This window comes from Lolium perenne, chromosome 1 (genome assembly GCF_019359855.2).
Source record: "Lolium perenne isolate Kyuss_39 chromosome 1, Kyuss_2.0, whole genome shotgun sequence".
Taxonomy (NCBI): Eukaryota; Viridiplantae; Streptophyta; class Magnoliopsida; order Poales; family Poaceae; genus Lolium; species Lolium perenne.
Window position 1 is genome coordinate 162730791 of NC_067244.2, and position 71106 is coordinate 162801896.

The following is a 71106-nucleotide window of genomic DNA, read 5'->3' on the forward strand; positions in this document are numbered from 1 at the left end:
GAGCCCTAGAGGCACAACCACAACTCATTGTAACAACGCGAAAGCGCCCAGATAATTCTAGACAAGCAGCAGTAGGCCTTGCCATCGTGCAGGTGGTCCGAAGCTGGGTAAATCGCGTACCACCGTCCCGAGGACTCCCTACTTCTTCTCCCCTCCATGAGGATCCCTCCTCTGGAGTACCGTCGAATAGGCAACGACAAGTAGCGCACACGAGCATGTACAGTTATTTAGTAAAGGGAAAACTGTATCGAATACAACAGAAGTAATTATCAGTTATAGCATGGGTATAGTTAGGTACACACTACGAGTACGACCATATTAGAATTGAAAGTACGAAAAAAAAAAGTATTCCAAAACCTATCAACATGAGATTTAGTTTTAAAGATCTCGAGACAAGGATCTCAAAAGTGAAAACGGATTATAATTTAAACTTTCGGTTCTCAAAATGTTTCATTTGAAAAAAAATCTAGAAAATAAGGAAAAACTGACACAAGGCAGACCTCCTCCTTGACGAATGTCAGCCTTTTTCTAACGAAAGACAAAAGCCCGATCACTGCGTCTTAAACATCATTAAAAGAAGAGCCTTAAACGAAGCCCATGCAATGTTCTTCTGGCCCAAACAAACAGAACTAAAAATCTGGCTTTTCCTTAAAATGAGGGCCCGAGAGAGGAGGGCTCAACTCAACCCGGCCCACAAACCGACCGACCCCATCCGCACAAAATCTCGGCACGACGCGACGCCCTCTCCCCGTCGCACGCGCCGGAATGGCGTCCACGCTCGCGCCTCCTCGGTGGCATCACCCCCCACCGCCGCCGTCAACCGGGGGCAGCCCCGGCCGCCTCCTCCACCTATCGCGCTCCGCCGTTCCCGCTCGCCGTATCCAGCTCCGGCGGGCCTCGACGGTCTCCCCGCGGGCCTTCTTCGGCAACGCCGACCTCGACGGCCTCCTGCGGCGCGCTTGGAGGGGCGCCAACGAGGGGGCCGAGCGGCTCGCCTTCGAGGCGCGGCAGACCGCGAAGCGCCTCGACGTGCAGTACTCGATCTCGCGGCGCGTGGCGGAGGCCACGCGCGCGGCGCGGGAGCGCGCCGCTGAGATCGACGCCGAGCTCGGCGTCGGCCGGCGGTGGCGCTCCTTCTCCGTCGACTTCTCCCGCAACTTCCCAAGGGTACGTATGGCTGTCCCTCAGGCTTATTTCGTTTTAGCACCTGTTTGTTGGCTCGATTTGGGGCTAATTTGTGCTTTGGTGTGCAGTATCGGAGGGAGCTGAGTGACTTGCTGTCGACTCCTATCGGGAGAGCTTTGAGTGTGAGTTCACTGGTAGCTTGTGAGATTAACTTACTATACTAGTTCTAGTTTAAGTGCTTCATGCTGGACATGTAATCATGTAGATCGTCAGTGCGTAGATTTTGCTAATGATATGTGAAATGTATTACGTCCCATAATCCTTTTGAGATGTACTTGTTTCTTCCAGAATTCCGATCTAGTTTAGCAAAACTCTTGTTAGCTTGCTAGCTGCACGGTGTTGCTAATTGTGCAGGAATACTCTGTTCAATTAAGGTCAATTATGTTGCAGGGTTGACGTATTGCGGTGACTTTGATATTGGTCACGAATTAGTGTGGATGGATTCCCACTTTCCCAGTAGTGATTCACTTTCTCAAGCCCGATGCTTGTTGCATGACGATAAACTACTAGCCTTTTCTGTCAGCACTTGGATTCCTTCCCGAAATTACATGGCCACTTTAACAATAGAATGATCATAAGATCCTCTAGGAGATCAGGAGTGCGAAGGTGAATCGTGCGACTTAGCCACTTGAAAATAGCGTCTGTGGAACTCATTTGCATATGCCTAATAAGATGTAAGAATATGAACATATGGAAACGAGTGAGACTATAACCTGTGTATTGGCAATTCATTTATGTTAGTACTAGATTTCCAATTAAGTAATTATTGGGGCAATCTAGGAGAAATTTTCCTACTATAGAGTTTTATTAGCCACACCTTCATTTCAGCTGTCTTATCCAAGAAACCAGGTCATATGACCAAATGTTATAAGTAGTGCTAACTTTGAGTACCTTCTCATATCCAGTACGTCCTCCGTTCCTTATTAGTTCTCGCTGATTTAGTAGAACTTTGTACTAAATCAGCGACAACAAATGGAACGGAGGGAGTATTTGTCTACTTCAATATTATGCTGCAATAATAATGTATACATACCTTATTTTGATGCAGACACTCCTTTTTGTTTGGCTTGCACTGTCGGGGTGGCTCTTCAGGATTTTCATCTTCAGTACATTTGTGCTACCATTTGCTGCTCCTCTTCTCCTGGGGTCCTTTGCTAACAGGGTTGCTATTGAGGTAAATGGTCATCTTTCTTTCTGAATTAAGTATGTTTTCCTCAGTTTAGATGAATTACTCCAAAAGGGGATCTGCAGCACCCTATGTGTTACTGGGTGTGGTTGGTTTATATGATCTTCGTATAATTTTTACAAGCTAGGAGTTATGTTCCATCCCCTTGAGTTTTTGTCTGTAGGACTTAGAATCAGAAGCTAGGAGTTATCTTTGTAGAACTGTTAGAAGCTAGGAAGTTTGCTCAATCCCCTTGAGTGTTTGTCTGTAAGACTTAGGATTTCATCAGTTTAAACTTGGTGCTATATTTTAATACCACATCTGTTACTCGGATTTGGTTACTGTTGCATTGTAAGAGAGTAGTCCAAAGCCTAAATGCAAACAGCAGACATGGCTGCTTTTTTAGATGTAGCATACCACTTTAGCATGTCGGTCCTCATACAGTCATACTTGCATCACAGTTTAGGGTTATCACGTGTGTTCGTTGATGGTTGAAGAAATTAATCATCTGCAGCATCACTGCCATCATTTGGTTCTTCGGCAGTAATCGGCTATTATACTAGGGGTCACTTATCTTGTAAGTTTCACTTGCAGGGATCATGCCCAGCATGTAAAAGACGGTTTGTGGGCTACCGCAACCAAGTAATCCGGTGCATGAACTGCCAAAACATAGTGTGGCAGCCGAACAACGGGTCCTCTGGCGGGGCTGGCCGCTCAAGAAGCTCAGGGCCTGATGTAATCGACGTGGAGTTCGAGGAGAAATGATGAACATGCGTGCTGTTCTTCCACTTCACACGGCTAATCAGGGGACGCAAGAAAATGAGAAGACTATGTTCCAGCCTGGGAATCGGTGAGCCGTTTTGTATGTGCGGCTGTTTTCTGTTTAGGTGTGTTGTACATTATACGCTCGTTACCAGATGATGGTGCATTACTTGGTACGTACATAATTGTATGTTGCAGTAGTGAGCAGCTGTACTGTAATTTGTAGGGCATGCGAATGCCACTTCAGTAATGGAACTTGGAAAGGCAAAACAAAACTCGTGCACAGCAATCGGCTAAAAGTACTGCTACAGAATTGTGTGTTCAGTCGAGTCCGTCCTCTTGGAACTGAATGAAGCGGCTGCCTTCATCGCCAAACATGAGATGGTTCATCCTGTCAATGCCGATGTCTGAGATGGGCTCGACGGGTTGGTCCGCTCCCGTTGCTGGGGAAGACGACGCTGGATCACGGGCGTGTTCATCTGACGAAGGATCCGCGGATCGTCAGTAAATGAGGTTGCTGGACATTTGAAACGACCATAGCTGGACATTTGAATTTTGTTTCCCTTTTTTTGGGGCAAGAAGGTCTGGGTTCTCACCGGAGATGGTGTCAAAGGAAGCCGGCGGAGGAGCGAGCAGGAAGTTGGATGCTACGTAGAGGACCATGACCTGCGCCACGGCCACCAGCACGAACGCCGGAACGGCCACCGCCCAGTGCCTGAGAAGGACGGACAGCAGTCAGCAGCAGCACAGGTGACATTGCTCAATTCGTGATACAAGGAAAGGAGGAGACGCGTACTTGTTGGGGTAGTAGGTAACGCCGATGTGGTGGAGCCACGGCTCCGGTGCGTACGCCCACGCGAGGTACGCGAGCGCGGCGGCGACCGCAGCGATGGATCCGACGAAGCCGTACGCCTCCGGCTCCGAGGGCCTGGTACGGCGGCCTCTTTCCGTAGCCGCCTGCCTGGGACTCCGCCACCGCGCCACCGACGAGGACTCCGTCGTGCCGCCAGCAGGTCGCATGGTGCTCGCGCGGAGGGACTGAGAAAAACAATGTGCAGGTGAAAGCCCATGTCAAGAAAAGAAGCCCAAAATTGGAAAGGCGTCAAGAGAAATGCCCATTCGACGTTGTTGGCAGGTAAAATAGACATGGCACCTGATGATTCGCAAAAAAAAAGAAAAGAAAAAAAAAAGACATGGATCTGACCGCTAGTGTCGGATCATCTCTATAATCAAAAAGAGTGGTGATGTAAAATGTTTTACATCACATTGGCAGAAACATATATCACGAAAAATGTCAAATGATGTAAAATACATCACCGCCTGCCATGACACACATGAAAAATTGCATATATACATATGAAACATATAGTGTTGAACACCGTCTAAAATAAATCTGAACAAATTGAAAATAAATAGTACTAAATTATAACATTTGCAATATAAATATTTTATCAAGTAGCACACGAATCAACCTAAAAACAACATAGAGTTTATCAAATATAACTACATTACATAGAGATAATAATTTTAGTGTTTGCCGATAACCTTCTAAAGATCCACTTGCACATCCGCATTTCGAATGTGATGGTATGCCTCAACAAAGCGCTTCACTCGATCTCCACCTCTACGTGGCCACCAAGTCATACACGACATACATCTTTTTTTTTTCACGCTCATTATCAATTATCATGGTATGCATGATCACACACGCATTTATGATCTACCAAAGTATATCTTGATGCCAAAACTTCAACGGTCCTCTCACAATCGCAAATTAGGCTTCCAAAATCTCAAAAGCTCGCTCCACTTCTTTTCTAACCAAACCATCATCTGTGGTGAGTATCTGTGGTGAGTAGTGACCTGTGGTAGATGTTCAGCTCACCTGAAAATAGTTGGTGCACGGTACTGTCTACTAACTTCTCTGATAAAAGTCAAGCTAATTATGCCTATTATTATTTGCTATAGTTGGCAGCATTGCAGGTGGAGAAAATATACATATGTTGCCATTATATCCAGTCTACGTACAATTCATTTTCTGTTTGACATACTATAAGTACGTCATAAACTTTTCATGGTCTTTAAGTGTTGTAGTGACGTCCTATTATAAGACGCAGATATATGGTTGATCACGGATTTTCAGAACTGAATCGGTCACAACAACTGAATTTATCAAATCCGAATGCCTCTTGGACTTGAATTGGAATTTGTTCGTGTGCGGTCGCAAAGCACACAACTGTGATTTGAAATGTGCGTATCCCTGTCTTATGTCAGTCCATTTAAAGGTTAAGTTCTACTCCTTTCATTTCAAACAAAATAGTTTCCGTTTTAGGTTTGTCCAAGCTCTACGTTTGACCGAAATTATGAGAAAATGTGTCAATATCTATAACGACAAATCTATATAATATGAACTTATATTGTATGATGAACCTAGTAGAACTAAATTGGTGTGGTAGATGGTGATATATTTTTTATACAAACAAAATTAAATTCAAGATAGTTTGGCTTAGAATAAAGCTAGAACTTCAAAAAAAAATTGGAATAAATGGGAGTACATTGCAACCACGAAGCATTGGGTGGCCACGACCGTTGAACAATAACGAGATTCGTGGGTTCGCCCGCTTGAAGACTCTTACACAGTTAATGTAGGTCATGTAGCTATGGAATTTAAGGTTTTTTTTTCGAAATGGAGGAAATATCGCCCCAGCTTATGCATCCAAAGGATGCACACGGCTTTTTTTATTAGATTATTCACGAAACCTTACAAGAAAAAATACAAAAGATCAAACTCGAAGCAACCTTACTATACCTACAGTGGGATGAAGAGGGTGACAATACACCAACTTAAATCATCCAAAACTAAATGCCTTCTCAGACCGCCCAATAGCAGGTGAGAAACACATCCAGTCAAACAGACTCTCAGCGCACGCCAATGCACACGCCATAGGAGTTGCTCCCGCCGTCTTCCTCGACTCCATCTTCAAGAGAGATCAACGCATTAACCTTGCAAGACCTGCCGTCGATGCCACCATGACGCCAAACGACCATGATGCCACCATGACGCCAGCTATGGAATTTAGGTCTAGTTCTTTTGCTGGATCATGAATGCAAGTGTGATCCTGTCAATATCTAAGGAGGTTTATTTTATCTCAAGTAGTGGCAAGCAAGGTTTTTTCTATCTCAAGTACCAAGAAAGTTCGATCCGTTTGGGAACTATATTCAGTGTTGTCGTTAGGATTTTTTATTTTACCTTGTGGGCTTATAGTTGTTCCTTTTTCCTATTTATTCATTTAAATAGATTTATTTGTGCACATAAGTTTTATCGGTAATTATTGTTCCCTCTATCCACAATTTACATTGAATTAATTATTGTTTCATTTGCTTCGAACACTTATTCAGGTTCTATTTGCTTCGAACTATTATTGTAATTTGCAGAAAACATTGTTGTAATAAGTCGACTTATTATGTGTGTTTGAAACTATTATTTGCTGGTGTTTTATGATAGGTATAATGATTATTATGTGCTGTAAATTGTTATTGTTGGCTGTTGTATGAAATTCTGAAGAAACTGTTGAAATCCCGTCTTGAGGGTTTGAAGGCCGGGGCGCAGATCAGTGCCCTCAATCCAACCCTCAAAGCAGAATATTCTGTTTTAAGGGTTGGTTTGAGGGCACTGATATTCTGTTTTGATGGTTGGTTTGTGGGCACTGATCTGCGCCGGCCGTTTTGGGCTTTCAAATTCGCGTTTTCTCGACCCTTAAATTGGCTTTGAGGGTTACTACTTTGAGGGCACTGAGATGAAGAGAGTAAAAATCTAATGTAAAATGCCTCGACTCATCGGTGACGAGGTTGCCTACAATATTCTCCTTTTGTCATTCATGGGACAACACGACCATGCACATCCAGGGGCGGAGCTCCCCTTAGGGCAAGATGGGGCAGCTGCTCCGCCTTTATTTTTGATAAAAACTACATATATTCACGTATGTTCTTATGTGTATACAATGTTCATTATTTTCTATTAAGTAAATCATACTTTTTTCTCCCATAAGAACTGAGATTTAGATGTTTAAATAGGAAAACGAAAATTTTGAAAGAGGCACACAACTCTCATGTCTTGATTTATTTTATTTGATATCATATTTCCAAAGTCTTTTGGCGATCTTGAAGAACAAGTCTATGAGGGATAAATTTTGAAAAATTCCAAATTTCAACACAACGAGAGAGGATACTTCGTGATTAGTCTAATATACATGCAATCCTTACATATCAAAGTGTACTTAAAAAACATGTGCACTTTTACAACTATTAATATGTTAGTCCCAATAAATAGAATAAAAATTATCAAGTATCATGAATAATAACATTAGAAACTGTAAGGGTATATTGCCCCTATGTGTGGTTTTGGTAATTAATGACAATCCCTATGGACTAATATTTTCATTAAGTTTATATGAAGGAATATTTCATATGTACTAGTTGTAGTCCATGTGTTGGATTCAAGTATGGATGCCATGAAGATAAATATATACCTTGAGTATTGGCCTCAAGATCATCGATTTGAAGACATATATATGTGATATGATCAAGAAGAAGAAATGAAGATGGAGTTCTTATGTGGAACTCAATATTAGCCATGCTCTAGCTTATGTGATAAGCAATGAATGATCAAGATCTTGAGTGCTTGATTCCAAGTGAAGAATTCAAGCTATGGCTCTAAGTCGGTGTCATGATAGTCTCATAAGTTGGACTATGGTTGACTAAGATTTAGAGCATGCAAGCAAATGAAGAATTCTTTATACACCTCAAGATAGTATAATAGAGCATGACAAGATACAAGGTTGACCAATACAAAGAGTGAAGAATAGATTCAAGTTTGGTCAACACATGAAGCATGAAGATTGTACCACGTGAAGTCATGTGGTATGGTAAGCCTTGTCAATTATGCTTTATGAACTAACCCATCATATATGTGCCCTTGTGTTGTCTATATGGGTTAGGTATCTTTCCATGGGCATGCATCAAAAGGGAGATCTCATATAGCCCATGAGAGGATGACATCAAGTGGTGATCATCATCAAGGTTGAGTTGGGCAAGTTCAAGTTGAGCATCTCAAGAGGATCATATGCTTGAAGCTTGCCGTCCATTTGGTGATAATGGACACGTGAAGATGTGCATCAATGGAGCTTTCCCATCATGGTGTATGGGGGAGCATTTGTGAGTCTTCACGAAGTAACGATGATCAAGTGAGGCATTCCGGCTTGAGTGGAGCTTGAAGAGTTATCATCAAGATCAAGCGGGATGCGCAAGGCAAAGGTATGACCTTGATAGGTTTTCCTTTTACCGGTCTCAAGGTGGTTGATGGGAGACCGGATTATAGGATAGATAGCCGCACTATCAAGAGGGGATTTCGGTTGGGTAACTTGATCACATCGTCTTAGGGAGCTCAATCCTTTGCATACTTTGCATATCCCTATTGCTTCTTGGTGTTTCTCTGTGAGAGGTTCTTGAGCTTTTTGCTAGCTTTACAACAAGCCCAAGTTCATCGAAAACAGAATCCGCATGCATCTTCTATTGCGTTTTCGAGTTTGGATGTCTTCACCATTTCTTAACGGTGGGAGACTCCCTCTCTAAAAACATCTAAAAATATCCTGTGAGGAGTCTCCATATTTCTTCGTTATCTTTCCAACAAAATTGGTTTCATGTCAATCGGGGTCCGGACACAAAAGTTATCACAGTTTTTGTACAACATGCTTTCATGCTGGCCCGATTTCTAGCCCGGCGTGACCGGCCGTCCCACCGGATGGCCCGGTTCAAACCGGCCCCTGGACTGGTGCCAACCGGGCTCTATCCAGTAAGCTTTCCAGCTTCACCCGGTGCTGGTCCGGTTAGGACCGGCCGGGTCCGGCCTGTGGCTCGGTCTGACCGGCCCCTGGACCGGACGGCCCGGCCCCAGGACCGGTTGACCGGCCTCCTCGACGGTTGACTTAGCCCAACTTTTCCCCAACGGTTATATTTGCTCTTAGGCTATAAATAGCCCTTCTTCCAACTTGGGCTTGATAAGTTCTTCCACTCTCTCTCCTCCATTGTTGACTTTGAAGAACTTGCCCTCTCTCTTGTTTCCCCCCATGATTCTTGCTCATTCTTGAGGGATCTAAGAGAGGAGATCTAGATCTACAATCCCCACCAATCCATCTCTCCTCTAAGTGAGGGGAACTCTTTAGATCTAGATCTTGGAGTCATTTGTTGATTTCCTATTTGTTCTTCCTCTCTAATCTCATCCTAGCATTTGTTGCTTTGGTGAGATTTGAGTGTGAAGGATTTGAACACCTCTAGTGTTCTTGCTTTGCATCATTGCATAGTGTTGAGCTCTCCACCACGATTAGTTCGAGTGAGAGACCGTGAGCTTGTTACTCTTGGAGGGAGACCTCCTAGTTGGCTTGGCGGTTGGTGCTCCGATGATCTCTTCAAGGAAGATTGTGAAGAGGTTCGGGCTTCTCCTTCGTGGAGCCTGTGAAGGGTGATGCGCGTGAGACACACGTCCGTTGGGAACCCCAAGAGGAAGGTGTGATGTGCACAGCAGTAAGTTTTCCCTCAGAAAGAAACCAAGGTTTATCGAACCAGGAGGAGCCAAGAAGCACGTTGAAGGTTGTTAGTGGCGGAGTGTAGTGCGGCGCAACACCAGGGATTCCGGCGCCAACGTGGAACCTGCACAACACAATCAAAGTACTTTGCCCCAACGTAACAGTGAGGTTGTCAATCTCACCGGCTTGCTGAAAACAAAGGATTAAACGTATTGTGTGGAAGATGATGATTGTTTGCGAAGAACAGTAAAGAACAATTGCAGTAGATTGTATTTCAGATGTAAAGAATAGGACCGGGGTCCACAGTTCACTAGTGGTGTCTCTCCCATAAGATAAACAGATGTTGGGTGAACAAATTACAGTTGGGCAATTGACAAATAAAGAAGGCATAACAATGCACATACATATATCATGATGAGTACTATGAGATTTAATCAGGGCATTACGACAAAGTACATAGACCGCTATCCAGCATGCATCTATGCCTAAAAAGTCCACTTTCAGGTTATCATCCGAACCCCTTCCGGAATTAAGTTGCAAGCAACAGACAATTGCATTAAGTATGGTGCGTAATGTAATCAACACAAATATCCTTAGACAAAGCATCGATGTTTTATCCCTAGTGGCAACAGCACATCCACAACCTTAGAACTTTCTCACATCGTCCTGCATTTAATGGAGGCATGAACCCACTATCGAGCATAAATACTCCCTCTTGGAGTCACAAGTATCAACTTGGCCAGAGCCTCTACTAGCAACGGAGAGCATGCAAGAATATAAAAAAACATATATGATAGATTGATAATCAACTTGACATAGTATTCAATATTCATCGGATCCCAACAAACACAACATGTAGCATTACAAATAGATGATCTTGATCATGATAGGCAGCTCACAAGATCTAACATGATAGCACAATGAGGAGAAGACGACCATCTAGCTACTGCTATGGACCCATAGTCCAGGGGTGGACTACTCACACATCGATCCGGAGGCGATCATGGCGATGAATAGACCTCCGGGAGATGATTCCCCTCTCCGGCAGGGTGCCGGAGGCGATCTCATGAATCCCCCGAGATGGGATTGGTGGCGGCTGCGTCTCTGGAAGGTTTTCTGTATCGTGGCTCTCGGTACTGGGGGTTTCGCGACGAAGACTATATGTAGGCGGAAGGGTAGGTCAGGGGGCGTCACGAGGGGCCCACACAGTAGGCCGGCGCGGCCAGGGCTTGGGCCGCGCCGCCCTGTTGTGTGGCCACCTCGTGGCCCCACTTCGTTTCCTCTTCGGACTTCTGGAAGCTTCGTGGAAAAATAGGCCCCTGGGCGTTGATTTCGTCCAATTCCGAGAATATTTCCTTACTAGGATTTCTGAAACCAAAAACAGCAGAAAACAAAGAATCGGCTCTTCGGCATCTCGTCAATAGGTTAGTGCCGGAAAATGCATAATAATGACATATAATGTGTATAAAACATGTGAGTATCATCATAAAAGTAGCATGGAACATAAGAAATTATAGATACGTTTGGGACGTATCAAGCATCCCCAAGCTTAGTTCCTACTCGCCCTCGAGTAGGTAAACGATAACAAAAATAATTTCTGAAGTGACATGCTATCATAATCTTGATCATACTATTGTAAGCATATGAGATGAATGCAGCGATTCGAAACAATGATGAAGATAATGAGTAAACAAATGAATCATATAGCAAAGACTTTTCATGAATAATACTTTCAAGACAAGCATCAATAAGACTTGCATAAGAGTTACTCATAAAGCAATAAATTCAAAGTAAAGGCATTGAAGCAACACAAAGGAAGATATAAGTTTCAGCGGTTGCTTTCAACTTCAACATGTATATCTCATGGATAATTGTCAACACAAAGTAATATAACAAGTGCAATAGGTAAACATGTAAGAATCAATGCACACAGTTTACACAAGTGTTTGCTTCTAAGATAGAAAGAATAGGTAAACTGACTCAACAATAAAGTAGAAGATAGGCCCTTCGCAGAGGGAAGCATGGATTACTATATTTTTGCTAGAGCTTTTCATTTTGAAAACAAGAAACAATTTTATCAACGGTAGTAATAAATCATATGTGTTATGTATAAGACATCCTATAAGTTGCAAGCCTCATGCATAGTATACTAATAGTGCTCGCACCTTGTCCTAATTAGCTTGGATTAACGCGGATTATCATTGCATGGCATATGTTTCAACCAAGTGTCACAAAGGGGTACCTCTATGCCGCCTGTACAAGGGTCTAAGGAGAAGGTTCGCATTGAATTTCTCGCTTTTGATCATTCTCAACTTAGACACCCATACCGGGACAACATAGACAACAGATAATGGACTCCTCTTTTAATGCTTAAGCATTCAACAACAGGTAATATTCTCATAAGAGATTGAGGTTTTGTGTCCAAACTGAAACTTCCACCATGAATCATGGCTTTAGTTAGCGGCCCAATGTTCTTCTCTAACAGTATGCATACTCAAATCATTTGATCATGAAAATCGTTCTTACTTCAGACAAGACGAACATGCATAGAAACTCACATGATATTCAACAAAGGTAAAAGTTGATGGCGTCCCCAGAAACATGGTTACCGCTCAACAAGCAACTTATTAAGAAATAAGATACATAAGTACATATTCTTCACCACAATAGTTTTTAAGGCTATTTGTCCCATGAGCTATATATTGTAAAGGCAAAGAATGGAAATTTAAAGGTAGCACTCAAGTAATGTACTTTGGAATGGCGGAGAAATACCATGTGGTAGGTAGGTATGGTGGACACAAATGGCATAGTATTTGGCTCAAGGATTTGGATGCACGAGAAGAATTCCTCTCAATACAAGGCTAGACTAGCAAGGTTGTTTGAAGCAAACTCAAGTATGAAATGGTGCAGCAAAGCTCACATATGAACATATTGTAACTATTATAAGACTTTACATTGTCTCTTTGTTGTTCAAACACCTTAACCAGAAAATATCTAGACTCTAGAGATCAATCATGCAAACCAAATTTTAACAAGCTCTATGTAGTTATTCATTAATAGGTACAAGGTACATGATGCAAGAGCTTAAACATGATCTATATGAGCACAACAATTGCCAAGTATCACATTATTCAAGACATTATACCATTTACCACATGCGGCATTTTCCATTTCCAACCATATAACAATGAATGAAATAGTCCAACTTTCGCAATGAACATTAAAGATAAAGCTAAGAACATATGTGTTCATACGAAACAGCGGAGCGTGTCTCTCTCCCAAACAAAGAATGCTAGGATCCGATCTTATTCAAACAAAACAAAAATAAAAACAAATAGACGCTCCAAGCAAAGCACATAAGATGTGACGGAATAAAAATATAGTTTCACTAGAGGAACCTGATAATGTTGTCGATGAAGAAGGGGATGCCTTGGGCATCCCCAAGCTTAGACGCTTGGGTCTTCTTAAAATATGCAGGGATGAACCACGGGGGCATCCCCAAGCTTAGACTTTTCACTCTTCTTGATCATATTGTATCATCCTCCTCTCTTGACCCTTGAAAACTTCCTCCACACCAAACTTTAAAAAAACTCATTAGAGGGTCAGTGCATAATTCATATATTCAGAGGTGACATAATCATTCTTAACACTTCTAGACATTGCACAAAGCTACTGAAAGTTAATGGAACAAAGAAATCCATCAAACATAGCAAAACAGGCAATGCGAAATAAAAGGCAGAATCTGTCAAAACAGAACAGTCCGTAAAGACGAATTTTTTAGAGGCACCAGACTTGCTCAGATGAAAATGCCCAAATTGAATGAAAGTTGCGTACATATCACGTAAATTGGCAGATTTTTATGAGTTACCTACAGAGAACCATACCCAAATTCGTGACAGCAAGAAATCTGTTTCTGCGCAGTAATCCAAATCTAGTATTGACTTTACTATCAAAGACTTTACTTGGCACAACAATGCAATAAAATAAAGATAAGGAGATGTTGCTACAGTAGTAACAACTTCCAAGACTCAAATATAAAACAAAGTGCAGAAGTAAAATAATGGGTTGTCTCCCATAAGCGCTTTTCTTTAACGCCTTTCAGCTAGGCGCAGAAAGTATGTATCAAGTATTATCAAGAGATGAAGCATCGACATCATAATTTGTTCTAATAATAGAATCCTAAGGTAACTTCATTCTCTTTCTAGGGAAGTGTTCCATACCTTTCTTGAGAGGAAATTGATATTTAATATTACCTTCCTTCATATCAATGGCAGCACCAACAGTTCGAAGAAAAGCTCTTCCCAATATAATGGGACAAGATGCATTGCATTCAATATCCAAGACAACAAAATCAACGGGGACAAGGTTATTGTTAACCATAATACGAACATTATCAATCCTCCCCAAAGGTTTCTTTATAGCATTATCAGCAAGATTAACATCCAAATAACAATTTTTCAATGGTGGCAAGTCAAGCATATCATAGATTTTCTTAGGCATAACAGAAATACTTGCACCAAGATCACATAAAGCATTACAATCAAAATCATTGACCCTCATCTTAATGGTAGGCTCCCAACCATCTTCTAACTTCCTAGGAATAGAAGTTTCAAGTTTTAGTTTCTCTTCTCTAGCTTTTATGAGAGCATTTGTAATATGTTTTGTAAAGGCCAAATTTATAGCAATAGCATTGGGACTTTTAGCAAGTTTTTGTAAGAACTTTATAACTTCAGAGATGTGACAATCATCAAAGTCTAAATCATTATGACCTACAGCAATGGGATCATTGTCCCCAATGTTGGAAAAAAATTCAGCAGTTTTATCACAAGCAGTTTCAGCAGTTTTAGCAGTTTCAGGCAATTTTGCACGCTTTGCACTAGGAGTAGAAACATTGCCAACACCAATTATTTTACCATTGATAGTAGGAGGTTTAGCGACGTGTGAATCATTATCATTACTAGTGGTGGTAATAGTCCAAACTTTAGCTACATTATTCTCTTTAGCAAGTTTTTCATTTTCTTCTCTTTCCCACCTAGCATGCAATTCAGCCATCAATCTTATATTCTCATTAATTCTAACTTGGATGGCATTTGCTGTAGTAACAATCTTATTTTCATTATCCTTATTAGGCATAACTTTCAATTTTAAAAGATCAACATCAGAGGCAAGCTTATCAACCTTAGAAGCAAGAATATCAATTTTATCAAGCTTTTCCTCAACAGATTTGTTAAAAGAAGTTTGTGTACTAATAAATTCTTTAAGCATGGCTTCAAGACCAGGGGGTACATTCCTATTATTGTTGTAAGAATTACCATAAGAATTACCATAACCATTACCATTAGCAGAAGGATATGGCCTATAGTTGTTACCAGAATTGTTCCTATAAGCATTGTTGTTGAAATTATTACTTTTAATGAAGTTCACATCAACATTTTCTTCTTGAGCAACCAATGAAGCTAAAGGAACATTATTTGGATCAACATTAGATCTACCATTCACAAGCATAGACATAATCACATCAATCTTATCACTCAAGGAGGAGGTTTCTTCAACAGAATTTACCTTCTTACCTTGTGGAGCTCTTTCAGTGTGCCATTCAGAGTAATTTATCATCATATTATCAAGAAGCTTTGTCGCCGCCCCCAAAGTGATGGACATAAAGGTACCTCCAGCAGCTGAATCCAATAGGTTCTGCGAAGAAAAATTCAATCCTGCATAGAAGGTTTGGATGATCATCCAAGTAGTTAGTCCATGGGTTGGGCAATTCTTTACCAAAGATTTCATTCTCTCCCATGCTTGAGCAACATGTTCATTATCCAATTGCTTAAAATTCATTATGCTACTTCTCAAAGATATAATTTTAGCGGGAGGATAATATCTACCAATAAAAGCATCTTTACATTTAGTCCATGAATCAATACTATTCTTAGGCAAAGATAGCAACCAATCTTTAGCTCTTCCTCTTAAGGAGAAAGGAAATAATTTCAATTTTATAATATCACCATCTACATCCTTATACTTTTGCATTTCACAAAGTTCAACAAAATTATTAAGATGGGCAGCAGCATCATCAGAACTAACACCAGAAAATTGCTCTCTCATAACAAGATTCAGTAAAGCAGGTTTAATTTCAAAGAATTCTAATGTAGTAGCAGGTGGAGCAATAGGTGTGCATAAGAAATCATTATTATTAGTGTTTGTGAAGTCACACAACTTAGTGTTTTCAGGAGTATTCATTTTAGCAATAGTAAATAAAGCAAACTAGATAAAGTAAATGCAAGTAACTAATTTTTTTGTGTTTTTAATATAGAGAATGCAAACAAGATAGTAAATAAAGTAAAGCTAGCAACTAATTTTTTTTGTGTTTTTGATTTAGTGCAGCAAACAAAGTAGTAAATAAAGTAAAGCGAGACAAAAACAAAGTAAAGAGATTGGAAGTGGAGACTCCCCTTGCAGCGTGTCTTGATCTCCCCGGCAACGGCGCCAGAAAACAGTCTTGATGCGCGTGAGACACACGTCCGTTGGGAACCCTAAGAGGAAGGTGTGATGTGCACAACAGTAAGTTTTCCCTCAGAAAGAAACCAAGGTTTATCGAACCAGGAGGAGCCAAGAAGCACGTTGAAGGTTGTTGGTGGCGGAGTGTAGTGCGGCGCAACACCAGGGATTCCGGCGCCAACGTGGAACCTGCACAACACAATCAAAGTACTTTGCCCCAACGTAACAGTGAGGTTGTCAATCTCACCGGCTTGCTGAAAACAAAGGATTAAACGTATTGTGTGGAAGATGATGATTGTTTGCGAAGAACAGTAAAGAACAATTGCAGTAGATTGTATTTCAGATGTAAAGAATAGGACCGGGGTCCACAGTTCACTAGTGGTGTCTCTCCCATAAGATAAACAGATGTTGGGTGAACAAATTACAGTTGGGCAATTGACAAATAAAGAAGGCATAACAATGCACATACATATATCATGATGAGTACTATGAGATTTAATCAGGGCATTACGACAAAGTACATAGACCGCTATCCAGCATGCATCTATGCCTAAAAAGTCCACTTTCAGGTTATCATCCGAACCCCTTCCGGTATTAAGTTGCAAGCAACAGACAATTGCATTAAGTATGGTGCGTAATGTAATCAACACAAATATCCTTAGACAAAGCATCGATGTTTTATCCCTAGTGGCAACAGCACATCCACAACCTTAGAACTTCTGTCACTGTCCCAGATTTAATGGAGGCATGAACCCACTATCGAGCATAAATACTCCCTCTTGGAGTCACAAGTATCAACTTGGCCAGAGCCTCTACTAGCAACGGAGAGCATGCAAGAACATAAACAACATATATGATAGATTGATAATCAACTTGACATAGTATTCAATATTCATCGGATCCCAACAAACACAACATGTAGCATTACAAATAGATGATCTTGATCATGATAGGCAGCTCACAAGATCTAACATGATAGCACAATGAGGAGAAGACGACCATCTAGCTACTGCTATGGACCCATAGTCCAGGGGTGGACTACTCAACATCGATCCGGAGGCGATCATGGCGATGAAGAGACCTCCGGGAGATGATTCCCCTCTCCGGCAGGGTGCCGGAGGCGATCTCCTGAATCCCCCGAGATGGGATTGGCGGCGGCTGTGTTTCTGGAAGGTTTTCCGTATCGTGGCTCTCGGTACTGGGGGTTTCGCGACGAAGACTATATGTAGGCGTAAGGGTAGGTCAGGGGGCGTCACGAGGGGCCCACACAGTAGGCCGGCGCGGCCAGGGCTTGGGCCGCGCCGCCCTGTTGTGTGGCCACCTCGTGGCCCCACTTCGTTTCCTCTTCGGACTTCTGGAAGCTTCGTGGAAAAATAGGCCCCTGGGCGTTGATTTCGTCCAATTCCGAGAATATTTCCTTACTAGGATTTCTGAAACCAAAAACAGCAGAAAACAGCAACTGGTTCTTCGGCATCTCATCAATAGATTAGTACCGGAAAATGCATAATAATGACATATAATGTGTATAAAACATGTGAGTATCATCATAAAAGTAGCATGGAACATAAGAAATTATAGATACGTTTGGGACGTATCAAAGGGGGTGTGGAGCTTGCCATCTCCGTAGTGGAGGAAAAGATAACCATAAGGAAAGGGCCATTATCCTTCGTGGGTGTGGCTCGGAGAATAGGGTGAGCCTTCGTGACGTTGGAGAATCCTTCGTGGGACCTCCACTCCTCCAAACGTGACGTACCTTCTTGCAAAGGAAAGGAACATGGGAATACATCCTTGTCTCCGCGTGCATCGGTTATTTCTATACCCGAGCTTACTTTCCTTGTGATAGCCATCGAGCTTGAAGTATCTATTATATCTTGCTATCACTTGTTGTTTATATATATTGTGCCTATCTTGCTTAGCTCTAGTTGTTGTTGTTGCACTTAGTTGAGCCTAGCATATTTAGGGTTTGTGCTTGTAAACTAAACGTTAGTTTAATTCCGCATTCTTACAAGCCAAATTCGCAAGAGTTTTTAAACGCCTATTCACCCCCCTCTAGGCGACATCTCGTCCTTTTAGAAACAACAAAATAGTAGATATGTTTCGTATGAGCGTGCTACATAGAGCAGGATATATTCAAAAGCAAAAATGCTATACTCATGGGCAGATCTGTACGGGATTTGTTTACGGACACGACATGGACTTGAGTGATTGGAAGAGAGTCCTTCACCAGTTCTTGCAAGATCTCATGCGGTCGCTCGCTGGTTGCCAACTCATCCCGTAAAAAAATCTCGTACGAATCTCCCGTAAGTGTAGCATTTTTATCGTGCTGAAACTAAGAAAGATTTTCAAAAAGAAGCTATAGCTCTTTTGTTGTTTACGACTTTTGGATGGAAATAAAATTTCACTTTTGGTATGTTTATAGGTTCTACTTCTGTTTAAAAATGTTGCTATTACCTTGCGTTTATAAATAGTACCCCCTTCGGTCCTAAATATAAGCCATATAGTTTTTGACACAGAAATTGAGAAACACAGATTTTAGAAAAATTACACCATATTTGGCTGGGATTAACCCTAGGCAATTAAGGTGAGCTAATAGAGTACTTTGCATAAGCTAAGGAAATATAATCAAATCACTAAAAATATTTTCCATACAAGTGGGGCAATCTCGTAAACCTTATATTCTGAATTTTTTTCTCAAAACACTATATGGCTTATATTTAGAAACGGAGGGAGTATACCAATTTAAATAAACAACTTTTATGTTGAGTGATGCGATCAAATTTTGATTGGAATCATTTAAAAATTGAAAAAACTGACTTACACAATACAAATATAGGGGAGGGGGCATCTGCCCCTCCCCCTCTCCCCCAAACTACCCATGTTCAAGCTAAATAATAATGTATGCCTCAACCTGTGCATTCTCGGTTTCCACTGGTTTTGACAGTTTCCTCAAACCGCACCGTTTCCACTGTTGCTGAACGGTTTGGTGCGGTGTAAACTGTTGATGCTAGATGTGGTGTCTGGTTTGGTGCGGGTTGGTTTCACGGTTTGGCACGGGTTGACACCGGGTGACATCAGATGTCCATCCCACAGCACGACACATGCGCTGGCCAAGAGAAAGAAACCAAAACAACGTACTAGCTAGATGAGTCTTCACAGCTACTGAGCTACTCCATACAAAGTATGAACTGTAGCAACGTACTAGCTAGCTGAGTCTTCATAGCTAATCCATACAAAGTTCTCAAAAATCTGCAGGATTCAAGATCTAAACTTGAAAATTCAATTTATTTCTAGCATTGCATCCGTATAAATTTGCAAAACATAACAATACTACAAATAACTATTTCAGCGAAAACTTCATTCGGCGACACGAACTTCATTCCTTCATGGTATTACAAAGCTTCATTCCTTCATGGCATTACAAAAAAAGAAGCTTGAAACTGGAAGGACGCAGGCACACGACACGAACTCATTCGGCGACAACACATCAACAACATACGATTCAACACTTTCACGTTCAAATGGTGGTTCATGTCAAGTTGTAGCAAAGCCTCCAAACCTGAAAAGATCAAGAAGATTCAGTAGCAGGACATTGAGAAAAAAAATCAGTAGTAGCATTGAACCGGAAATTCAATTCGGCTCCCGGGTGCGTATGCTCCCTCTACTAAAAATTTATATTTCGAAATGTCGAAAAATTTGGACAAAAATTTCTACATGTACATCTTCATAATATACGTGCGTTCGTCAAGTTTCACGAAAAACCAATATTTTGTGTGATCTATATAAAAAAGAGAAAGTTTATCTTGTGAAAAGCATTATTTTTAGCACTGAATTTTGTCTTTTTTACACACGTTACATGATAAGTCGATTTTTTATGAAATGACTTTATGAGCACGTAGCACGTGAAGATATACATGCGAACTTTTAGTTTCAATTGTTTTAAAAATTTAAAATGTATGTAAGATGCATTTCGAAATATAGAGAGCATATGGACCCATGTTCCAAAACACCGCTCCCGCATTGAACTACCTACTGCTCAATGCTCATAAGATGGACGAGACATGGTTCATAGGGCCCGAGACATGCGCAAATTTAGCAAACTATCAACTTATGCAATTTCGCAAAACTCAATGAACTCTAGAAAAAAATTAAATGTACAGAGACGCTTCAGAAAAAAGCTACTGCCAGAGCGAACACTAGGCAGGGAGGTAAATATACACTTGCTTTCTACTCCCAGATTATATATCTAGACATTCCTCTTGACTTTCTACCCAGGTTATTATCTAGAGCTAAGTTATGTCACAGGCTTCCTGGGCTCAAGCAATAGATGCTAAATACTACTCCCTCCGTTCCTTTCTATAGTGCCTATTATTTTTTGGCACGGAAATTAGCGCGAACCATTTTTTCACACAAAACCCCCTAACGATATCACAGACAAAATAGGAAACTGAAAACAGATCTCAGAAATACATGACCAGATCGGTTTCCAGATTTTCTGGACTTGACCTAATCGGTGGAAGGGGTTCTTTGCAAAAAAAACATAGCTTTACTCTTATATTCTGAAACAAATGCTAAAAAACAATAGGCATTATAGAAAGGAACGGAGGGAGTGGATAACAAGGCAGAATTTTGAAATGAAAAGTGTAGGCTTTTGATACCTGATGCATTGATACGTTTGTCGACATCATGTCTCTCCACTCTCCAATGCACCAAGCTCTAACAAATTCAAATAATAGGAAATTCAGTATTACTTATAGGTCCAAAATACGAACATGACTAGGAGCTAGGATCTTGTTCTATACCTCTTGCAAGTTCCTCATACTTGTGCAAATCTTCGATTGTTTGTCGTATGTCAATTTTGTTGGATGATGACCGCAACCAACTTTGTCCACAGATCAATGCTTCAACCATCTTGGGTGACAATGAACTCCTCTGTGGATTGATTACTCTGCCACCAGTGCTAAAACTAGATTCAGAAGCAATTGTTGAAACAGGAACAGCTAGCACATCTTTCGCAACCTTCGATAATGTTGGATACTTGTCTCCTTCTTCTCTCCACCAAGTTAGAATGTTAAATTCTTTGGTATCAGGCTCACACAACTCTGACAAATATCTGGACAATTCGGTATTTGGTGCCTTAGTTTCTATGACTTGCAAGTGTTCCTTAAAATTGGATGCCCATAACCTTCTAGGGTCGTCAGCATACTCTTCAAGATCGACTATAGGTGGTGCATGAGGAGGCTCACTAGCACTTGGAACTGAGTCAGCTTGAGCGTACCATTCAAATAGCCTAGTCAAACTGTCCTCAACCTTTTTTGTGAAACTTTTTGCCTTGACTTTATCATAAATATTGGAAAAGCAAAAGTCCAAGTATTTGACTTTATACCGAGGATCAAGAACAACGGCAAGAAATAGCAGCGGGTTTAGCCCATCATGATTGTCCCAATATTTATCAAATTTCCGCTTCATATTTTCTGCCATTGATCCTAGCATAGCTTCTTCCTCTTTCCCATGAATGAGCATTGCTATTTTATTGTGCATCAATAGGAAATCATGAAAGAAGCTACTAGACGTGACATAAAGTTGTCCGGAGAATCTTACTGTCACGTTGTAGAAAAGCTTGAAAACTGGAATTAACTTCCTGGCTTCCAACCAGTCATTGGGAGTGGGAGGACCACCAACTTTAGAGAAGTATGATAAATAGTATTTTGATTCTTCACCTAATCTTTTGAAAGCTTTTTCGAATGGAACTGTATCCTCAAGCATAAGATAGGTGGAATTCCATCTTGTATCGACATCAAGCGAAAAGAGACTCTTCTCCGGGATCTTCTCCTTCAGCACCCATTTCCTAAATAGCCCTAACCTTCCCGGTGATGATTTTGCAAATAGAACTGCTGTTCTAATTCTTGCGACTGATGCATTTGTAGCTTCCCAACCTGCCTTCACAACCAGGTTGACAATGTGAGCACATCACCTCACATGCAAGAATTCATTGCCAGATATTGTTGATTCCTAGTCTTTGGTAACAGTTTTCAAATACTCAACTGTAGTATTATTTGAATTAGCATTATCAACGGTCAGGCTAAAAATCTGTCCAATATCCCACTCTAGCAGACATTCTTCTGCCTTTCTGCCAATAGTATCACCTGCATGATCAGTTATGAAACAGAAATTCAACACTTTCCTTTCGAGTTGCCACTGGCTGTTGATCCAGTGTGCAGTTAAGCTCATGTAATTCATGTTCTGAACAGATGTCCAGGTGTCCGTCGTCAAACAGACTCGCTGATTCCTCAAAACTTCCTTCAGCTTTGATTTTTCTTCCAAGTACAAATTCAAACAATCCCTAGCAACTGTGTAACGGGAAGGAGGTTCAAATTCTGGTTGAAGAGTCTTTGAATATGCCCTGAAGCCTTCACCTTCCATAGCACTGAAGGGATATTCATCTATGATAATCATCTTAGCAAGTGCTCGACGACAGTCTTCTGCACTGAATTTATGCTCATCTGGTTAAGGCATTTTTCTTCGCCTCTCATGGTCTGTGAATGGACAACTGGGGCAACGATATAGCAAATGACTCCTTAAAGTGCTAGTTCCATGATATGAGCGGTCACACTGGTATACTTGATCACAAAAACCACATACTGCCACCGGACCAAATTTGTATCCTCTTGAGTAAAGTATTCCCAAACATCTGAAGTTGTCCTAGAAGAAGTTCTTCTCTTTATCTTTATACATGTCAACACCCCCTCTCACGTGTGACAGGAAGACGAGAAGACAAGTCAACACATGTAGAGAGGCAAAGAGGCAGCGGAAGGCCGGATTGTAGGATAACGTTGCATAGAAAACAAAAAATTTCCTACCGCGAACACGAAATCCAAGTCAAGATGCAATCTAGAAGACGGTAGCAACGAGGGGATTATCGAGTCTCACCCTTGAAGAGATTCCAAAGCCTACAAGATGAGGCTCTTGTTGCTGCGGTAGACGTTCACTTGCCGCTTGCAAAAGCGCGTAGAAGATCTTGATCACGGCGCCACGAACGGGCAGCACCTCCGTACTCGGTCACACGTTCGGTTGTTGATGAAGACGACGTCCACCTCCCATTCCAGCGGGCAGCGGAAGTAGTAGCTCCTCTTGAATCCGACAGCACGACAGCGTGGTGTCGGTGGCGGTGGAGAACTCCGGCGGAGCTTCGCTAAAGCACGCGGGAGCTATGGAGGAGAGGGGGCGGCTAGGGTTTGGGAGGGGGTGGCCGACCACTCAAGGGGGGGCGGCCAGGTTGTGGTCTTGGGGTGGCCGGCCCCCTTCCCTTGGCCCCTCATTATATAGGTGGAAGCCCCAAGTGTTGGACTACAAGTCTCCGAATAAGACCTGAACCCAAAACCTTCCATGTGATAGGGAAACCTACCCAAGGTGGGAATCCCACTTGGGTGGGATTCCCCCCTTCCATGTGGGGGGGTGGCCGGTCCCCATAGGGGGAGTCCACTTGGGACTCCTCCCCCACTAGGGTTGGCCGGCCATGGAGGTGGAGTCCCGGAGGGACTCCACCTTCCTTGGTGGTTTCTTCCGGACTTTTCTAGAACCTTCTAGAACCTTCCATAGAACCTTCCGCATCATTTTAATTCACATAAAATGACATCCTATATATGAATCTTATTCTCCGGACCATTCCGGAACTCCTCGTGATGTCCGGGATCTCATCCGGGACTCCGAACAAATATTCGAACTCCATTCCATATTCAAGTTCTACCATTTCAACATCCAACTTTAAGTGTGTCACCCTACGGTTCGCGAACTATGCGGACATGGTTGAGTACTTACTCTGACCAATAACCAATAGCGGGATCTGGAGATTGATGTCTACGTTCCCCCTCCTTTCCTGTAGACAGTGTTGGGCCTCCAAGAGCAGAGGTTTGTAGAACAGCAGCAAGTTTTCCCTTAAGTGGATCACCCAAGGTTTATCGAACTCAGGGAGGAAGAGGTCAAAGATATCCCTCTCATGCAACCCTGCAACCACAAAGCAAGAAGTCTCTTGTGTCCCCAACACACCTAATAGGTGCACTAGTTCGGCGAAGAGATAGTGAAATACAGGTGGTATGAATAAGTATGAGCAGTAGCAACAGTGCCAGAAAATAGCTTGCTGGCGTGTAGTTGATGGTGGTAGTATTGCAGCAGTAGTAACACAGTAAAACAGTAAACAAGCAGCGATAGCAGTATTTAGGAACAAGGCCTAGGGATTAGACTTTCACTAGTGGACACTCTCAACATTGATCACATAACAGAATAGATAAATGCATACTCTACACTTTTGTTGGATAATGAACACATTGCGTAGGATTACACGAACCCTCAATGCCGGAGTTAACAAGCTCCACAATAATGCTCATGTTTAAGTAACCTTGTAGTGTAAGATAGATCAAAAGACTAAACCAAGTACTAACATAGCATGCACACTGTCACCTTCATGCATATGTAGGAGGAATAGATCACATCAATATTATCATAGCAATAGTTAACTTCGCAATCTACAAGTGATCATGATCATAGCATAAACCAAGTACTAACACGGTGCACACACTGTCACCTTTACACACGTGCAGGAGGAATAGAACTACTTTAATAACTTTGCTAGAGTAGCACATAGATAAATTGTGATACAAACTCATATGAATCTCAATCATGTAAAGCAGCTCATGAGATCATTGTATTGAAGTAAATACGAGACAGATGAACCACATAGCTACCGGCACAGCCCCGAGCCTCGATGGAGAACTACTCCCTCCTCATGGGAGCAGCGGCGGTGATGAAGATGGCGGTGGAGATGGCAGCGGTGTCGATGGAGAAGCCTTCCGGGGGCACTTCCCCGCTCCGGCAGGGTGCCGGAACAGAGACTCCTGTCCCCCAGATCTTGGCCTCGCGATGGCGGCGGCTCTGGAAGGTTTCTGTGGGTTTCGTCGAACGCATCAGGTTTTTCCCGACGGAGGCTTTAAATAGGCGAAGAGGCGGCGCAGGAGGGCTGAAGGGGTGGCCACACCATATGGCGGCGCGGCCAGGGCCTGGGCCGCGCCGGCCTATGGTCTGGGGGCCCAGTGCCCCCCCTCTGGTCCTTCTCGTGTGTTACGGATGCTTCGGTGAAAATAGGAACACAGGCGTTGATTTCGTCCGATTCCGAGAATATTTCGTTACTAGGATTTACGAAACCAAAATGCAGAAAACAGAACGGCACTTCGGCATCTTGTTAATAGGTTAGTTCCAGAAAATGCACGAATATGACATAAAGTGTGCATAAAACATGTAGATAACATCAATAATGTGGCATGGAACATAAGAAATTATCAATACGTTGGAGACGTATCAGCATCCCCAAGCTTAGTTCTGCTCGTCCCGAGCAGGTAAAACGATAACAAGGATAATTTCTGGAGTGACATGCCATCATAACCTTGATCATACTATTTGTAAACATATGTAATGAATGCAGCGATCAAAACGATGTATATGACATGAGTAAACAAGTGAATCATATAGCAAAGACTTTTCATGAATAGTACTTCAAGACAAGCATCAATAAGTCTTGCATAAGAGTTAACTCATAAAGCAATAATTCAAAGTAAAAGTATTGAAGCAACACAAAGGAAGATGAAGTTTCAGCGGTTGCTTTCAACTTGTAACATGCATATCTCATGGATATTGTCAACATAGAGTAATATAATAAGTGCAATAAGCAAGTATGTAGGAATCAATGCACAGTTCACACAAGTGTTTGCTTCTTGAGGTGGAGAGAAATAGGTGAACTGACTCAACATTGAAAGTAAAAGAATGGTCCTCCATAGAGGAAAAGCATCGATTGCTATATTTGTGCTAGAGCTTTGATTTTGAAAACATGAAACAATTTTGTCAACGGTAGTAATAAAGCATATGTATCATGTAAATTATATCTTACAAGTTGCAAGCCTCATGCATAGTATACTAATAGTGCCCGCACCTTGTCCTAATTAGCTTGGACTACCGGATCATCACAATGCACATGTTTTAACCAAGTGTCACAATGGGGTACCTCTATGCCGCCTGTACAAAGGTCTAAGGAGAAAGCTCGCATTGGATTTCTCGCTATTGATTATTCTCAACTTAGACATCCATACCGGGACAACATAGACAACAGATAATGGACTCCTCTTTTATGCATAAGCATGTAACAACAATTAATAATTTTCTCATTTGAGATTGAGGATATCTGTCCAAAACTGAAACTTCCACCATGGATCATGGCTTTAGTTAGCGGCCCAATGTTCTTCTCTAACAATATGCATGCTTAACCATAAGGTGGTAGATCGCTCTTACTTCAGACAAGACGAACATGCATAGCAACTCACATGAAATTCAACAAAGAATAGTTGATGGCGTCCCCAGTGAACATGGTTATCGCACAACAAGCAACTTAATAAGAGATAAAGTGCATAATTACATATTCAATACCACAATAGTTTTTTTAAGCTATTTGTCCCATGAGCTATATATTGTAAGGCGAATGATGGAATTTTAAAGGTAGCACTCAAGCAATTTACTTTGGAATGGCGGAAAATACCATGTAGTAGGTAGGTATGGTAGACACAAATGGCATAGTGTTGTTTGGCTCAAGGATTTGGATGCATGAGAAGTATTCCTTCTCGATACAAGGTTTAGGCTAGCAAGGCTATTTGAAACAAACACAAGGATGAACCGGTGCAGCAAAACTCACATAAAAGACATATTGTAAACATTATAAGACTCTACACCGTCTTCCTTGTTGTTCAAAACTCAATACTAGAAATTATCTAGACCTTAGAGAGACCAATTATGCAAACCAAATTTTAGCATGCTCTATGTATTCTTCACTAATAGGTGCAAAGTATATGATGCAAGAGCTTAAACATGAGCACAACAATTGCCAAGTATCACATTACCCAAGACATTTATAGCAATTACTACATGTATCATTTTACAATTCCAACCATATAACAATTTAACGAAGAGGAAACTTCGCCATGAATATTATGAGCTAAGAACACATGTGTTCATACGAACCAGCGGAGCGTGTCTCTCTCCCACACAAGCATGATGTAATCCAATTTATTCAAACACAAGCAAAAACAAAAACAAACAGACGCTCCAAGTAAAGTACATAAGTTGTGACTGAATAAAAATATAGTTTCAGGGGAGGAACCTGATAATGTTGTCGATGAAGAAGGGGATGCCTTGGGCATCCCAAGCTTAGACGCTTGAGTCTTCTTGATATATGCAGGGGTGAACCACCGGGGCATCCCCAAGCTTAGACTTTTCACTCTTCTTGATCGTAGTATATCATCCTCCTCTCTTGACCCTTGAAAACTTCCTCCACACCAAACTCGAAACAAACTCATTAGAGGGTTAGTGCATAATCAAAAACTCACATGTTCAGAGGTAACACAATCATTCTTAACACTTCTGGACATTGCTCAAAGCTACTGGAAGGTAATGGAACAAAGAAATCCACCCAACACAGCGAAAGAAGCAATGCGAAATAAAAGGCAGAATCTGTCAAAACAGAACAGTCCGTAAAGACGAATTTTAAAATGGCACAGGCTTGCTCAGATGAAAATTCCCAAATTGAATGAAAGTTGCGTACATATCTGAGGATCACTCACGTAAATTGGCATAATTTTCTGAGTTACCTACAGAGAATTTTGCCCAGATTCGTGACAGCAAAGAAATCTGTTTCTGCGCAGTAATCCAAATCTAGTATTGACTTTTCTATCAACGACTTTACTTGGCACAACAAAACACAAAACTAAGATAAGGAGAGGTTGCTACAGTAGTAAACAACTTCCAAGACACAAATATAAAACAAAGTACTGTAGCAAAATAACACATGGGTTATCTCCCAAGAAGTTCTTTCTTTATAGCCATTAAGATGGGCTCAGCAGTTTTAATGATGCACTCATAAGAAATAGTAGTTGAAGCAAAAGAGAGCATCAAGAGGCAAATTCAAAACACATTTAAGTCTAACATGCTTCCTATGCATAGGAATCTTGTAAATAAACAAGTTCATGAAGAGCAAAGTAACAAGCATAGGAAGATAAAACAAGTATAGCTTCAAAAATTTCAGCACATAGAGAGGTGTTTTAGTAACATGAAAATTTCTACAACCATATTTTCCCCTGTCATAATAACTTTCAGTAGTGTCATGAGCAAACTCAACAATATAACTATCACATAAAGCATTCTTATCATGAGTCTCATGCATAAAATAATTACTCTCCACATAAGCATAGTCAATTTTATTAGTTGTAGTGGGAGCAAATTCAACAAAGTAGCTATCATTATTGTTCTCATCATCAAATATAGGAGGCATAGTATAATCACAATAAAATTCACTCTCCATAGTAGGTGGCACCAAAAGACCACTATCATTATAATCATCATAAATAGGAGGCAAAGTATCATCAAAGAAAATTTTCTCCTCAATGCTTGGGGGACTAAAAAGATCATGAAAACCAGCTTCCCCAAGCTTAGAACTTTCTATATTATTATCAACAATGGTGTTCAAAGCGTTCATACTAATATTACTACCAGCATGCAAATAAGATTCCATAGGTTTTTTAATTTTCGCATCAAACAATCCATGTTTTAAATCAGGAAATAGAAATAGAAGCTCATTCTTGTCCATTATGCCAAACTAGTGTAAACAAGAAACAAAAAGATGCAATTGCAGGATCTAAAGGAAATAGCTTCGAGCACAAACACAATGGCGCCAGAAAAGTACTTTACCTGGAACCGGAGTATGAGTGCCTTTTACCTTTCCTCCCCGGCAACGGCGCCAGAAAATAACTTGATGTCTACGTTCCCCCTCCTTTCCTGTAGACAGTGTTGGGCCTCCAAGAGCAGAGGTTTGTAGAACAGCAGCAAGTTTTCCCTTAAGTGGATCACCCAAGGTTTATCGAACTCAGGGAGGAAGAGGTCAAAGATATCCCTCTCATGCAACCCTGCAACCACAAAGCAAGAAGTCTCTTGTGTCCCCAACACACCTAATAGGTGCACTAGTTCGGCGAAGAGATAGTGAAATACAGGTGGTATGAATAAGTATGAGCAGTAGCAACAGTGCCAGAAAATAGCTTGCTGGCGTGTAGTTGATGGTGGTAGTATTGCAGCAGTAGTAACACAGTAAAACAGTAAACAAGCAGCGATAGCAGTATTTAGGAACAAGGCCTAGGGATTAGACTTTCACTAGTGGACACTCTCAACATTGATCACATAACAGAATAGATAAATGCATACTCTACACTTTTGTTGGATAATGAACACATTGCGTAGGATTACACGAACCCTCAATGCCGGAGTTAACAAGCTCCACAATAATGCTCATGTTTAAGTAACCTTGTAGTGTAAGATAGATCAAAAGACTAAACCAAGTACTAACATAGCATGCACACTGTCACCTTCATGCATATGTAGGAGGAATAGATCACATCAATATTATCATAGCAATAGTTAACTTCGCAATCTACAAGAGATCATGATCATAGCATAAACCAAGTACTAACACGGTGCACACACTGTCACCTTTACACACGTGCAGGAGGAATAGAACTACTTTAATAACTTTGCTAGAGTAGCACATAGATAAATTGTGATACAAACTCATATGAATCTCAATCATGTAAAGCAGCTCATGAGATCATTGTATTGAAGTACATAGGAGAGAGATGAACCACATAGCTACCGGTACAGCCCCGAGCCTCGATGGAGAACTACTCCCTCCTCATGGGAGCAGCAGCGGTGATGAAGATGGCGGTGGAGATGGCAGCGGTGTCGATGGAGAAGCCTTCCGGGGGCACTTCCCCGCTCCGGCAGGGTGCCGGAACAGAGACTCTGTCCCCAGGATCTTGGCCTCGCGATGGCGGCGGCTACGGAAGGTTTACGTGGGTTTCGTCGAACGCATCGGGGTTTTCCCGACGGAGGCTTTAAATAGGCGAAGAGGCGGCGCGGGAGGGCTGAAGGGGTGGCCACACCATATGGCGGCGCGGCCGGGGCACAGGCCGCGCCGGCCTATGGTGCTGGGGGCCCAGTGCCCCCCTCTGGTCCTTCTCGTGTGTTACGGATGCTTCCGGTGAAAATAGGAACACAGGCGTTGATTTCGTCCGATTCCGAGAATATTTCGTTACTAGGATTTCTGAAACCAAAAACAGCGGAAAACGAGAACCGGCACTTCGGCATCTTGTTAATAGGTTAGTTCCAGAAAATGCACGAATATGACATAAAATGTGCATAAAACATGTAGATAACATCAATAATGTGGCATGGAACATAAGAAATTATCGATACGTCGGAGACGTATCAGAGATCCATAATGGCTCCCACATATTCAACGATGACTTTAGTGATCGAATGAACCATTCACATACAATACCAATTCCCTTTGTCACGCGATATTTTACTTGTCCGAGGTTTGATCTTCGGTATCACTCTATATCTTGTTCAACCTCGTCTCCTGACAAGTACTCTTTACTCGTACCGTGGTATGTGGTCTCTTATGAACTTATTCATATGCTTACAAGACATTAGACGACATTCCACCAAGAGGGCCCAGAATATATCTATCCGTCATCGGGATGGACAAATCCCACTGTTGATCCATATGCCTCAACTCATACTTTCCGGATACTTAATCCCACCTTTATAACCACCCATTTACGCAGTGGCGTTTGGTGTAATCAAAGTACCTTTCCGGTATAAGTGATTTATATGATCTCATGGTCATAAGGACTAGGTAACTATGTATCGAAAGCTTATAGCAAATAACTTAATGACGAGATCTTATGCTACGCTTAATTGGGTGTGTCCATTACATCATTCATATAATGATATAACCTTGTTATTAATAACATCCAATGTTCATGATTATGAAACTAATCATCCATTAATCAACAAGCTAGTTTAAGAGGCATACTAGGGACTTCTTGTTGTCTACATATCACACATGTACTAATGTTTCGGTTAATACAATTATAGCATGGTATATAAACTTTTATCATAAACATAAAGATATATAATAACCACTTTTATTATTGCCTCTTGGGCATATCTCCAACACGGATACACACGGCAGGAAAGAGGCAGCGGGAGGCCGGATACACACGGCAGGAGACTGCGGGGATTTTTTAGAATAAATTATGAAAGCCAGGATTTGAACTCGAGACCTGGGGCTCTTCCGAACTTTATTTGTGGATGGTCCATCAATTGGTTGTGGCAGAGCAGAATGGCCTCTCCCTCTAGGTAAGGGTGGCTGGGGTGATGATGCAGTTGAGTCTGTTTCAGCTTCATGTTGCGAATTCTCCACTTGCACATTACTTCTTATGGCCTGTAAAAAGAATATGAATTTTAGAGTTCGGTTGACGATTGCATATAGGATAGCTCAGAAATTCAAAATAACACCTGAGTAGACACACCAATGAGCTACTCCTTCAAACTTCTCTAGCCATATCATTAGTTAAATCAACACTTTTAACATCAAACTTACAAAACCTATGAATAAGTGCAGAAAACAGAAAGTAGATGCAGCTTGTTTGTTTCCTAGGACAGAACTTTCACAATCATAAGTGCAATTTGATTGTGTGATCGGTGGCTCAATCATTCCACATGGAGCAATACTGAATTACTACTGATGCGCCACTGCTATTTCTTGATTCGACCATGTTCCGATGCATCATAGCTTGAGCCTCCTGCTCCGTTACTCTCAGAGGAAGAAAAATATACAACAACAATACATGCGTGCATCTACACTTCCACACAACAACACAAGTATACAACTACAGAACAAAATTTACAGCTGCCTACGATGAACATCAAGCACGTTATGAACTTCCTACTGCCTCTACCTCTACCGATGTACGCCAGGACTCAATCGATCAATCAAACACAAAGCTGATCAGCGGATTGCCATGGATTGAACGCAATGACCTGTGGTGGATTGGGGAGGCAATGCTGGGGGGCGAGGAAAATAGACACACACACATCTCCACCGTGGTCAAATCAAGAAATAGCAATGAACCGGGAGACATACCTATGGTGTGCGAAACTGCTTCCTTAGGGGACGCTGGGAAGAAGATGTGATCCGATTTGCCGTCGCCGTCGCCGCCTCGCCCTCGCCGGCGCCAAGGCCGCTCGGCTCAGCTCCGCCGGTAGCTCCTTCTGCTCCCGTATCTCCCCCAGCCCGCAGCAAGCCATCAGCGCTAGGATCTTCCATGTCTGCTGCAGCCTCAGAGCCGGCGCCCCGCCGTGCCCTAGCGGCGAGCCCCCGCCGTGCCCTAGCGGCGAGCCGGCGGCTTGTGAAGTTGTGAGATGGGGATTGGGGAGGGGTGCGATGCGGGAGTGGTTTGGTGCGGTTTTGACAGGGTCAAACCGGTTTCAGACCATGAAATAATTTTTATACTACACGGTTTAGTTGTGCGGGTTGACGCAAACCGGGCAAAAACCACTTATGCGGTTTGGTGCGGGTTGGGCTCGCGGTTTGACTGGTTTAACACCAAACCATGCACAGGTTGATGTATGCCTATGATTTTGCCCTACCAAACATTCACAACGTCCTCCGCCGCTGTGCACATCTCAACACGGATGAAGGATAGCGACCGTAGGCTCAGCACTATTTTCAGGACATCGGCATATACATTTTTTCAGTTGATCAATTCATCAATCAAACAGATAAACAACGCTCTTCCAGTCACACGAAAAGAGAAAAATCCCAACCAGCCAACACGACACAAGGCGCAAGTAAACCGGCCGGCAGCCGTCTCTTGCGGTCTTGCCTACTTCCGTGTCGCTCGCCTCCGGTCCGCCCCTCTCATTCATTCGCCCCCTTTCCCGTTGTCCTCGGCCGATGAGCCGACTCCGCCGCCGCCCGCCAGCGGCCTAAGTCAAACCACCAGCGGCCCCCGCCACCATCACCACCACCACCACCACCACCGCCACCAAATCCCCTCTCCGCTGACGCCGCGGCCCCGCCCGCCACCACCCCGCCGGGGAGCCCCTCGCCTCCGCCTCCGCCTCCGCCTCCCCGGCCCGCTCGAAGCTACCCGGCCCCCACTGCGGAGACGACACGGAGGCAGGTTCGCTCGCTTCCTCCACTCCGAAACCCTTGGTCCCGGTTCCATCCCCGCTCGCGCGAGCTCCCCGTACCTCGGATTCTCTCGCTTCGTTTCGCTTCGCTTGCTCCTGCGGGTGTTCCCGCGACGGATTTCGTTCTCGATTTTGCTTCGGCTTGCTCCTGCGGGTTCGGGCCTTGCTGGAACTCCGCGCCGCATTTCTGTTCGTTGCGCGCTGCTTCTGATCCGCCGCGCTCTCTGGTTTGTGTACATGCCGTGGTTGGATCCGGATTTTCCGTGGTTGTGGTCGTGGTACTGCACAGCTCACTTGCTCTCCTTGGAATTAGGGTTGACTGGGTTGGAATCTGCGACCGGTGGCTGCGTGTTTTTATTTTATTACTTCTGATTGCTATGGATTAAACAGTGGGTGGAATCGCTAATTCTTCTATAAGGGCTACTTCGTTCTAGGTGTCGAATTCTTAGCTAAAACGATGCTACCTCTAGCTCCTAGGGTCGCCATATATGCACGAACTAGGCCATTCTGTTGATGACTGCTACAGGTCTTAGAGTGCACCGTCTGAAGTAGACATCTAGAAGTACTCGAATTCTAACTTGTGATGAGCTCTTTGGTCTAAATTGTGCATGAGGCTTTGCCTGGTTTCATCTGGATCAGATCCTGACAACTAGACGTGGATTTATAACATGTGAAATTGAAGTCACTGCCCAGTAATCAATCGTTGTTTGCTGTTACCACTTGTCATCATCTGATGCAGTTGCCATCCATTAGGATTTTAACAACTTTTTTTCAGCTAGAAGGCGATTTTCCAGCTTAATTAATGTTAGCTCCTTGCCAGTAGGCGAACTGGGTTATTCTTTTGACGACTGCTAGTCTGCTACACAGCTACACTTCTTAGTATACACCTTCTGTAAATAGACATCTAGAAGTAGATTTTTGACAGGCTCTTTGGTCTAAATTATGCATGAGGGTTGTGTAAGAGATGCTTTGCTCCTGCTCGCGTGCTCCCCGCGACGGATTTCGTTTTCGATTTTGCTTGGGCGGCTGGGTTCGGACCTTGGTGGAATTCCGCAACGAACACCGCATTTCTGTTCGTTGCGCGCTGATTCTGATCCGCCGCGCGCTCTGGTTTGCGTATGTGCCGTGGCTGGATCGGGATTTCCTTGATTGTGGTCGTAGAACTGCAGAGCTCACTTGCTCTCGTTGGAATTAGGGTTGACAGGGTTGGAATCTGCGACCGGATGCCTGCGTATTTTTATTTTAGTTCTGATTGTTATGGAGGAAATATTGGGTGGATTTGCAGATGCTTCTATCAGGGCTACTTCGTTCTGAGTGGCGAATTCTTAGCTAATACTCCTACGATCGCCATGTGCACGAACTAGGCCATCCTGTTGATGGCTGCTACAGGTCTTAGAATGCACCGTCTGGAGTAGTCATCTAGAAGTAGATTTCTAATGTGTGATAAGCTCTTTGGTCTAAATTATGCATGAGGTTTTGCCTGGTTTCATCTGGATCAGATCCTGACAACTAGAAGTAGATTTATAGCATGTGTAATTGAAGTCACTGCCCAGTAATCAATCGTTGTTTGCTGTTACCACTTGTGATCATCTGATGCAGTTGCCATATATTAGGATTTGAACAACTTTTTTCAGCTAGAAGGCGATTTTTTCAGCTAAATTGATGTTAGCTCCTTGCCAGTACGTGAAGTGGGTTTTTCTTTTGATGACTGCTAGTCTGCTACACAGCTACACGTCTTAGTATACACCTTCTGTAAATAGACATCTAGAAGTAGATTTGTCATAAGCTCTTTGGTCTAAATTATGCATGAGGGTTTGTAAAAGATGTGATCGCCACTGTGTCAGCTGGGTTATTCTCTTGATGACTGCTAGTCTGTTACAGGTCTTAGTATACACCTTCTGTGAAAGCTATCTACTAGTAGATTTGTGATAAGCTCTTTGGTCTAAATTATGCATGAGGTTTTGTAAAAGATGCCTGGTTTCATATCTATCAGATCCTAACACCTAGGAGTAGATTTATAGCATGTGAAATTGAAGTCATATCCAATAATCAATTGTTGTTTCTGTTACCTATTGTCATCATCTGATGCCATTGTCATCCATTAGGATTTTAATGCCTTTTTCTTTGGTTTGATTTGATACATCTGCGTTTCATTAATGTGGTGTGGATGTCTTATGGATAAGCTGTAACATTGCAAATGCGTAGTCCATTTAGATTGAACACTTATGTTTTCCTGCAACAATTTCAGGTTCATGAGGGGCTCGAGAATGAATCCAGGTGACCGTAGGACACGGAGCATCATGTCAGTAGTAATTGTGATGGGTTTGTGTGGCTTCTTCTATATACTAGGCGCTTGGCAGAAAAGTGGGTCAGGGAGGGGTGACAGTATAGCACTGAGGGTGGAAAAGGAAACCGACTGTACAAAAATCTTGTCAAATTTGCACTTCGAGACTCATCATACCATGGATGGCGTTAATCCGTTGGTCATGAACAGTAAAGTGTTCAAGCCATGCCATATTAGATACAGTGACTATACTCCTTGCCAAGACCAGAACAGAGCAATGAAATTTCCTAGAGAAAATATGACATATCGAGAGAGGCATTGTCCTGCGGAAAATGAGAAACTGCACTGTCTTATCCCGGCACCAAAAGGCTATGTCACCCCTTTTCCTTGGCCCAAGAGTCGCGACTATGTTCCGTATGCAAATGCTCCGTACAAGAGTCTGGCAGTCGAGAAAGCTGTTCAGAACTGGATCCAGTACCAGGGAGATGTGTTCCATTTTCCAGGAGGAGGGACAATGTTTCCGAATGGAGCAAGCGCTTACATTGATGAACTTGCATCAGTCATTCCACTTGCTGATGGCACCATTAGGACTGCACTTGATACTGGATGTGGGGTATGCCTAACAAACACATATTTCTTTCATTGCTTATCTGCTATTTACAGTATCGCATTAGTAGTTGTAGTCTCAGTTGCATCATTGCTTAGTTTATGCTGTACCTCATTTGATCTTAAGTGTCTTGTGCATGTCTTCCTCGTCCAACTTTGTGGTATTTTCACATATATGATTCGGTCTTTTTTCCTTATTGTGTTGCATTATTGCCCTGAAGATTTGGAATAACATTCGGACCATGTGTAGGTTGCAAGCTGGGGTGCCTACCTAATGGATAGAAATATATTGACCATGTCATTTGCACCTCGAGACTCACACGAAGCTCAGGTTCAATTTTCTTTGGAGCGAGGTGTTCCTGCAGTAATTGGAGTACTCGGGACTATAAAGCTCCCATACCCATCTAGATCTTTTGATATGGCCCATTGCTCACGCTGCTTAATTCCCTGGAAGTCAAATGGTGAGTGCTGCCAACCGTGCACAAATGTTGGAATACTTGTGTCAATTGGAATTTTAACGAGCTATAGTATTTTGCTTCCTGCAGATGGAATGTACATGATGGAAGTGGATCGGGTTCTTAGGCCCGGGGGTTATTGGATATTATCTGGTCCTCCTGTCAATTGGAAGACATATTACAAGACATGGAAAAGATCCAAACAAGATGCAGAGGAAGAACAAAAGAGAATTGAGAACATTGCTGAAATGCTTTGCTGGGATAAAATCTACGAGAAGGGAGATACTGTTATTTGGCAGAAAAAGGCGAATTCAAATGCATGCCAGAACAAGAATGATCGTACTAGCAAGATGTGCAATGTACAAGATGCAGATGATATCTGGTATGCTCTCTATGTATATACAGACATGCTGCCAACTACTAACATGCACATCAACTTGAGTACTCAACTGAGCAATTTAACAAAATTAATGAGCTATTTTCAAGACAGCAAGAGCTTCCCTTTCTAGCTTTGAGATTGTTACACTTCTTCTGCTGAAACATAGGCAGAAATTATGCCTTTTATATTCTCTCCTTCCATTATGCGTAACATGCACATCAACTTGAGTACTCAACTGAGCGATCTCATAAAATTGATGAGCTATTTCAAGACAGCAAGAGCTTCTTAGGGGATCATTTCTAGTTTTGAGATTGTTACATTTTCTCTGCCATTTCTTAGGCAGGAGTTCTTGACTTCTATATGTTCTGTCCTTGCATTATATAAGTTTTTAATCACATTTCTCCATTGTTTATACTATAGGTATAAGAAAATGGAAGCTTGTATAACACCTATCCCAGATGGAGCACAGCTGCAGAAGTTTCCAGAGAGACTATTTGCCGTCCCTCCCAGAATTCTAGAAGGTACCCCAGGAGTTACAGAAGAAGTCTATGAAGAGGATAAGAAGTTGTGGAAGAAGCATGTTGATACATACAAGAGGATAAACAAGTTGATAGGGACTTCGAGGTATAGGAATATCTTGGATATGAATGCAGGCCTCGGAAGTTTTGCTGCAGTGCTTTATTCTCCTGGCTCCTGGGTCATGAACGTTGTGCCTACGATATCAGAGAGGAACACTCTCGGTATCATCTACGAGCGAGGTCTTATTGGCATATACCATGATTGGTGAGTCTGAAGTTTTCCTGTTCTGGTATCTATCGTCAATGATATGTTATTTGTTGAAACCGTTCTTGAATTACCTTTACTTTTGTGCTGTTATCAGGTGTGAGGCCTTCTCTACGTACCCTAGGACATATGACATGATACATGCCAGCGGCGTCTTCAGTTTGTATCAGAACAAGTAGGTGATCTCTTCTCTCCTGGAGATACTATGATGACAATCTATGCACTCTTACATGAATTTGTGCACTTGTTAGGTGTTACCTGGAATACTATAATGACAATCCATGCACTCTTACATGAATTTGTGCACTTGTTAGGTGTGACCTGGAATACTATAATGACAATCCATGCACTCCTTGTTAGGTGTGACCTGGAAATACTATAATGACAATCCATGCACTCTTACATGAATTTGTGCACTTGTTAGGTGTGACCTGGAAGACATTCTTCTTGAGATGGATAGGATCTTGCGTCCAGAGGGTGCTGTCATACTACGGGACAGTGTAGAGGTACTGAACAAGGTGAGGAGGACGGTGACAGGAATGCGGTGGAAGTCCAAGCTACTTGACCACGAAGATGGCCCCCTTGTGGCCGAAAAAATTCTGATTGCTGTTAAAGACTACTGGGTTGGCAGCGAAGAAGGAAACCGTTCATAGATTCTTGATCCATGCGTCATGATTTTCTATCAATGAATAGATTTTGTTCATATCATAGATACAGATCTCAGTTGAGATGCTAGTCGACAAGCAATGGTGATCCTGCATAGATGCTGGTTGTTCATACGTTTTTCCAGGGTGTTAAAACAAGACTTAACTGATGAAATTTTCCAAAAGTTTTTTGTAGGTAATACAGACCTCTGATTTTCAGTCAGATTTTGTTGTACTGAGATGCATTTAATATCTTACATGTTTTGGGAATGAAAGCTGTTCAGGTTGGTAGAATGGGAACCCTTGTTTGTGATGTTCTTCAGTGGATTGGAGATGGTGGAAATATTCGTTTTCTGTGATGGTTGAAGAAACCGTGTACTCCCGCTCTAAATTCTTATCACAACTTCAAACATTTTGCTATTTGGCAGATTTTGGCCTACATTTTGCGTAAGTATTTAGGGCCAGAGGAAGTACTTGTTGAACAATGACATCTGTTGCAGGCTTGCAGGTACGATAGTGTTCATGTAACTTCGCTTTTCTACTTTATAAAATGGTTTAAAAGTGGCACTAAACCCTCGATGTCAGACATTAGAGCACTGAAGTTCATCATTACGTTTAGTGAATGCAATTGAAACGCTGGGTAATGCAAGGGAATAATGAATCAAGCCACTTCTATAGCTTCTCCTAATTTATAGTTGCAGCCTTGCAGCTACAATAGAGTTCATGTACAACTTTTACAAGGTGTCTATTGTCATGCACCACAAAGTCCGGACGCGAAGGCCACCAAGATGTCATTGTTAGAAATTCATCCGTTTGTACACGCTGCAACTTCTCGTTTTCTATCTCTGATGTTTCATACTGATTTAGTGAATGCTTCGGCTGCCTGTGTACGGTGGACGCCAGGTGCTCAGATAGCCATCGTCCCAAGAGGCTGCATCTTCTCGTTTTGTATCTTTGATTTCGAGAATGCTTTGTCCGCCTTGATGCACATTGGATGCCAGTCGCTCAGACAGCCATAGCCCAAATTCCGATCAGATTTGACAGGGCTTCATCTTCTCGTTTTCCATGTTATTAGATTGATTTAATGAGTGATGATTTGAAGGTGAAATATATTTGAAAGGGCGCAAACGAGCAAAATTCAACTGCTGCAAAAGTGAGAGATCTGACTGCAGCTACAAGAAAATCAGAAAAACTACCCAAAACCAACCAAGAATAAGAGAATCAGGGACCAAATAGATGCGATCAGAGCCTGTCGGGATGTATGCGTGTCTTCACTTTGTGACATCAGGGGATTGACAGACTATCATACATAACATCATCACCTCGCATAAAAATCAATCTCCCAACAAACGAGGGCTTAGAACCTTCATGATTCCTATCTTTGACGCAACTAAAGCGCGGTCAATTGAAGGAAAAGCATGCACAGACAGAGAGATAACAGAAGAAAAATCATCGGGTAGAGAAAATATGCGATCAGAGCCTGTCGGGATGTATGTGCGTCTTCACCTTGTGACATCAGGGGATTGACAGATACATTAATCATCACCTCGCATCAAAATCATCTACCAATCTATCTACAAGCAAACGGAGCAAGAGCCTACGAAGATCAAATCGGACAATAACAGAGCTGGATCGAAGCGAAAGGAGGGGTGGCTCAGAACTTCTTAGAGGGTTGTGTTACCGACATCGACGCATCCGCCTCCGGCACAGGTTTCGTTCCTCATTGCGGACACCAATTAGAGCAACCAAGCTCCAAAGAACCATGTAAAATTTCGCAAGAAAGCAGACAGAAAAACGAAATTGAGAAAACGGCTTCAAGAGAGGGAATTGAAAGTTGCAACAGAAATTCAGAACGCCATTGGGGCTTGGTCACATGAATCAGTTCAAGACGGCGGCTGATGAAAGCAGCAGTGCGCGCCCTTCGTCTTATAGGGAGTGGGATGGGAAACCCTAGATCTTGGCAGGCCAGTGCCATTGGGCTTCCACAGATACAGGCAAGGATAACGGAACAATGAGCCTAATGGCCCAACTTGTGGGCTTGGGCCAGCTTGTAGAAATTACGCGTGCAAAATAAACTTCTTGAAACCCTCTGAAAAACAAGTTCTAAAAAAACTAAACTGAAAATCAAATTTGAATTTCAGTAGTTGGAACTCTGTTGAACTTATTTCATTATCAAAAAAATTGAGAGATCATGTTAAAAAAAATATTGAGGTCCCTGCATAGGGCAACTAATCTAGAGTTTTTTAAGAGGAACATGTAGATTTCATGAAACGACTTCTCTGTTTCCTCTAATATAAGATGTTATATGTTAGTATTACAACCAATATAGTATATTATGTAACGGGTGTAGTAGTAAACAATGAAAACCATTGGTTTTCAACCAAATTTTAAAGGCTGTAAAATGAATTATCTGAAAGACCGACAGAGTAATCTCTACACAAAGACTCAAAACAAACACGCAAAACACGAAGTTAAGACAAAAAAAAAACCAAATGAATCCCTCATGCTCTACATTAAAACTCTTGAATTCCGGTTCTACCCAGAATTGGACATAAAGTTTGTTAACATCCACCATGGAAGCACTTCGTCATGTGAGGCGTAAAGAAAGAAACAATCTTGCAACATGGGCCAGGGAATCACCCCCATCTTGGCAAAGAGAAAAATCATTGTTACCGACCACTCCCGGGAAGTAGGATCCGGGTCCTAGATTCATCGAGTCTGAAGAAGTTGAGGAAAAATCTTGTCATGCCTGACAAATCAACCATTGATCGGTGTGAGACTAACCCCACATCTCGATTGACACTAAAGGAAGAACCACCATCTCGTGGGAGGATAATTTTTTCGCAAGCTGTTATTGCATCCGTTAAACCGAGACCACGAACACCTACGGACCTAATAGAAACAACATAAAATCAGCCTTGCCCAACCTCATGTAAAAATGAAGTGCTTGGATATTAAGGTGGAGGCAGCGGGTCTGTGGTAGCTAGCGTTCGTGGCTTCAGGCTGTCATTGCTCCTCCATAGAACTTCGATTGAGAACTAAACTAAACAGCCTTTGCTCAAGAGCATGTGCTTTCGCTGGATCATGCGTTAAGGGAATGTTGGATTTGATCATAAGCCAACCCCACCAAAAATGTGGCTACCGAATATTTTGGTCACAAGTTTGGTTCTCCATGTTTTGGCCAATGTTGGCAGGGAAAATGAACTAGAAATAGACAAAGATCTGGTAACCATCCAAGAAAGAGCCCAAATTCTAGCCAAGAATAACCAACCTTTTTTAGATGAAGAACAAACAATTTGCATTCTTGAACTTGGTCATCGACCAAAACTATCTTACTAATAAAACTGGTTTCTCCATCGAAGTTCATCAATTTAACTAGAGTTCACTAAAAGTTGAAGCATTGTAAGTCCGGGATATAACAACAGGCAATACACATAACACATGTACTGGCATTGGCAGTTATCAAATTGACAAACAAAGGTTTAGATATCAGATGTCATCTTATCTTCTTTCATTTTATTGTACATCCAAATGAGAAGGGGCAACACCAATGTTTATATTAATTAGCACGGAAGGCAAACAACAGAATTTACAGTAAGAACTATCACAGTGATAGTAGGTTCGTTGCTTCAGCCATCCAAACCACAACCCACATATAATTGTTTCACACACTAGAGAACCCATACTAACAGAAGTTCAAAACTTACAAGTATTCACTAAGTACATTGTGTATATCTCGATACACCAGTACACAACAAGGGCCCTTTGCACATTCCGGTCACCAGAGCCGTGCCAGCTACAAGTCTTCAGCTGGCTACTACCATGTTCTCCAATTGAAGTCAGCTGAGCCTAGGCCTTGGTGAGAAACTGATGTCTGCTATCAAATGGAAAAAAAATGGACCAGTTTGTTCAGATGAAGCAATCCCTCTGTTTGAAAGAAATAAAGTGACAAGGTTTTGCACACCAACGCAAAAGTATGCCAAAACATCCACATTTATTTTTTGTTCAGGTCTAAGGTCGGGGAGCAAATTGGTAGCTCAGACTCTTACTAATTCCGCAGTCTGTAGTTATTAGTAACTTGGTATTAACCCCAAACATTTCTCAAACACAATTCCATGCCTGTTTGTGTGCCTACTGCTGAGCAAACCCAAAAAAAAAGATCTAGATCCATGCAATACATCATACTCAGTATGTGATTTAAATTGACCATAGCAATTTGGAACAACTATAAAAGGTTAAGTTTTAGTCAATTGCTGAAAGATGTCAATTATACTGGTGAAGTGATTATTAATGAAGCAATTGTTAAGAACAATCGAATATGTCGAAGCTAGTTTTTAGTTTGCTTCATATCACATTAAATTTCAGAATAAACACTACTCCTTTCGATCCATATTAACTGTCTGTAATATGAATGTATCTAGATATATTTTAGTTCTAGATACAACCATACTAGCGACAGGTAATATGAATCGGAGGGAGTAGCAAATATTAGTTTGACTGTAGATAATCATTAAAAAATCAATGTATTTATGCACCAAATAAACAAGAATAGAGCTACTGGTCCAAACAATAAAAAACTATACATTACCTGGGAGCATAAGCATCAGTAAACACATCAGTCAACCCTAAGTTCTCCAGGCTCAGTATTATTCTGATCTTTCTGTAACCGAGAGGCAGGCAAAATAGATTTGAGTTGGGTGTTCTCCATGTTTGATAACAATTGCGTGACGGTCTTAATTTGAGAAGCACTGCATAGTTTAGAAAAATGATGTTACCAGATGTGACACTGAAGAAAAATAACTTCAACATAGTAAAATTCTGTTGAGAATATATATGGTGACAGAAGCTCTTCAGGTAAGCTACAGTTGGTTTTAACGATTCTTTCGAAGAATGAATATGCATGGCATGAAATCGGGATAATCACCTTTGCAAACTACTGTCCATAAAAGCATCCAAGGAAGAAATTACATTAGGTAGTTGTTGTAGCACCTAAAATAGAACAGGGTACAAATGTTAATATGTACATTACAAGGATATAGTTTCTCATCAATGCAAAATGGGCATCTTACGTGCTCTGTGTTCTTTGTAAGAGATGTTTTTGCCAAGAGATTCTTCGGGAGTTTTGCCAAGTGGACCTGTGACGAAATGTTAGCATAATGTAGTTGTAGAATTGTAACACTCTTGAATATATTTCTTTTGGACACAGACCCAAGAATCACGTATATGTCACTCATGAATTCAGCGAACTGGCTATCTGCAGTTGATATACTGAGTCTAGTGGGTTTGCTCCATAAGGTCTAGACAAGAATGAAAACACAGAAACAAAATAGCGTTGTAATACCATGCTGCATCTGCACACTCCAGAGCAGCATTTTCCAGGTTTCTCAATGCCAATCAAAACCCGAACTACTTGATCAATGTCGATGGAAGATCTTCATCCATATACTAGATTATAATATGCAACAAAGAAACTAGGATACAAATCCTAATGGCGTCAAAATTCATTCAAAAACTAGTAGCAAAGTGGCAGTACTGCATCAATCATAAGATTCACAACCTTGGGGCACATGAATAAACATCATGCAGCATCAGCACCTATTTCCTGTCAAATTTTCCCAGATTTGACTAATCGTTTTTGTTTTTATCACATCCAAAGGGATGCGGAACATCAAGGAACTGGAGGATGAGAAAGAGTCAGGGAGAGAGCCGGAAAGAGACCTGGGCAGGGGAAGACTGCTCCATGAGCTGGAGGAGGTTGGAGGTGGACTGCACCGCCTGCCCTATCTGCTCCGCCACGGCCGCCTTCGCTCCTCCGCCGCCGCCCGTCGCCGCAGCCATCTCCCACGCCGTCGTCCTCGTCGCACACGGCAGCCTCAAGATAATTCGAGGCCCGGCCCAATCAACTGCAACACGGGCCTGATGGGCTGTCCTTCAAAGGACCCATTCGTAATTCGAAAGATTTTCAGAGGTGCTGGGCGCAAAACTTCCGATCCCCCTAGAACACGACGCGGCTCCACCGGCCGACGGTGAGGAAGAGTAGGGAAGATGGCGGCGGCGCGGGGGCAAAAGACGCTGGCGACGCTGGTGAAGTCGCTGCGGAGCGGGCCTATCTCCAACTCCAGCGCCCCCAGGCTCAGGCACCTCCCGTCTCTCAGGTACGCATCGGCTTCCCCTCCCCTTCCTCCTTGTTCTCTCCTGCTGATGGATGATGCGTGCCTGATTTGACGGCAATATGGATTTGGTTTGATCAGGAGGACCTTCTCGCTCTACGACCAGATCAACCTCATCGACAGCGTCCCCGAAGACCAGCTCCGCTTCCAATCGTAACCTCTCCTTATATCATCCCCGTTCCATTTCAATTCCTTTCAGCTTTTTTATGTGCGATAGTAAGAATGCCCTCTTCAACATCTGGAAAAAAAATGCCCTCTTCTAAACCTATCTGTGAACCTTTAAATTTCTGGAATGTGCATGAATTCGGTTGCGCTTTAGCCATTTAATGTATGATCGACGAATCATCATGGTATTTTGATAGATTTACTCGAATATTAGGGTTGGTCTAGAAGTTTAATTACAAAATTATCTGGAAGGTCCTGTGATTGATCAGTGTCCTGAAGTTTAGTTACAAACTGCTGTTCTTTTCTTAAAACCAGATACCGCCTACAGAGTGATGTAGCTACTATTGTTCTATATTGTAATGCTAGTCTTTTGTAGGAATAAACCAGAACAATCCTTCTAGAGCTATATGCTGAGAATCCGTACTATCACGAAATGCAATATCATTTTCCAGCAGATGTAGTGAGACTGAAGAGGTTTTTGGCTAGAAGTGATTATCTTTCGTATAGGATAGTTAACTCATATACTTGCTTGACGATGAAGGGCTGCATCTCCCCATTTTTTCTTTTTATCCTTTAGTTGCTAGATATAAAGTAGATGCTGTACTGCTACGAAGAATTTCTGAGAATTGATCAGTAACGTCCACAAAAGTAAATTGACCGACCCCTTTTGGGGGATAAGCTATTCTGAACTACTCTTGCCGATTATTGTTTACCTTAAGTACGCTTCTCAATTACAAATGCTTCAATTGTTTGTTGCAACTTGCAAGAGGTAGATGAACCTAGGATTCATTTTTTTCTGAAGGATGATAAGGGAAACAAACAGAAATGCCGCTATTAGCTGCCAGCTGATATGCATGAGAAAAACTATCTAGCAATTTGGGTGTTCCAAAGCTCAGATTTAGATACATGTCTGGTTTTGGAAAGCATCATTTTAATGCTCTGATGACTAAGGCTGTCACACAAAATAGTTTGTTACTATACATGTTTTCCTTGTTAAGCTGCATAGTACTCCTTATAAGTAAGCCTTGTACTGAACTGTTTTTTATATTCACAATAGAAATGGAGCAGCACAAGGTTGTGGAGGAACAACTCCACCGTGTTGCTACAACGTGGGCAGCACAATTGTTGAAGGAACCGCTTCAACATGCTGCGCTAGATATCGCTCTAGGGGCGTAGGCTAGATATCGCTCTAGGGGCGGGGCTGTCAAGAGTTCAATCTGAAACTCTCAATACACAAGATATAGTCCAAGATCTTAAGACAGAACACAAGGTTCCATTTATTTGATAGGTAGGGGGTACATAGTCCGATTACATAGGTAGAGGTTGGACCTCTATTTATAGGCTGCATGAGCCTTCACTACTTAGCTCTACTTACAACTAGAGTGTTCTAGAGAACACTACATAAGCTAGGGAAAGAACTACAAATATCCTAGTTACAACTTATACTAGAATACTCTGGAAACCACTACAACACACATAACTAGAGGATCATATTACCTAGAATATAGTAGAAGTGTGTAGAAGCTAGTAGTAGATCTTACTTCTGTTTTATTTTTATTTTATTTTATATATTGTCCCTCATCAAGAAAGCTGGAGAAATGCTTTGGATTCTCATTCTCTTTGAACAAATCACCTTGCACTATGTCATGAGGGGTGGATAGGACAACATATACTCCCTCCGATCCATATTACTTGATGCTAAAATAGATGCCCTCCGATCCATATTACTTGACGCTAAAATAGATATATCTACTACCTCTGTCTATAAATAGACGTCCGAGATTTCTCTAAATCTGGATGTATTTAGACACTATTTAGTATCTAGATACATCCAAATTTAGACAAACCTCAGACATCTATTTATAGACGGAGGGAGTACTAAAAAATGGATGTATCTATAGATACATCTATTTTAGCGTCAAGTAATATGAATCGGAGGGAGTAACTTTTGTTTTTGCATTCTTTGTTACTTTGTCGAACTTGACGTAGGATAGTTAACTCATAGTCTTGCTTGACGATGAAGGGCTGCAGCTGCCCATTTTTCCTTTGTTATCCTTTAGATTCTAACTAGATATATGAAGTGGATGCTGTACTGCTACAAAGAAATTCCGAGAATTGATCACTAGCTCTCAAATTATTTTGGTGTTCCTAGCCAATATGAAATTGGATAGATCGAAGTGGTTTCTTATCCTGGGGTGGAGGTGTGTGTGTGTGTGTGTGTGTGGGGGGGGAGGGTAAGCTATTCTGACCTACTCTTGCCGATTCTTGTTTACCTTATGTACACTTGTCAAGCATAGATGCTTCAATTGTTTGTTGCAATTTGCAAGAGGTTGATGAAGCTAGGATTCATTTGTTCTGGAAGGATGATAAGGAAAACAAACAGAAATGACATTGGTAGATGTTAGCTGATGCTGCATCAGAAAAATATCTGGCAGTTTGGGTGTTCAAAACCAGAGATTTAGATACATTTCTGGTCTCAGGAAGCATATTTTAATTCTTTCATGAGTTATGAGTAAGGCTGTCACCTAATTTTTTGGTATACCTGTTTTCCTTGTTAAGCTGCATAGTACTCCTTATAAGTAAGCCTTGTACTGAACTGTTTTTTATATTCAATAGAAAACTGGAGAGATGCTTTGGATTCTCAGTTTCTCTTTAATGAATTGTCTTGCACTAGTTTCATGAGGGGTGGATAGGACAACATATAGTGTGTTTTTTACATTCTTCGTTCCTTTTTCTAACTTTTGTTTTATTTGCTGAGAATCATCCTGTCAGTCTGTCTTATATGCAATGCACAAGAGTAACCGAAATTGCCAAAACCAGTGGTTCAGGACACACCTGAATTTTGCCATGACTTGGCAGTTATATTCTCTTGTTATGCTTTCAGTATTTTGTGTATTTTCTGAAGAATTTTTTTTTACACCATTTCATTTAGTTCTTAGAACTTGTATATTTAATCAAATGACTCAAAATTCTGCCTCTGCAGTTACGATGACACTGGATTCAATATCAACAATGTAAAATATGAAGGGAGCTTACTGATAGTTGAAAACAAGATAATGACCTGGACACCCAAAACATTTGCAGATATAACTGCTGAAAGGTAGGTTTCGTTGAACCTCGGATGTTGATGTTGATGACTGTAATGTATTACTCCCTCCGTTCCTTTCTATAATGCCTATTGTTTTTTAGCATTTGTTTCATAATATAAGAGTAAAGCTATGTTTTTTTTGCAAAGAACCCCTTCCACCGATCAGGTTAAGTCCAGAAAATCTGGAAATCGATCTGGTCATGTATTTCTGAGATCTATTTTCAGTTTCCTATTTTGTCTGTGATATCGTTTAGGGGTTTTGTGTGAAAAAATGGCTCGCGCTAATTTCCGTGCCAAAAAACAATAGGCACTATAGAAAGGAACAGAGGGAGTATTTGTTCTACACATGTCTTGAGCAATGCATTATTTTCTGTATACGTATCTTGAGCAATGGCTCAATTCTATTAGATCATGTGATACTATTTGTTTAGTGCTTTTGAATCTATTCCTGTCCGTTTGTTATTCACTGACAATTCAATTCCTTCTTTAATGCAGTCTATCGATCTTCAAAGTTGTGCACCCAATCCCAGGTATCTTGGCCAGTACTGTATAGTTGTTCGAGATATTCTATTATGCTAATGTTATCATTTCAAATGGGCGTGGTTCCCAAGGGTGGGCATTTCATGTTCACATTTGTCAGGTTGAAATGAATATTGTTTAGCAGTGCAAGATGTTTGCTGTCCTTTTCTTATTTCCTTGTTGGGGCTGAACAAGTTGCTCTAGTTTTTATCCAAGTACAGTGCTGAAAAACTAATACTGACATTTCGTCAGTGCCAAGGGGTGAACCAAACTGGTTCTGTTCTTCAAATTTGTGAACCAAACTAATGTTGATGTGTTTATAATGTGAAATATGCTGTACTTTTCTCCAGAGATTCTGATTCTTGGTTGCGGGAAATACGTCCAGCCAGTCAGCCCTGAGCTGCGCAAGTTCATTCGGTCAACCGGGATGAAACTGGAAGCCATTGATTCGGTAATGTTCGAATGCATGTCCTCCCTCTATGTTCAACATAGGGAAAACCTCAATTTCAAGTAGAAGCTTTAACAACTTTGACGTAAATTCTTAGCTTTTCATTTGCCTAATGCACTGCGTTGATCGGCAGAGGAATGCGGCTTCGACGTACAACATTCTGAACGAAGAGGGGAGGCCAGTCGCGGCTGCAGTTCTCCCGTTCGGGGTCGACTCTTGATACGCCATCACAAACGTTCTTGTGTTCTCCTTCAGGTCAATAGAGCTGACATGAGTCCTCTCCTGTACTGGCATCGAATTCTGTAGCAACCGATGCCAAGCGTTGTTGGTGCCCGCTCCTTTTGTCCCCTGAGAAAAAGTTGCCTTGGTTGTGACTTGTGAAGCGCATATCCTCTTGGTCTTGTAATCGTGGGAAAAGGGAAAAAACAAGAATCACCTAGTGTGCATCAGAATAACCGAATAAGGAGGGCGAGCCCGACTGTGTTTTTTGTGTTACCTGGGTTTATCTTTTTGTTATGTATGCGTCTGCTATGATCATTGACGTTGACGTGTGCATTGACGCAAACACATTTGTGTCATTGTCCAGTAGCAATAACAGAAAGTTAAATAAACTGTGGCCGCGTAGATTGATTTCTGTGCGGATGGTGAATTCCAGCCAGGTTCGACCGCAGGATCAGAAAGTCTGGCACGTGTTCTCTTGGTGTGGAAGACACGCTGCCGACCTGGGCTCACGGCCGAAACTCGCTCGGAGAAACGTACGGCTCGACAGGCTCGTGAGTCATGAGTGATCCTAAGATTCGATGTCGCTCAAGAGTCGAGAGCGCTCACGCATGCGGAGGCGTGGCTGAGACGAACGCTTAAGCATGTGGTGTTGGGGTTGGCGTCCCTTGAACGCACAATCGCGAGGCAAAGATCGAGAATCAGATGGTTACGAGAGGGAGACGCTAATACCAAGCTGTTCCATGCGGTGGCCAACGGGAGGAGAACCAAGAACTACATTGCCGCTGTGAGAGTTGGGGAGGAGATGGTGACTACACAGGAGAGGAAGAATGAGGTGTTCACCGAGGAGTTTCACAGGCTGATTGGGAGCATTCAAAACAGGGAACACACCCTAAACCTGGAGGCTTTAGATATCCCAGTTGCGGACTTGAGTGAGCTGGACTCCATGTTCACGGAGGATGAGGTATGGAACACAATCCGGGAAATGCCAGGAGATAGGGCGCCGGGACCGGATGGGTTCACCGGCGCTTTCTATCAGCGCGCATGGCCAATCATTAAGCGTGACATCCTGGCCGGCCTCATGAAGCTATGTGTGGGAGATGGCAGAGGTTTCGCCCGGCTGAATCGAGCGTTAATCACCTTGATACCTAAGAAACCGGACGCTATGGAGACAAAGGATTTCAGGCCTATAAGTTTGGTGCATAGCTTTGCCAAGCTGTTCTCGAAAATCATTGCCAATAGGCTACGGCTGAGGCTTGGAGAGATTGTCAGCATGAATCAATCCGCGTTCATCAAGCATAGAAGTTTGCATGACAACTTCGTTTTGGTGAGGCAAGTAGCCAGGAAGATTAACATGAGGAGGCAGACGGGAGTGCTGCTAAAGCTAGACCTAGCCCGTGCCTTCGATTCCATCTCTTGGAGCTTCCTGTTCGAGGTGTTGAGGAGAATGGGGTTTGGAGAGAGGTTCTTAAAATGGATAGCTCTGCTGTTATACACGGCAAACACGAAGGTTTTGGTGAACGGTGTGCCAGGTGACCGCATTTACCATGGCAGAGGCTTGAGACAGGGTGACCCCACGTCACCTATGCTATTTGTGGCGGCCATGGAGACGCTCTCGGCCATGGTCACCAAGGCAGCGGGAGAGGGACTCTTTGGGGATTTAGCTGCCATCTCCCCCTTGCAGAGGATTTCGGTATATGCCGATGATGTTGTCATTTTTATCAAACCGGAGTACAGGGAGTTGAGGGCGATGAGTCATATGCTAAACATGTTTGGGGAGGCCTCGGGTTTGAGAGTAAACTTCAGGAAGACGACGGCCACGCTGATTCGAGGAACACAGGAAGAGGAGGAAAGAACCACACGGGTGCTGGGTTGTGAGCTGGCGAGGTTCCCAATCAAGTACCTAGGGCTACAGTTGGCGCTCAGGCCTCTTTCTAAGGCGGAATGGCAGCCTCTTTTGGACAAGGTTATCAAGTGCGTACCTGCGTGGCAAACAGGGCTCATCAAAAGAGAGGGGAGACTAGTCCTCATTAACTCAGTCGTTGCTGCAAGAGCGGTGCATCAAATGGTGGTCGCTGAGGCGCCAGTCTGGCTTCTGGAGGAGATAAACAGATGGATGAGAGCGTTCTTCTGGGCCGGAAAGGATGAGGTGCACGGGGGACAATGCCTAGTGGCATGGAGGAGCGTATGCAAACCAAAGAAGTTCGGCGGCTTGGGGGTGAAAGACCTGAGTTTACAAGGCCTCGCACTGAGATTGAGATGGCTGTGGCTCAAACGCACGGACCCGGCAAGGCCTTGGCAAGGCCTACCCAGGTTGAATGATCCTCTTGTGGAGGGAGTATTCCAGAGTCTAGCGCGTTTCTCTGTAGGGGATGGACAGCGGACCTACTTCTGGAGAGATAGATGGATTGGTGGATACACTGCGGAGGAGCTGGCACCGGAGGTGTTCGTCATTGTAACCACTAGGCGGAAGAACACCCGTCTGGTGGCGGAGGCTATGCAGGGGGATGCCTGGATGGATGACATACCAGGGGAGATGACGGAGGAGCTTTGGAGGCAATGCCTTGCCCTGTGGGAGGCGGTGGAGGATGTCGACAGAGACGTCTCCACACCAGACCGCATCCTATGGAAAGGCGCGGAGGCTGGAACTTACTCGGCAAAGTGCACGTATGAGATGTTATGCCATGGAAGTGTGAGATGGAGCATGAGTACGCCGATCTGGGGCTCTTTCTCACCCATGAAATGCAAGATTTTTGCATGGTTGGCGCTGAGATACCGCCTGTGGACATCGGACAGGAGGGCGAGACATGGGTTGCAAGAGCAACCGAACGCATGTTATATTTGCCTGCAGGAGGAGGATAATGTGGACCACATCCTAACCCTATGCCCCTATGCGAGACAGGTGTGGTGTAGAGTGCTGCAAAGTGCCGATCTAAGGATGTTAGATCCCGGGGCCACGGGGAACCTGCAGAGATGGTGGACGGAGGCCCGCAAGCGAGTTAGGAGGTTTGACAGGAAGCGGTTCGACTCAATGGTTATCTGCACGGCATGGATGATTTGGAAGCAGCGGAATGCGAGGGCTTTCAGTAACGACAGGGAGCAGAAGACGGTGGACCAAATGGTCACCCAGATTCGGGATGACTTCCACCTGTGGGAGAGAGCTAGGAGAAGAGTGAGGCTAGATATAGCGAGAGAGTAGGCCTAGGCGGAGGGTGGGCGGCGTGTGTGTGTTCTCAGCACCTAGGTGCTGTTCTTGTATATTGTTATGCTTTCACCTTCTATAAAGATAAGGCACGCTTTGTGCGTGCTCTCGAAAAAAAAAAAAAAAAAAAATGACCGGCGCAACAGCGAGATACAGGTAGCTAGCTGCCCACGCCACACGCTGATCGGGCCAGGAAACGGAGAAGGATGGTTTCGCATCGTTTTCTCCGTCTGCGTCGACCTGCCTCGAGGGGCACGTTTACTTGCATCTGCGTACTAGTAGCTGGGCACGCGGAGCTCCAGCCAGTTTCGCATTGTTGCTGTCTGCGTGGTTGCATTGCTATCTCCGCGCCCACAGGCCACAGCTGAGCGCAAGTCTCCAACCGCCCAACCCCCAGCACCCCACAAGGCCCCAACAGGATCCACCTCCCTCTCTCGTGGCATATTCCGATCCGCAAATGGGCGTTGCCGGACACCGTTTCCCCGTACGGACCAGTACGTACACACTCCAACACAGATGGAAGTTGCCGCTCAAATTCAGTTGCCGCTCACCGCACCCTAGGACACGCACACCCTAGGACACACACGATGAGTCAAGTGTGGCTCGGTTTATCTTTCTGTCTGCTGCTTTTGACAAATTTAGTGTTCCTACTAAAAAATGTTTCCAAATTTATTATCCTCGTCAATGCCAGTGAATAAAAGAGAACCATGTCACAAGGAAACGTAACTAGCATGGTGGCATGCCTTCGCTCGTTAGTGCTTCAATTTCACATTTTCTTTATTTTTCTGAGTACTAACTTCATCTTAAAGCGATTAAATTACAAGAAACTACCATAATTGGGACGAAGTGGACGGGTCAGTACCATTTTTGGTAATTTTTTCATGTCAGTACCGTTTCTGGGGCACGCAGCAACAGATTGCGCAAATGTGGAGCAAACAACGAATTAGGCTCTGCGGCCCCACTGTCAGTGCCAACGTGGCAGACGGCCGTGAGGCAGCTTCGGTTAGGGTCAAACCCTACCGTTCGGGCCCATTTCTTTCCAACTCGAGGTGGCGGCAATGGAGGAGCCTCCCAATCCCGGCGGTGCCGGCGGCGGCGGTGACGGCGGTGGAAGAAGCGGCCGAGAGATAGCGAGCCAGGGAGGCGAGAGCGGCAAGGAAGTTCTGGACGAACTGTGGCCGTCGTGGCCATCGTCGGTGACGGTGAATCTTGCTGCGATTTGGGTTGCTAATCCAGCGATCTCAGAACGGTACACCTACGGCCTCGGTGGTGTCGAGTAAGTACCTCCTCTCTAGCTTATCTAGTAGCACATTTGTCGTCGACACCTTGGGGATTAAGGGCTAGGGTTTACTGAATCTTTGCTCCTCTCTTTTTCTAGTTTGGATCCTGAAATTTGGGAGGTCAGAATCCATTTGGATGGGGAAGATAACCTGGAGGAAGATTGGCCGCGATGACATAACTGCTGGCGCGCAGTTGACGTGGGAGTTAGAAATCTCTGTGGCGTAATTTTCCTTCACGTCCCCGGCAACGGCGCCAGAAATTTAGCTTGACACGCGTACATCACGCGACCGTTGGGAACCCCAAGTGGAAGGTGTGATGCGTACAGCAGTAAGTTTCCCTCAGTAAGAAACCAAGGTTTATCGAACCAGTAGGAGTCAAGAAGCACGTTGAAGGTTGATGGCGGCGGAGTGTAGTGCGGCGCAACACCAGGGATTCCGGCGCCAACGTGGAACCTGCACAACACAACCAAAGTACTTTGCCCCAACGTAACAGTGAGGTTGTCAATCTCACCGGCTTGCTGTAACAAAGGATTAGATGTATAGTGTGGATGATGATTGTTTGCAGAAAATAGTAGAGCGAGTATTGCAGTAGATTGTATTCGATGTTAAGAATGGACCGGGGTCCACAGTTCACTAGAGGCGTCTCTCCCATAAGAATAAGCATGTTGGGTGAACAAATTACAGTTGGGCAATTGACAAATAAAGAGGGCATGACCATGCACATACATGTTATGATGAGTATTGTGAGATTTAATTGGGCATTACGACAAAGTACATAGACCGCTATCCATCATGCATCTATGCCTAAAAAGTCCACCTTCAGGTTATCATCCGAACCCCCTCCAGTATTAAGTTGCAAACAACAGACAATTGCATTAAGTATGGTGCGTAATGTAAACAACGAATATATCCTTAGACATAGCATTGATGTTTTGTCCCTAGTGGCAACAACACATCCACAACCTTAGGGGTTGCTGTCACTCCCCCAGATTTAATGGAGACATGAACCCACTATCGAGCATAAATACTCCCTCTTGGAGTTACAAGTATCAACTTGGCCAGAGCCTCTACTAGCAACGGAGAGCATGCAAGATCATAAACAACACATAGATGATATTGATAATCAACATAACATAGCATTCACTTATTCATCGGATCCCAACAAACACAACATGTAGCATTATAGATAGATGATCTTGATTATGTTAGGCAGCTCACAAGATCCAACAATGATAGCACAATTAGGAGAAGACGACCATCTAGCTACTGCTATGGACCCATAGTCCAGGGGTGAACTACTCACTCATCAATCCGGAGGCGACCATGGCGGTGAAGAGTCCTCCGGGAGATGATTCCCCTCTCCGGCAGGGTGCCGGAGGCGATCTCCTGAATCCCCCGAGATGGGATTGGCGGCGACGGCGTCTCTAGAAGGTTTTCCGTATCGTAGCTCTCGGTCCTGGAGTTATTATCGACGAAGGCTTAAGTAGGCGGAAGGGTAGGTCAGGGGGCGACGCGAGGGGCCCACACAACAGGGCCGCGCGGCCAGGGGGTGGGCCGCGCCGCCCTGGCGTTTCGCCGCCTCGTCGCTCCACTTCGTTTCCTCTCCGGACTTCTGGAAGCTTCGTGGAAAAATAAGATCCTGGGCGTTGATTTCGTCCAATTCCGAGAATATTTCCTTACTAGGATTTCTGAAACCAAAAACAGCAGAAAACAGCAACTGGCTCTTCGGCATCTCGTTAATGCGGAAAATGCATAAATATGACATAAAGTATGCATAAAACATGTAGGTATCATCAATAAAGTGGCATGGAACATAAGAAATTATCGATACGTTGGAGACGTATCAGCATCCCCAAGCTTAGTTCCTGCTCGTCCCGAGTAGGTAAACGATAACAAAGATAATTTCTGAAGTGACATGCCATCATAATCTTGATCATACTATTGTAAGCACATGTAATGAATGCAGCGATCCAAGACAATGGTAAATGTAATGAGTAAACAATTGAATCATATAGCAAAGACTTTTCATGAATAGTACTTTCAAGACAAGCATCAATAAGTCTTGCATAAGAGTTAACTCATAAAGCAATAAATTCATAGTAGAGGTATTGAAGCAACACAAAGGAAGATTAAGTTTCAGTGGTTGCTTTCAACATATAACATGTATATCTCATGGATATTGTCAACATAAAGTAATATAATAAGTGCAATATGCAAGTATGTAGGAATCAATGCACAGTTCACACAAGTGTTTGCTTCTTGAGATGGAGAGAAATAGGTGAACTGACTCAACATAAAAGTAGAAGAAAGGCCCTTCGCAGAGGGAAGCATCGATTGCTATATTTGTGCTAGAGCTTTGGTTTTGAAAACAAGAAACAATTTTGTCAACGGTAGTAATAAAGCATATGCATCATGTAAATTATATCCTACAAGTTGCAAGCCTCATGCATAGTGTACTAATAGTGCCCGCACCTTGTCCTAATTAGCTCGGATTACCTGGATTATCACCGCAATACATATATTTTAACCAAGTGTCACAAAGGGGTACCTCTATGCCGCCTGTACAAAGGTCTAAGGAGAAAGCTCGCATTGGATTTCTCGCTTTTGATTATTCTCAACTTAGACATCCATACCGGGACAACATAGACAACAGATAATGGACTCCTCTTTAATGCTTAAGCATTCAACAACAATTAATTTTCTCATATGAGATTGAGGATATTTGTCCAAAACTGAAACTTCCACCATGGATCATGGCTTTAGTTAGCGGCCCAATGTTCTTCTCTAACAATATGCATGCTCAAATCATTCAACTCATGGTAAATCACCCTTACTTCAGACAAGACGGACATGCATAGCAACTCAAATGATATTCAACAAAGAGTAGTTGATGGCGTCCCCAGGAACATGGTTATCGCACAACAAGCAACTTATAAGAAATAAAATGCATAAGTACATATTCAATACCACAATAGTTTTTAGGCTATTTGTCCCATGAGCTATATATTGCAAAGATAGAGAATAGAAATTTAAAGGTAGCACTCAAGCAATTTACTTTGGAATGGCGGAGAAATACCATGTAGTAGGTAGGTATGGTGGACACAAGTGGCATAGTGTTTGGCTCAAGGATTTTGGATGCATGAGAAGTATTCCCTCTCGATACAAGGCTTAGGCTAGCAAGGTTATTTGAAAAAAACACAAGTATGATGCGGTACAGCAAAACTCACATAAAAGACATATTGTAAACATTATAAGACTCTATACCATCTTCCTTGTTGTTCGACCCTTACTAGAAATTATCTAGACCTTAGAGAGACCAATTATGCAAACCAAATTTTAGCAAGCTCTATGTATTTCTTCATTAATAGGTGCAAAGTATATGATGCAAGAGCTTAAACATGAGCACAACAATTGCCAAGTATCAAATTATTCAAGACATTCTACCAATTACTACATGTAGCATTTCCCGTTTCCAACCATATAACAATTTAACGAAGCAGATTCAACCTTCGCCATGAACATTATGAGTAAAGCCTAAGGACATATTTGTCCATATGCAACAACGGAGTGTGTCTCTCTCCCACACAATGAATGCTAGGATCAATTTTATTCAAACAAAACAAAAACAAAAACAAACAGACGCTCCAAGCAAAGTACATAAGATGTGACGGAATAAAGATATAGTTTCACTAGAGGAACCTGATAATGTTGTCGATGAAGAAGGGGATGCCTTGGGCATCCCCAAGCTTAGACGCTTGAGTCTTCTTGAAATATGCAGGGGTGAACCACCGGGGCATCCCCAAGCTTAGAGCTTTCACTCTCCTTGATCATATTGTAGGATAACGTTGCATAGAAAACAAAAAATTTCCTACCGCGAACACGCAATCCAAGCCAAGATGCAATCTAGAAGACGGTAGCAACGAGGGGGTATCGAGTCTCACCCTTGAAGAGATTCCAAAGCCTACAAGATAAGGCTCTTGTTGCTGCGGTAGACGTTCACTTGCCGCTTGCAAAAGCGCGTAGAAGATCTTGATCACGATCGCTCCGGCGCCACGAACGGGTAGCACCTCCGTACTCGGTCACACGTTCGGTTGTTGATGAAGACGACGTCCACCTCCCGTTCCAGCGGGCAGCGGAAGTAGTAGCTCCTCTTGAATCCGACAGCACGACGGCGTGGTGTCGGTGGCGGTGGAGAACTCCGGCGGAGCTTCGCTAAAGCTACGCGGGAGATATGGAGGAGAGGGGGGCGGCTAGGGTTTGGGAGGGGTTGGCCGGCCACTTCAATGGGGGCGGCCAGCTTGTGGTCTTGGGGTGGCCGGCCCCCTCCCTTGACCCCTCATTATATAGGTGGAATCCCAAGTGTTGGACTCCAAGTCTTCGAATAAGACCCGAACCCAAAACCTTCCATAGAATAGGGAAACCTACCCAAGCTAGGACTCCCACTTGAGGTGGGAGTTCCACCTTCCATGGAGGGGGTGGCCGGCCCCCTATGGGGGAGTCCACTTGGGACTCCTCCCCCACTAGGGTTGGCCGGCCATGGTGGTGGAGTCCCACCGGGACTCCACCTTCCTTGGTGGTTTCTTCCGGACTTTTCTAGAACCTTCTAGAACCTTCCATAGAACCTTCCGCATCATTTTAATTCACATAAAATGACATCCTATATATGAATCTTATTCTCCGGACCATTCCGGAACTCCTCGTGATGTCCGGGATCTCATCCGGGACTCCGAACAAATATTCGAACTCCATTCCATATTCAAGTTCTACCATTTCAACATCCAACTTTAAGTGTGTCACCCTACGGTTCGTGAACTATGCGGACATGGTTGAGTACTCACTCCGACCAATAACCAATAGCGGGATCTGGAGATCCATAATGGCTCCCACATATTCAACGATGACTTTAGTGATCGAATGAACCATTCACATACGATACCAATTCCCTTTGTCACGCGATATTTTACTTGTCCGAGGTTTGATCTTCGGTATCACTCTATACCTTGTTCAACCTCGTCTCCTGACAAGTACTCTTTACTCGTACCGTGGTATGTGGTCTCTTATGAACTTATTCATATGCTTGCAAGACATTAGACGACATTCCACCGAGAGGGCCCAGAGTATATCTATCCGTCATCGGGATGGACAAATCCCACTGTTGATCCATATGCCTCAACTCATACTTTCCGGATACTTAATCCCACCTTTATAACCACCCATTTACGCAGTGGCGTTTGGTGTAATCAAAGTACCTTTCCGGTATAAGTGATTTACATGATCTCATGGTCATAAGGACTAGGTAACTATGTATCGAAAGCATATAGCAAATAACTTAATGACGAGATCTTATGCTACGCTTAATTGGGTGTGTCCATTACATCATTCATATAATGATATAACCTTGTTATTAATAACATCCAATGTTCATCATTATGAAACTAATCATCCATTAATCAACAAGCTAGTTAAGAGGCATACTAGGGACTCTTTGTTGTCTACATATCACACATGTACTAATGTTTCGGTTAATACAATTATAGCATGATATATAAACAATTATCATAAACATAAAGATATATAATAACCACTTTTATTATTGCCTCTTGGGCATATCTCCTTCAGTCTCCCACTTGCACTAGAGTCAATAATCTAGTTTACATTTGTAAAGATATAACACCTTGGCCTTCTGGTGTTTTATCATGTTTTGCTCACGGGAGAGGTTTTAGTCAACGGATCTGACATGCTCAGAAACGTATGTATTTTGTAATTCATTTGCGTCTCAATGCATCACTCATTTCCAAATGAGTCGGCATTAAATATGTTTGGTCTTCTGGTGGAACCTTAATTCCGTGGTCTGAAATATGTTACTAATATTGTCACACACAATATAGCTTCAAAGTTCTGACTCTGTCGGAACTACACCAAGTTCTCAAAGAACCTCTTGACTTTAACATCCTTTATCATTGTCAAAACAATGACATATTCTGCCTTCTTTTGTAGAATCCGTCATAATATTTAGAACTCTTCTAAATCTAGCATAGACAACTTCTAGCTCATCGTGCTACCTTTTAAACAACACTTAGTCTAATTTGAGATTGAAATTTTATTTTCATATGTGACAAAACAAATATCGGTGCAACATCTTACAGCGATTTGTTTGTCATTTCCCATACAAAACTATATATATATCCTTGGTTTCTTCTAAAGTACTCAAGGATACTCTTACTGTTGTTCAATGATCATCATATGAATCATTCTGGTATATGCTCATAACACTTTATAGCATATGACATCTGATTGTGTACATATTATTCGTGATCTATAATCACTCATGTGTTTTTACTCATTGAGTGTCAGATACACTCAAGTCTTGTTAAAACTTAACATGACAAGAATATTTTCTATATTGAACTATTTCAATATCTATTCTATGTACTTTGACTTAAACATATTATGTGTTTTAATCTATCTTTATAGATCTTGACACAAAATTTGTTTCTGTCTATATCCTTTCATTGAAGTTAATTTCTCAATGAAACCTTTTAATCAAGTATATAATTACATCATTTATAACCAACTATATGTCTTCTACATAAGTATTATAAATATGTCTCAGCGCTCCCACTTAATTTCTTGCAAATGCAAGCCTCTTCATCGTCTCTGATGAAATCAAAAACTCTTTGACTATTTCATCTGGTGAAGATTCCAACTCCGTGATACTTGCTTCATCCAATTTGAAGTTCGTATACTTATCTAGTATTCCACGGACTAGCAAAACTCTTGGTTGTATCTTGTATACACCTTTAAGACATACTTCTGATAAGTAATGTATTTTGCTATCCTACTAGCATATCTCATAAAAGAAATATGTAGTGATTACTAGAATAATCCACATAGACTATAAGCATTGCTACGGAAGATCTAATCTTATCGTATTCAACTCTTTGAACTTTGTCGTAAACAATTTTTTGACAAGTCGAGCTTCTTCAAGGAAATTCCATCCAAGTCCATCAATTTTATAGATCCATTTACTTTCAAAAAGTATTCATCTATTTTGGATTTCATGGCGTATAGCCATTTTTAACGGAGTTAGCGCCCATCATAACTTCTTTGTTTGTAGTTGGTTTATCATTGTTTCAAAATCAATCCTTTGTCCACAAATCATTTATTTGATCACAAAGTAAACCATACCTACAAGGTTCAATATGTACTTCGATCTCCATGGCTAAAACACTTTGTAGTCATGGGAGCCATGATCGTTGTGGCCGCTTCCGAAACCAATTCCGATGCTGCGCTACTCTGATCATTATGCTCAGGTTCATAAACCTTATCTAATTATATTGTCCTCCCACTCAAATACTTCACTAGAAACAATTTTCTCAGAAATAAGAAACATTGACAAACATTTTTTTGTCTTTGTCTCGTGGGAAGAATTCCCAATTAAATCTCTGGGATAACCAACAAAGACATTCATCCGATTTTGGTTGTAAACTCTTAGACCAAAATTTAAAGAAAAGAATATTAGGGTTTATACCCATACCATAACTCGTATGGTGTCATTTCTCTTCTCTAGCTTTTATGAGAGCATTTGTAATATGTTTTGTGAAAGCCAAATTTATAGCACTAGCATTAGGACTCTTAGCAAGTTTTTGTAAGAACTTTATAACTTCAGAGATATGGTAATCATCAAAATCCAAACCATTATAATCTAAAGCAATGGGATCATTGTCCCCAATGTTGGAAAAAATTTCAGCAGTTTTATCACAGACAGTTTCAGCAGTTTCAGCAGTTTTAGCAGTTTCAGGCAGTTTTCACGCTTTGCATTAGAAGTGGAAACATTGCCAACACCAACTATTTTACCATTAATAGTAGGAGGTGCAGCAACATGTGGAGCATTAGCATTACTAGTGGTGGTAATAGTCCAAACTTTAACTATATTATCTTCTTTAGCATTTTCTTCTTTTTCCCACCTAGCACGCAATTCGGCCATCAATCTTATATTCTCATTAATTCTAACTTGGATGGCGTTTGCTGTAGCAAATGACTTAATATCATTATTTTCATTAGGCATAACTTTCGATTTCAAAAGATCAACATCGACAAGACTATCGACTTTAGAAGCAAGTATATCAATTTTCCCAAGCTTTTCTTCAACAGATTTGTTAAAAGCAGTTTGTGTACTAATAAATTCTTTAAGCATGGCTTCAAGTCCAGGGGTGAATTCCTATTATTGTTGTAAGAATTCCCATAAGAATTACCATAGCCGTTTCCATTATTATAAGGATATGGCTGATGTCTACGGGTGCTTCTATTCTTGTAGACAGTGTTGGGCCTCCAAGAGCAGAGGTTTGTAGATCAGCAGCAAGTTTCCCTTAAGTGGATCACCCAAGGTTTATCGAACTCAGGGAGGAAGAGGTCAAAGATATCCCTCTCATGCAACCCTGCAACCACAAAGCAAGAAGTCTCTTGTGTCCCCAACACACCTAATACACTTGTCAGATGTATAGGTGCACTAGTTCGGCGAAGAGATAGTGAAATACAGGTGGTATGAATGAATATGAGCAGTAGTAACGGCAGCAGAAAATAGCTTGATGCTACAATTGGCGTGTGGTTGATGGTGGTGATATTGCAGGCAGTAGAGATGCAGTAAAACAGTAAACAAGCAGCGATGATTGCAGTATTTGGGAACAAGGTCTAGGGATTATACTTTCACTAGTGGACACTCTCAACATTGATCACATAATATAAATAAATAGATGCTAGACTCTACACTCTCTTGTTGGATGATGAACACCACTAACTGTGTAGGATTACACGAACCCTCAATGCCGGAGTTAACAAGCTCCACAATATTCGATGTTCATATTTAAATAACCTTAGAGTGCATGACAGATCAACACAACTAAACCAAGTACTAACATAGCATGCACACTGTCACCTTCACGCTACGAAAGGAGGAATAGATCACATCAATACTATCATAGCAATAGTTAACTTCATAATCTACAAGAGATCACAATCATAACCTACGCCAAGTACTACACGATGCACACACTGTCACCATTACACCGTGCAGGAGGAATAGAGTACTTTAATAACATCACTAGAGTAGCACATAGATTAATAGTGACACAAAACTCATATGAATCTCAATCATGTAAGGCAGCTCATGAGATCATTGTATTGAAGCACATAGGAGAGAGATTAACCACATAGCTACCGGTACAGCCCCTTGATACGTCTCCGACGTATCGATAATTTCTTATGTTCCATGCCACATTATTGATGATATCTACATGTTTTATGCATACTTTATGTCATATTTATGCATTTTCCGGCACTAACCTATTAACGAGATGCCGAAGAGCCAGTTGCTGTTTTCTGCTGTTTTTGGTTTCAGAAATCCTAGTAAGGAAATATTCTCGGAATTGGACGAAATCAACGCCCAGGGGCCTATTTTCACACGAAGCTTCCAGAAGACCGGAGAGTCAACGAAGTGGGGCCACGAGGCGGCCAGGTGATAGGGCGGCGCGGCCCAAGCACTGGTCGCGCCACCCTGTCATCTGGGCCCCTCGTGACGCCCCTTGACCTGCCCTTCCGCCTACAAATAGCCTTCGTCGCGAAACCCCCAGTACCGAGAGCCACGATACGGAAAACCTTCCAGAGACGCCGCCGCCGCCAATCCCATCTCGGGGGATTCAGGAGATCGCCTCCGGCACCCTGCCGGAGAGGGGATTCATCTCCCGGAGGACTCTACACCGCCATGGTCGCCTCCGGAGTGATGAGTGAGTAGTCTACCCCTGGACTATGGGTCCATAGCAGTAGCTAGATGGCTGTCTTCTCCTTATGTGCTTCATTGTCGGATCTTGTGAGCTGCCGAACATGATCAAGATCATCTATCTGTAATGCTATATGTTGTATTTGTTGGGATCCGATGAATAGAGAATACTATGTTATGTTGATTATCAATTTATATCTATGTGTTGTTTATGATCTTGCATGCTCTCCGTTATTAGTAGAGGCTCTGGCCAAGTTGATGCTAGTAACTCCAAGAGGGAGTATTTATGCTCGATAGTGGGTTCATGTCTCCGTGAATCTGGGGGAGTGAGAGAAACCTCTAAGATTATGGATGTGCTATTGCCACTAGGGATAAAACATTGATGCTATGTCCGAGGATGTAGTTATTGATTACATTACGCACCATACTTAATGCAATTGTCTGTTGTTAGCAACTTAATACTGGAAGGGGTTCGGATGATAACCTGAAGGTGGACTTTTTAGGCATAGATGCATGCTGGATAGCGGTCTATGTACTTTGTCGTAATGCCCAATTAAATCTCACAATACTCATCATATCATGTATGTGCATGGTCATGCCCTCTCTATTTGTCAATTGCCCAACTGTAATTTGTTCACCCAACATGCTATTTATCTTATGGGAGAGACACCTCTAGTGAACTGTGGACCCCGGTCCATTTTTTACATCGAATACAATCTACTGCAATACTTGTTCTACTGTTCTCTGCAAACAATCATCATCCACACTATACATCTAATCCTTTGTTACAGCAAGCCGGTGAGATTGACAACCTCACTGTTTCGTTGGGGCAAAGTACTTTGGTTGTGTTGTGCAGGTTCCACGTTGGCGCCAGAATCCCTGGTGTTGCGTCATACGCGTACAACACGCGTCCGTTGGGAACCCCAAGAGGAAGGTGTGATGCGTACAACGGCAAGTTTTCCCTCAGTATGAAACCAAGGTTATCGAACCAGTAGGAGCCAAGAAGCACGTTGAAGGTTGATGGCGGCGGGATGTAGTGCGGCGCAACACCAGAGATTCCGGCGCCAACGTGGAACCTGCACAACACAACCAAAGTACTTTGCCCCAACGAAGCTTGATGAGGTTGTCAATCTCACCGGCTTGCTGTAACAAAGGATTAGATGTATAGTGTGGATGATGATTGTTTGCAGAAAACAAGAGAACAAAGATTGCAAGAGATTGTATTTCAAGAAAGAGAATTGGACCGGGGTCCACAGTTCACTAGAGGTGTCTCTCCCATAAGATAAACAACATGTTGGGTGAACAAATTACAGTTGGGAAATTGACAAATAGAGAGGGCATGACCATGCACATACATATTATGATGAGTATAGTGAGATTTAATTGGGCATTACGACAAAGTACATAGACCGCCATCCAGCATGCATCTATGCCTAAAAAGTCCACCTTCAGGTTATCATCCGAACCCCCTCCAGTATTAAGTTGCTAACAACAGACAATTGCATTAAGTATTGCGCGTAATATAATCAGTGACTACATCCTTGAACATAGCACCAATGTTTTATCCCTAGTGGCAACAGCACATCCGTAACCTTAGTGGTTCTTGTCACTCCTCCAGATTCACGGAGACATGAACCCACTATCGAGCATAAATACTCCCTCTTGGAGTTACTAGCATCAACTTGGCCAGAGCATCTACTAATAACGGAGAGCATGCAAGATCATAAACAACACATAGACATAACTTTGATAATCAACATAACAAGTATTCTCTATTCATCGGATCCCAACAAACGCAACATATAGAATTACAGATAGATGATCTTGATCATGTTAGGCAGCTCACAAGATCCGACAATGAAGCACAATGGGGAGAAGACAACCATCTAGCTACTGCTATGGACCCATAGTCCAGGGGTAGACTACTCACACATCACTCCGGAGGTGACCATGGTGGCGTAGAGTCCTCCGGGAGATGAATCCCCTCTCCGGCAGGGTGCCGGAGGCGATCTCCTGGATCCCCCGAGATGGGATCGGCGTTGGCGGCGTCTCTGGAAGGTTTTCCGTATCGTGGCTCTCGGTACTGGGGGTTTCGCGACGGAGGCTTTAAGTAGGCGGAAGGGCAAGTCAGGAGGCGGCACGAGGGCCCCACACCATAGGTCGGCGCGGCCAGGGGGGCCGCGCCGCCCTAGGGTTTGGCCACCTCGTGGCCCCACTTCATCTCCTCTTTGGTCTTCTGGAAGCTTCGTGGCAAAATAGGACCCTGGGCATTGATTTCGTCCAATTCCGAGAATATTTCGTTACTAGGATTTCTGAAACCAAAAACAGCAGAAAACAGCAACTGGCACTTCGGCATCTTGTTAATAGGTTAGTTCCAGAAAATGCACGAATATGACATAAAGTGTGCATAAAACATGTAGATAACATCAATAATGTGGCATGGAACATAAGAAATTATCGATACGTCGGAGACGTATCAGCATCCCCAAGCTTAGTTCTGCTCGTCCCGAGTAGGTAAAACGATAACACAGATAATTTCTGGAGTGACATGCCATCATAACCTTGATCATACTATTTGTAAAGCATATGTAGTGAATGCAGCGATCAAAACAATGTATATGACATGAGTAAACAAGTGAATCATATAGCAAAGACTTTTCATGAATAGCACTTCAAGACAAGCATCAATAAGTCTTGCATAAGAGTTAACTCATAAAGCAATAATTCAAAGTAAAGGTATTGAAGCAACACAAAAGAAGATTAAGTTTCAGCGGTTGCTTTCAACTTGTAACATGTATATCTCATGGATAATTGTCAACATAGAGTAATATAACCAGTGCAATATGCAAGTATGTAGGAATCAATGCACAGTTCACACAAGTGTTTGCTTCTTGAGGTGGAGAGAAATAGGTGAACTGACTCAACATTGAAAGTAAAAGAATGGTCCTCATAGAGGAAAAGCATTGATTGCTATATTTGTGCTAGAGCTTTGATTTTGAAAACATGAAACAATTTTGTCAACGGTAGTAATAAAGCATATGTATCATGTAAATTATATCTTATAAGTTGCAAGCCTCATGCATAGTATACTAATAGTGCCCGCACCTTGTCCTAATTAGCTTGGACTACCGGATCATCACAATGCACATGTTTTAACCAAGTGTCACAAAGGGGTACCTCTATGCCGCCTGTACAAAAGTCTAAGGAGAAAGCTCGCATTGGATTTCTCGCTATTGATTATTCTCAACTTAGACATCCATACCGGGACAACATAGACAACAGATAATGGACTCCTCTTTTATGCATAAGCATGTAACAACAATTTATAATTTTCTCATTTGAGATTGAGGATATATGTCCAAAACTGAAACTTCCACCATGGATCATGGCTTTAGTTAGCGGCCCAATGTTCTTCTCTAACAATATGCATGCTTAACCATAAGGTGGTAGATCGCTCTTACTTCAGACAAGACGAACATGCATAGCAACTCACATGAAATTCAACAATGAATAGTTGATGGCGTCCCCAGTGAACATGGTTATCGCACAACAAGCAACTTAATAAGAGATAAAGTGCATAATTACATATTCAATACCACAATAGTTTTTAAGCTATTTGTCCCATGAGCTATATATTGCAAAGGTGAATGATGGAATTTTAAAGGTAGCACTCAAGCAATTTACTTTGGAATGGCGGAAAATACCATGTAGTAGGTAGGTATGGTGGACACAAATGGCATAGTGGTTGGCTCAAGTATTTTGGATGCATGAGAAGTATTCCCTCTCGATACAAGGTTTAGGCTAGCAAGGCTTATTTGAAACAAACACAAGGATGAACCGGTGCAGCAAAACTCACATAAAATACATATTGAAAACATTATAAGACTCTACACCGTCTTCCTTGTTGTTCAAACTCAATACTAGAAATTATCTAGACCTTAGAGAGACCAAATATGCAAACCAAATTTTAGCATGCTCTATGTATTTCTTCATTAATGGGTGCAAAGCATATGATGCAAGAGCTTAAACATGAGCACAACAATTGCCAAGTATCACATTACCCAAGACATTTATAGCAATTACTACATGTATCATTTTCCAATTCCAACCATATAACAATTTAACGAAGAAGAAACTTCGCCATGAATACTATGAGTAGAAACTAAGGACATACTTGTCCATATGCTACAGCGTAGCGTGTCTCTCTCCCATAAAGTGAATGCTAGGATCCATTTTATTCAAACAAAACAAAAAACAAAAACAAACCGACGCTCCAAGCAAAGCACATAAGATGTGATGGAATAAAAATATAGTTTCAGTGGAGGAACCTGATAATGTTGTCGATGAAGAAGGGGATGCCTTGGGCATCCCCAAGCTTAGACGCTTGAGTCTTCTTAGAATATGCAGGGGTGAACCACCGGGGCATCCCCAAGCTTAGAGCTTTCACTCTCCTTGATCATGTTGCATCATACTCCTCTCTTGATCCTTGAAAACTTCCTCCACACCAAACTCGAAACAACTCATTAGAGGGTTAGTGCGCAATAAAAATTAACATGTTCAGAGGTGACATAATCATTCTTAACACTTCTGTACATTGCATAAAGCTACTGGACATTAATGGATCAAAGAAATTCATCCAACATAGCAAAAGAGGCAATGCGAAATAAAAGGCAGAATCTGTCAAAACAGAACAGTTCGTATTGACGAATTTTAAAATGGCACCAGACTTGCTCAAATGAAAATGCCCAAATTGAATGAAAGTTGAGTACATATCTGAGGATTACTCACGTAAATTGGCATAATTTTCTGAGCTACCTACAGGGAGGCAGGTCGGAATTCGTGACAGCAAAGAAATCTGAAACTGCGCAGTAATCCAAATCTAGTATGAACTTTTCTATCAACGACTTTACTTGGCACAACAAAACACTAAACTAAGATAAGGAGAGGTTGCTACAGTAGTAAACAACTTCCAAGACACAAAATAAAAACAAAGTACTGTAGGTAAAAACATGGGTTGTCTCCCATAAGCGCTTTTCTTTAACGCCTTTCAGCTAGGCGCAGAAAGTGTGTATCAAGTATTATCAAGAGATGAAGTGTCAACATCATAATTTGTTCTCATAATAGAATCAAAAGGTAGCTTCATTCTCTTTCTAGGGAAGTGTTCCATACCTTTCTTGAGAGGAAATTGATATTTAATATTACCTTCCTTCATATCAATAGTAGCACCAACGGTTCGAAGAAAAGGTCTTCCCAATATAATGGGGCAAGATGCATTGCATTCAATATCCAAGACAACAAAATCAACGGGGACAAGGTTATTGTTAACGGTAATGCGAACATTATCAACTTTCCCCAAAGGTTTCTTTGTAGAATGATCAGCAAGATTAACATCCAAATAACAATTTTTCAGCGGTGGCAAGTCAAGCATATCATAAATTTTCTTAGGCATAACGGAAATACTTGCACCAAGATCACATAAAGCATTACAATCAAAATATTTAACTTTCATCTTAATGATGGGCTCCCAACCATCCTCTAGCTTTCTAGGAATAGAGGCTTCGCGCTCTAGTTTCTCTTCTCTAGCTTTTATGAGAGCATTTGTAATATGTTGTGTGAAAGCCAAATTTATAGCACTAGCATTAGGACTTTTAGCAAGTTTTTGCAAGAACTTTATAACTTCAGAGATGTGGCAATCATCAAAATTCAAACCATTATAATCTAAAGCAATGGGATCATCATCCCCAATGTTGGAAAAAAATTCAGCAGTTTTATCACAGGCAGTTTCAGCAGTTTTAGCAGTTTCGGGCAGTTTCTCGCGCTTTGCATTAGAAGTGGAAACATTGCTAACACCAATTCTTTTATTATTATTAGTAGGAGGTGCAGCAACATGTGTAGCATTAGCATTACTAGTGGTGGTAATAGTCCAAACTTTAGCTACATTCTTCTCTTTAGCTAGTTTTTCATTTTCCTCTCTATCCCACCTAGCACGCAGTTCAGCCATCAATCTTATATTCTCATTAATTCTAACTTGGATGGCATTTGCTGTAGTAACAATTTTATTATGATGATTTTCATTAGGCATAACTTTCGATTTCAAAAGATCAACATCAGCAGCAAGACTATCGACTTTAGAAGCAAGTATATCAATTTTCCCAAGCTTTTCTTCAACAGATTTGTTAAAAGCAGTTTGCGTACTAATAAATTCTTTAAGCATGGCTTCAAGTCCAGGGGTGAATTTCTATTATTGTTGTAAGAATTCCCATAAGAATTACCATAGCCGTTGCCATTATTATAAGGATATGGCCTATAGTTGTTACTAGAATTGTTCCGGTAAGCATTGTTGTTGAAATTATTATTTTTAATAAAGTTTACATCAACATGTTCTTCTTGTGCAACCAATGAACCTAATGGAACATTATTAGGATCAATATTAGTCCTATCATTCACAAGCATAGACATAATAGCATCAATCTTATCACTCAAGGAAGAGGTTTCTTCGACAGAATTTACCTTCTTACCTTGTGGAGCTCTTTCCGTGTGCCATTCAGAGTAGTTGATCATCATATTATCAAGAAGCCTTGTTGCTTCACCAAGAGTGATGGACATAAAGGTACCTCCAGCAGCTGAATCCAATAAATTCCGCGAAGAAAAATTTAGTCCTGCATAGAAGGTTTGGATGATCATCCAAGTAGTCAGTCCATGGGTTGGGCAATTTTTAACCAAAGATTTCATTCTTTCCCAAGCTTGAGCAACATGTTCAGTATCTAATTGTTTAAAATTCATTATGCTACTCCTCAAAGATATAATTTTAGCAGGGGGATAATATCTACCAATAAAAGCATCCTTGCATTTAGTCCATGAATCAATACTATTCTTAGGCAGAGATAGTAACCAATCTTTAGCTCTTCCTCTTAATGAGAAAGGGAACAATTTTAATTTTATAATGTCACCATCTACATCTTTATACTTTTGCATTTCACATAATTCAACAAAATTATTGAGATGGGCAGCAGCATCATCAGAACTAACACCAGAAAATTGCTCTCGCATAACAAGATTCAGTAAAGCAGGTTTAATTTCAAAGAATTCTGCTGTAGTAGCAGGTGGAGCAATAGGTGTGCATAAGAAATCATTATTATTTGTGGTTGTGAAGTCACACAACTTAGTATTTTCAGGGTTGGCCATTTTAGCAACAGTAAATAAAGCAAACTAGATAAAGTAAATGCAAGTAACTAATTTTTTTGTGTTTTTGATATAGCAAACAGGATAGCAAATAAAGTAAAACTAACAACTAATTTTTTTGTATTTTGATTTAGTGCAGCAAACAAAGTAGTAAATAAAACTAAGCAAGACAAAAACAAAGTAAAGAGATTGAGAAGTGGAGACTCCCCTTGCAGCGTGTCTTGATCTCCCCGGCAACGGCGCCAGAAAAAGCTGCTTGATACGCGTACAACACGCGTCCATTGGGAACCCCAAGAGGAAGGTGTGATGCGTACAGCGGCAAGTTTTCCCTCAGTACGAAACCAAGGTTATCGAACCAGTAGGAGCCAAGAAGCACGTTGAAGGTTGATGGCGGCGGGATGTAGTGCGGCGCAACACCAGTGATTCCGGCGCCAACGTGGAACCTGCACAACACAACCAAAGTACTTTGCCCCAACGAAACAGTGAGGTTGTCAATCTCACCGGCTTGCTGTAACAAAGGATTAGATGTATAGTGTGGATGATGATTGTTTGCAGAAAACAGTAGAACAGTATTGCAGTAGATTGTATTTCAGTAAAGAGA

The 71106-nt window shown here is 42.2% G+C and overlaps 5 protein-coding genes and 3 non-coding genes across 11 annotated transcripts; 3 read left to right on the forward strand and 5 right to left on the reverse strand.

Annotated features, from left to right (window-relative positions):
* Positions 1-695: 695 nt before the first annotated feature.
* On the forward strand, positions 696-3387 carry LOC127310673 (uncharacterized). The gene is made up of 4 exons (XM_051341327.2): positions 696-1167; positions 1254-1307; positions 2234-2359; positions 2945-3387. The coding sequence occupies exons 1-4, from the start codon at positions 766-768 to the stop codon at positions 3113-3115; spliced, it is 753 nt and encodes a 250-aa protein (XP_051197287.1). The 5' UTR covers positions 696-765; the 3' UTR covers positions 3116-3387.
* Positions 3291-4190, reverse strand: LOC127310684 (phosphatidylinositol N-acetylglucosaminyltransferase subunit P-like). The gene is made up of 3 exons (XM_051341337.2): positions 3909-4190; positions 3709-3827; positions 3291-3591 (listed from the first exon to the last, which is right to left on the reverse strand). Exons 1-3 carry the CDS (start codon positions 4130-4132, stop codon positions 3434-3436), a joined length of 501 nt encoding a protein of 166 aa, XP_051197297.1. The 5' UTR covers positions 4133-4190; the 3' UTR covers positions 3291-3433.
* Positions 4191-33009: 28819 nt separating this feature from the next.
* LOC127310695 (probable methyltransferase PMT14) lies at positions 33010-38678 on the forward strand. 3 transcript variants are annotated; one of them, XM_051341346.2, is made up of 7 exons: positions 33010-33296; positions 35555-36203; positions 36447-36657; positions 36742-37033; positions 37451-37813; positions 37911-37988; positions 38238-38678. In XM_051341346.2, the coding sequence occupies exons 2-7, from the start codon at positions 35559-35561 to the stop codon at positions 38464-38466; spliced, it is 1818 nt and encodes a 605-aa protein (XP_051197306.1). In that variant the 5' UTR covers positions 33010-33296; positions 35555-35558; the 3' UTR covers positions 38467-38678. The 3 variants fall into 3 exon arrangements, with proteins under 3 accessions (XP_051197306.1, XP_051197321.1, XP_071675694.1); XM_051341361.2 differs by having other exon boundaries at positions 33074-33292; XM_071819593.1 differs by lacking the exon at positions 38238-38678 and adding an exon at positions 38128-38188 and having other exon boundaries at positions 33164-33296.
* A 1017-nt stretch (positions 38679-39695) lies between these two features.
* Positions 39696-39784, reverse strand: LOC127328002 (small nucleolar RNA snoR14). The gene has a single exon (XR_007868915.1). It is a non-coding gene; the product is annotated as a small nucleolar RNA snoR14 (small nucleolar RNA).
* Positions 39785-39926: 142 nt separating this feature from the next.
* LOC127328003 (small nucleolar RNA snoR14) lies at positions 39927-40008 on the reverse strand. Its single transcript, XR_007868916.1, has one exon. It is a non-coding gene; the product is annotated as a small nucleolar RNA snoR14 (small nucleolar RNA).
* Positions 40009-40107: 99 nt separating this feature from the next.
* On the reverse strand, positions 40108-40186 carry LOC127327988 (small nucleolar RNA U61). The gene has a single exon (XR_007868903.1). It is a non-coding gene; the product is annotated as a small nucleolar RNA U61 (small nucleolar RNA).
* A 1752-nt stretch (positions 40187-41938) lies between these two features.
* LOC127310728 (tobamovirus multiplication protein 2B) lies at positions 41939-44362 on the reverse strand. Of its 2 annotated transcripts, none has more exons than XM_051341384.2 (5): positions 44176-44362; positions 43527-43592; positions 43382-43446; positions 43046-43205; positions 41939-42334 (listed from the first exon to the last, which is right to left on the reverse strand). In XM_051341384.2, exons 1-4 carry the CDS (start codon positions 44293-44295, stop codon positions 43073-43075), a joined length of 384 nt encoding a protein of 127 aa, XP_051197344.1. In that variant the 5' UTR covers positions 44296-44362; the 3' UTR covers positions 41939-42334; positions 43046-43072. The 2 variants fall into 2 exon arrangements, with proteins under 2 accessions (XP_051197344.1, XP_051197339.1); XM_051341379.2 differs by having other exon boundaries at positions 41939-42331; positions 44176-44360.
* Positions 44363-44434: 72 nt separating this feature from the next.
* LOC127310718 (uncharacterized) lies at positions 44435-49342 on the forward strand. The gene is made up of 6 exons (XM_051341370.2): positions 44435-44612; positions 44709-44780; positions 47776-47892; positions 48376-48410; positions 48750-48850; positions 48981-49342. Exons 1-6 carry the CDS (start codon positions 44503-44505, stop codon positions 49065-49067), a joined length of 522 nt encoding a protein of 173 aa, XP_051197330.1. The 5' UTR covers positions 44435-44502; the 3' UTR covers positions 49068-49342.
* The last annotated feature ends 21764 nt before the right edge of the window (positions 49343-71106 follow it).

Coding starts and splice junctions, on each gene's coding strand:
- LOC127310673 (XM_051341327.2), top strand. CDS start 766: ATGGCGTCCACGCTCGCGCCTCCTCGGTGGCATCACCCCCCACCGCCG. Junction 1,308..2,233: donor CTATCGGGAGAGCTTTGAGT/GTGAGTTCACTG, acceptor ATTTTGATGCAG/ACACTCCTTTTTGTTTGGCT. Junction 2,360..2,944: donor CTAACAGGGTTGCTATTGAG/GTAAATGGTCAT, acceptor TTTCACTTGCAG/GGATCATGCCCAGCATGTAA.
- LOC127310684 (XM_051341337.2), bottom strand. CDS start 4,132: ATGCGACCTGCTGGCGGCACGACGGAGTCCTCGTCGGTGGCGCGGTGG. Junction 3,828..3,908: donor GTTACCTACTACCCCAACAA/GTACGCGTCTCC, acceptor CGTCCTTCTCAG/GCACTGGGCGGTGGCCGTTC. Junction 3,592..3,708: donor TTCCTTTGACACCATCTCCG/GTGAGAACCCAG, acceptor ATCCTTCGTCAG/ATGAACACGCCCGTGATCCA.
- LOC127310695 (XM_051341346.2), top strand. CDS start 35,559: ATGAGGGGCTCGAGAATGAATCCAGGTGACCGTAGGACACGGAGCATC. Junction 36,204..36,446: donor CACTTGATACTGGATGTGGG/GTATGCCTAACA, acceptor GACCATGTGTAG/GTTGCAAGCTGGGGTGCCTA. Junction 37,814..37,910: donor ATTGGCATATACCATGATTG/GTGAGTCTGAAG, acceptor TGCTGTTATCAG/GTGTGAGGCCTTCTCTACGT.
- LOC127310728 (XM_051341384.2), bottom strand. CDS start 44,295: ATGGCTGCGGCGACGGGCGGCGGCGGAGGAGCGAAGGCGGCCGTGGCG. Junction 43,593..44,175: donor AGCAGTCTTCCCCTGCCCAG/GTCTCTTTCCGG, acceptor ATTTCGTCACAG/GTCCACTTGGCAAAACTCCC. Junction 43,447..43,526: donor TTACAAAGAACACAGAGCAC/GTAAGATGCCCA, acceptor GTTCTATTTTAG/GTGCTACAACAACTACCTAA.
- LOC127310718 (XM_051341370.2), top strand. CDS start 44,503: ATGGCGGCGGCGCGGGGGCAAAAGACGCTGGCGACGCTGGTGAAGTCG. Junction 48,411..48,749: donor AGTTGTGCACCCAATCCCAG/GTATCTTGGCCA, acceptor ACTTTTCTCCAG/AGATTCTGATTCTTGGTTGC. Junction 48,851..48,980: donor AACTGGAAGCCATTGATTCG/GTAATGTTCGAA, acceptor GTTGATCGGCAG/AGGAATGCGGCTTCGACGTA.